We start from the raw sequence: 72,089 nt of genomic DNA, 5'->3' as shown, positions 1-72,089 counted from the left end.
CTTTAAAAAAGATTGGATTGTGTTGTTCTTATGTTGTGGTTAATGTTTTTATGCCTTTAGTTAATCTGTATTCAGTGGTTGTAGAATTGTGAACAATTTAAAGTGTAACACTAAGCTTAACGAAGCCGTTATTTGTTTACATTTGAAACTTAGTAGAATAGTAAACTAAGTCAATTGGTTTCACCAGGAAAAAAACTTGTACTTGGTTATGAAAAGTGTTGATGTAGTAGGTATTATATCTTAAATAACATGTAGTTGTGCAACTATAACATGTAATTGTGCAACTCCCTTTTTGGTTCCAATCGGCAACCCCAAAAATATATAAATATATAGACTCTCTTACTCTGTGAACTCAATTTTTTATTCTTATATGTTGGTAAATTCGCATTTTTTGCTTTAAAAAAGATTGAATTTTGTTGCATGTTGCGGTTAATGTTTTTATGCCTTTAGTTAATCTGTATTCAGTGGTTGTAGAATTGTGAACAATTTAAAGTGTAACACTAAGCTTAACGAAGCCGTCATTTGTTTACAGTTGAAACTTAGTAGAATAGTGAACTAAGTCAATTGGTTTTACTAGGAAAACAACTTGTACTTGGTTATGAAAAGTCTTGATGTAGTAGGTATTATATCTTATATAACATGTAGTTGTGCAACTATAACATGTAGTTGTGCAACTCCCTTTTTGGTTGCAATCGGCAACCCCAAAAATATATAAATATATACACTCTCTTACTCTGTGAACTCAATTTTTTATTCTTATATGTTGGTAAATTGCGCATTTTTTGCTTTAAAAAAGATTGAATTGTGTTGTATGTTGCGGTTAATGTTTTTATGCCTTTAGTTAATCTGTATTCATTGGTTGTAGAATTGTGAACATGTAGTTGTGCAACTCCCTTTTTGTTTGCAATCGGCAACCCCAAAAATATATAAATATATACACTCTCTTACTCTGTGAACTCAAATTTTATTCTTATATGTTGGTAAATTGCGCATTTTTGGTTTTAAAAAAGATTGAATTGTGTTGTATGTTGCGGTTAATGTTTTTATGCCTTTAGTTAATCTGTATTCATTAGTTGTAGAATTGTGAACAATTTAAAGTAACACTAAGCTTAACGAAGCCGTCATTTGTTTACATTTGAAACTTAGTAGAATAGTGAACTAAGTCAATTGGTTTTACTAGGAAAAAAACTTGTACTTGGTTATGAAAAGTGTTGATGTAGTAGGTATTATATCTTATATAACACGTAGTTGTGCAACTCCCTTTTTGGTTGCAATCGGCAACCCCAAAAATATATAAATATATACACTCTCTTACTCTGTGAACTCAATTTTTTATTCTTATTTATAATTATTTTTTATTATGTTGGTAAATTGCGCATTTTTTGCTTTAAAAAAGATTGAATTGTGTTGTTCTTATGTTGCGGTTAATGTTTTTATGCCTTTAGTTAATCTTTATTCATTGGTTGTAGAATTGTGAACATTTTAAAGTAACACTAAGCTTAACGAAGCCGTCATTTGTTTACATTTGAAACTTAGTAGAATAGTGAACTAAGTCAATTGGTTTTACTAGGAAAAAAACTTGTACTTGGTTATGAAAAGTGTTGATGTAGTAGGTATTATATCTTATATAACATGTAGTTGTGCAACTATAACATGTAGTTGTGCAACTCCCTTTTTGGTTGCAATCGGCAACCCCAAAAATATATAAATATATACACTCTCTTACTCTGTGAACTCAATTTTTTATTCTTATATGTTGGTAAATTGCGCATATTTTACTTTAAAAAAGATTGAATTGTGTTGTTCTTATGTTGCGGTTAATGTTTTTATGCCTTTAGTTAATCTGTATTCAGTGGTTGTAGAATTGTGAACAATTTAAAGTAACACTAAGCTTAACGAAGCCGTCATTTGTTTACATTTGAAACTTAGTAGAATAGTGAACTAAATCAATTGGTTTTACTAGGAAAAAAACTTGTACTCAGGTTATGAAAAGTGTTGATGTATTAGGTATTGGTTTTACTAGGAAAAAATAAGTTTGTGTGCCGAAAGTTTGGTCTTTCTGCCCGTCAGCCTTATTGCTTGTTTTTGCGTAGAAATTCTGATTGTAAAAATTGTTTTTTAACTGTTTTGAACGGTATTTGGTGTTTTATGTTTTTCTACATTTTACAATTATTAATGAAGATATTTTGAGTTTTTATGCATTTTTGCCATGTCGTGAAGTATGAACTGAATTAATTGAACGAGAAATATTTCTTTAATGAAATTTGAGGAAATACATTTAAATGAAATGCAGCCAAACTCGTGTATAATTTAATAGACCGTCCAAGGAAGTCATGTGGTGTCCGCATCAGATATTTTATTAATGTTTTGGTGATTTTTGATGGCTAGAAAGTTATTAATGTTACTACCAGTGATAAAATTAATAATAACATCATTAAAAGAAACACACAGCTAATCCCAAAATAATATTCATGTGTTTAATAACTAGAATAAACGAACTATCATACTAATTGTTTTTGTGTCATACTCAATCAAAAGCGTAACAGTAATATACACAGCATATCCTTTCTAAGGATCATGTTATTTACAAACTGCCACGATACGTATTGAATTATCTCAAGAAGTGAAGTTTCATTTCCTACAAACAAGCATTGTCAACTATTCTCGCGTACTAAATAGCTAGATCCTCAAAGTATATAGTAATTTTAAGTCATTTTTTTCATCGTCATTACTGAAAATAATGCATTACGCCTTTAATCATTTCATATTTGTGATCCTCTTTTATTTCTCTTTTAGTTTCATAGCTAATGTGAAATTATAATTCTTCGCCAGAAGTTTGTAAATAAAAATATAAGAAATAATTAACTTGTCAGCCTCTTAACTATGATGAATAATATCTGCCAACAGAAACTTCAACCATGATTGTATTAATACTTAAACACGATATTCAGAGTGTTAGGAACTTAAGTTCTTTTCAGTGATGGTGACGACTGTTTTTAACCAAATAAGCTCAAGAAAGAACATTTTTTTTATAAAATTTGCCTAAATTATAACTTCATATAAAACAAAATATGTTGTACAAAGGCTGTTCACAGATTTTTAAGATGAATGGTTTATATAAAAAAATAATCTGCTTGGAAAAAAATTTTTAACTTCAACTATATGTTTGAAAGTATAAATTATAGTCTGCTACTTGACAATTTTCATTTCATGCAAAATGGCACTTTAAAGAAGCAACGGATAATAGGATATGTATTACTATTCTGTATCTAGTTATTAAAAAACTCTGCGAAAGCCATGGCTTTTCGATATCTAAAGCTGTGACTGGTAATACTGTCAACACAAAAGGGGTCAAAGTTTGTCTCCTTGTGAAAACATTGTTCTACATACATACCCAAAGAAAAAACGGTATGTTTTGAATGTAGCAAAGGAATGTTGATAGAAAATCCGCCAGATCAAAGGACGGTTGTAGCATCATTAAAATGCTTACTGTCAAAAATAAGTGATTAATGCTCATTTTATCTTAAAAAGGTGAAAAAAAATAATGTTCATCGTTTTTCTCCACGACATATCGGCGAACGGAGAACTCGCTGCAGAATTCTTTAGGAAAAACATTTACCCGTACAAAAATAGAAAACTGTTGTCACAGTAGATGAATCTTGTGTGTATTTAAATATCTGGAATAAAAAAAATCCATTTATTATCATGGAAGGGGAGAAAAAAATCCTTAAACATGGTTCAAAGACTTTAAAGAAGGTTTTTCAAAGGGATTTAAGATTGTTGCTGGTTTTTCATATAACTGTAAAGTAAAAATAAAGAGAGTGGCGAAAGATATTGAAATCAACTCTACATTTATCAGAAACATGTTTTATACTCAATTTTCAAATATGAAATACCTTCTCTTTACCCACAATGCCTTCAATCAGTAGAACAAGATAAAGCGTCAAGATAAAGCAAACAGCCACACGTCAGAATCTACTGTTACTAATTTTCTGAATAAAAATGGAGCAAAAAACGGGTATCAAGGCCATACCCTTCTCTCATATACCTTCTAAATCTCCTGTTACATATCACCCATGGATATTTGCACTTTGGGACTTTTAAAACGCGGATTGTCCAAACAACGTCTAACCCTCCTTGGACGTTAGAAAACTGTTTAAGAGGAATGGAATAAAATACCTCTTCCGATACGAAAAAAGGCTTTATTGTTTTGAAAATTACAGTGTAAAAAGATGGTGAAGGATAAGAATTATCAAATGGAACTTTAAAACACCAAAATATTGGTTAAAATATTTCTGTAAATGCAATGGAAACCGTTTTAAAATGTGCGAACAACCTATGTAGCCTAAGAGGTGTTTTAAGTAAGATATTCCATAATAGTTCCTTGAAGTAGAAGCAGGTGTTTGGGAAAGAAGAATTAATTCATACTCTGCTTAAGAGTTACGTACTATATTTAGCTGTCTTCGTTTTGAAAAATTTTTCATGTAGGAAAAAAAGTTTATAAATACTAAGCTTTGAACAAATTTAGCACTGAAAACTAATAACTATCTTACATCTATTAATGTCTAATCTCCTTCTTTTTTATGAATATTTTTTTAACATAAGTGTCTTTTCTATCTTCATTTTAAGCTGTAGTTTATCTCCATCTGATTTAGAAACGAGTTTGTTAGCTGAGAAAAATATTGTCGTAATCAGGTTTCAAGATTATCGTGACAAAAATAAATTTCCTAGTTGAGAATAATTTTATAGCCACTGTGGTGACTCATAAATAGTGTCTTTTTATGGCCATTAAATGACTTCCACGAACAGTTGACATTCAGTTGACTTTCAATTTCAATTGAAGAGATTTCTGTAGCTAACATGTCTAACGAATGACAGCCTTTACTTATCTATCCAAAAAAAATCTTTAGTTTGAGAGAAATATTTGAAAATACTGTAGTTTATAATGAATATGTTTATTTATTTATTTTAGTATAAATTTATATTCAATAGAAATAAAACTTTAAATGAATATTAACTACAAATTAATAAATGCACATTTAAATCAAAAACAGGGTATAAAAGACGTTACATAATCATTGTTGCGCTGAGGGCTTGCCAATGAAGAAACAAAATCTTTGAAATAAAGATCTTCTCAGTCCCTGTGGTTCAAACTCTCTCTATATAAAACTTATAAGTATATGGGGTACAGTCAGACTCTCCTGACCACGGAATGACCTCATGGTCAATATATTATAAGGTATATGTACTGCCGAAGCAAGTATATATATTATAAGGTATACTGTAAGGCATTTTCTCCCTCCTTTCTGCCTGCCTTCTTGATGCAATGGTAGCACACTCGTCGCGTATTCGAGAGGTCCAGGTTCGAATCCTGGCGAGGACACTGCTTATTTTTCATTTCTCCTGCTTCAAAATAACCCAATAGGCCCTACAGTGTCTTTTAAATTAAGCAGTAAGTTAACCAAATATACTATATACTTATCTAATTACGAAAATTGAATGGTATCAGATAATTAAATGGTATAAGTAAAATATTAATGGGAATATTATGACATAACAAAGAATTTTATAAAGCATGCATAGTTAACAAAATTCACAAATTATTTTTACCTCAAATAGCTTTTGGAAACTAAACCCGTCCTACGCATAGCCTAAATTTCAAGATAATTTCGGATTTACCACCACTTAACATTAAAAGAAAATATATTTACTTTGCTTCATTTTAAAAGTCAAATTTTAAGTCATTCAGTTACTAGGATATATAGGATTATATATAGGTTATAAGGTATTTTTCCCGCCTTCTTAACATGCCTTCGAGGTGTAGTGGTCAGCACACTCGGCGCGTATTCGAGAGGTCCGTGATTCGAGTTCCGGCGAGGGCATCTAATTTTTCCTATCTCCTGCTTCCAAAAAAGTACCTAATGTCTCTACAGTGGCGCCCGAACTAAAAATAAAGGTGGTGAATGAGGATTCTCCACCACCAGGATTTGGCGACTGGGTCCCCTAATCCCCGTCGTTGACACGAATAACGTCACCCTTTAAAAGAGGGAATATATAAGGTATTTCTCACGCCTTCTTAGCATGCCTTCGTGGTACAGTGGTCAGCGCGCTCGGCGTTCACTCGAGAGGTCCGTGATTCGAGTTCCGGCGAGGGCATTGCTCATTTTTCATCTCTCCTACTTTAAAAAAAAAAAAACTAATGTCTCTACAAGGTACTTCAGTTATTGTTCGCTTTGAACATTTTTCGTTTATCAATCTCAGATATGAGAAACCGTCTTATGCAAATCCGTTTTATCTTATAAATCACTTACAGAAATTTTTATAGGCGTGGCCATCGTATATTTGGCCTTATGTGGTACTCGTAGTATGGACATCATGGAAAACTTTCGAATAAAAAGGGTAGCTAGATTTATGTAATGGTATGCATGAGCACTATTGCTACCTCTCAGTGAGTATCCCCCTGAGATATTTAAACTAATAATAATAATAATAAAGATAGAAAGAAAATATATTAATTATTACTTTGAATTTTCTATTTTTTAAGCTAAAAATCATCAATTATTATATAAAATTATTAATACATTTATATTAAATACTTGAATTATTATACTATTGCATATAATCACATTTACATAAAAAGGAGAAAAAAAATAATTTACTTCTGTTTGCCTTTATTTGCTCGATGAGTATATATAGCAATAACGGTTAACGGATGAGTAGCGTTGACACGAATAACGTTATGTTAACTTTGTCTCCGTGTGTTATATGCTGTTGTGGCACCTAAGTCACTGACCTTAACGGTCACATTTGTTAAGCAGCACTCTGACTGCAATAGCTGCAAAAGGTAAACAAGTGAAACGAACTCAGTTGCCAGTAGTTCTTATTCGAACCAAGTAAAAAATACAGTGCTTTCACTTCCCTCATCATAAAAGGCAAAGACAACTTACCAAATAGTAATATAACTTATACACAAGAAATTATTATTCAACCCAGAGATCTTAGATTATAAAATGCAAAGGGAAAAAAGTGTGCATGGTGTGGACACAATCAGCTCATCACTATTTAGTGTTAATGTTTAAAAAAGTTTAACAATGTTTTTATCCGAAACATTATGTACTGTGAAGTTTTTTGATTAATTTTTTGAGTTAATTTATTTTGTTAAATTACTGCTCATTGTTGTTTGAAGTTTGAGTTATGATGTAAAATAAAGCAATAAAAACAATCTGAAAGGACTCAGATTTTATATTACGGCCTAACGGGGCTTTTTTGTTATTTACACACATATACACGTTTCGAGAGTATTTGAGCTAACGCCACATTGTGCTAAAAATATTTAAAAACAGCACATCTTCAAATCTTTAGAACTTCCAATAACAGTTTCGCGCCCTAAAAATGAAATTTCCCCACCCTACAGTGTTGCCACTGCTCGCTTTAAAATTGTTTAGTTTTTTAATCGAAAATTCGTTAAAGTTTCAAAAAATATGAGATAGACAATAAAACAAATTTCAAACTCGGGCTTCCATGTTCGGTTGTAGGACTATGTTATACAAAATTTTATGACTCTAGTACAGTTTTTTTTTTTTTTTTTTTTTTTTTTTTTGTTATAATGCAAGAAACATACATCAATGCAAGGTTCTTCATTATTTAATTTCTTTAAATATAACACTCGGCGATAATATTTGGTGCAATAATTCGAAAAGTGATTCAACGCTTTTAGTGATTCGACGCAAAATGCCGTTTGAAGATTAATAGCCCTTCGGAGCTAACGCCTCTTTGGATTAATAGTTGATCCACTTCATTTAATCTTTACTTAATATTATTATTTAATTTCTTTTAAACTTATCCTCAAATGCATGTGCAGCTTTAAAGTTGGATTTATTCTCCACTTTTTAATTCTCCCATTCTCATTTCCATGCACCGTAGCGAATTGCATGCGTTCGTTAATTCAATTCGGTAAAAAATCGAGAGTTTACTAGTTCACTTTATAAAACCGGAACCTGGAGATTTGTCTTAAAAACGGAGTTTCCATAATGATTTTCCGTAAGATAACTTCAGTTACGAATAAAATTTATTATTCAACGTAGTTGGTAAATAATGATACATTAGAACTTTATTAGGAATAATATGAGAGTATCTAATAATAGAATATTTATAACAATAATAAGCAAAATTTAAAAAAAAAGCTGTACGAACTGAATAATACGAGAAAAATGCATCAGATAAATATTTTCATAGCTTTCACGATCTGATGAAAACGCTTAACAAAACGGCACGCGAAGATTATTTACTTGACTGGCTGGGATATCCATAACAAGCAAAAAGCCCGCGCGCGGGAACATGAGTCACAACGGAAAATGCAAAGAAGGAACAGGTGCTTCGCTCTTTTTGCTATGTGATTGTGAATCATTTAGTTTGCAAACACAAAATCATGCCAAATTTTACGAGTGACACGCCAACGAGAATCTGAATCGTGTCTCAGATTTTTGTCACGTTGAATAAGAAACGTGTCTTGTTGATACAGTCTCGGAGACGAAAGAAGCAAAATGAGAAGTCGTTATCATGAGATCAATATCTAACACGGCTAATGAACTGACGCAATCTCAAGAATTCTTTCAAATGAATTCCAAAGGTTTCTTTTGTCTGTTCTCATCGATAATTTCTGAGAAGAAAGACAGGTTTAATAGAATAAATTGATAAGCCTCACAATACTTTCTAAGCTCTATTACATCGGAAATTATTTCATTTTCATTTTTTATGGCTGTCTTTTATTCTCACCATTCTTCATTTAAAAATTTGTTTTGACCCAGAACTTTGCCAGGATTCAATACAAACCAATGAATTAATTTCTAATTAAATAAAAGCAGCTCTTTTAGTGAAATGTACGAAAAGGAATGCTATTTCCAAAAACAAGAAACCGAATATGTCTGATGTAGTGAAATTAATTAATTCAAAATATCTTATAACATTTTTCTTTCATAAAATAAATTTTGGAAATGAAACTAGTAATTTACACACCTACAGTTAAAAAATGTTCGGAAGTAAAAATGACCAATAAAAATAAATAAAAAATAAATAAAATGTATTGTAATCAGTATTCAGTAAAAATAATACAGTGGATTCTCTCTTAGTTACCACCAAACAAAAGTGGCCAGTAATATGGAGCGCATAATTAAACTTTGGTATTTATAACTGAAGTACGGCATTTCTTAAATACAACTATCCACAATCTGACTGACCCTACAAATATGTATATAGGAGACCCTTAAAATATCTAGTTACGCTATTAAACTGAAGTATTTTATATACTAAGTAAAATATTTTTATTTTCAGATTTTACGAAAAACATTTTAAATCAGCGTGATATAATTTATCATGTAAGTTTTACTCGGATTATAAAACAGCTCTCACTGAATGATTCATCACAATCCATAATTTATGCTGATTTTTTTTTATTTCCTTTTTCCTCTGCTATCAACATAAAACAATTTTTTGGGGGGAATTACTGAAAAAAAAATTTAACATTTTAGTATAATAAATATTTGCTTAAAACATAAGATCAGTTTTCGTATTTTTAACACTATTATATGAGCAAAATAAAAATTTATTAAAAAAATAAGTGACAGGGAAAAAAAATCTGAAAGCTTTCAGATTTTATATTACTGCCAAAGGCGCGTTTTTATTTATTTATTTATTTATTTATATTTTTTTTTATTTTTTATTTACACACACATACACTTTTCGAGAGCATTTGGGCTAATTTCCTTTTGAACTAAAAATATTTTAAAACAGCATATCTTTAGAATTTCCGATAGACAGTCTCGCGCGCTGGAGATAAAAATGTTTTTTTGTTTTTTTTTTTCCTACAGCGTTGCCATTGCTAGCTTTGAAATCATTGAGTTTGTTAATCAAAAATTCGTTAAAACAAAATATGAAATCGATGATAAAACAAATTCAAAATTCTGGCTTCCGAGTTCCCATGTTCCGGTGGAGGATGACGTTATTCAAAATTTGATGACTCTACGCACTGTCTTTTTTTCACATTGCGAGAAATATACATACATTCACTCATGCAGATTCTTCATTATTTAATTTGTTTAAATATAATACAGGGCAATAATATTTGTTGGCAACAATTTGAAAAGTGATTCGGACTTTCATAGTGATTCAACGCAAAATCCCGTGTCGAGACTAATAGCCCTTATGGGCTAAAGCTCCTTTGGATTAAAATATAAGCATTAAATTTAGAAAAATATCATTATAGTTCTTGAAAATACTTCTGGCTTCAGAAGAGGTTAACAGACTTCACTGAATGAATATTTTAATAGGTAACCACTGTTTTTTGAATTATTGAAAGAATATTTTAATAATACATACTAATGTTGAATATTTTAATAATACATACTAATGTTAATACATACTAATGTTTTTGGAAATACTGAAAAAAAAATTATAATGAAGGCTTTTATGATAAATATTCGCTTCAAGTGTAAAATCTGTTCTGTTTTAAAATAAAAAATCAATTAAAAACATAAATGACAGATAAGGAAAGGGAATAAACTTAGCTTTTAAAATAATTAATTTCCTAAAATGCAATTAATTTTCTGAAATATTTTTAAACCTGTATATATTATTTAACCATTTTAAGAACTGTTAAATACTGCAACTAATAATTAACAGATCAACATGCAGAATTCTACTTTAGTATTTTCTTAAACTTGCTTTACACGAGCGTTGCCTTAACGCAATGTTTGTAAGTTTAAAACTGGTTAAAAAAGGGTATTGTTTAACTCTCTCATATAGCTGGTTGTAACGTGTGTATTTAATTATGGCAAAGCACACGAGGGCTATCTGCCTAAGGGGAGGGATGCCTTTCGTGGAGGACTTTCTAAGGGAAACTGGCTCGCATACACGTTACACATGGGGAAAACCACGAAAACGCCCATGCAGCCAGCCCGTTCGCGGGATTCGAACCTCGGACCGAACTACCAGTGTTCAGCGACTTTACCGCTCGGCCGCTGGTGGGCTGGTTGTAACGAAAAACGTTCTTAATTTTCTGAAATATGTTTCTGAAATATGTTTTAGAAAAAAACATGAAACCAGTACCTTTAGTGCGGCTAGTAATCGCCGCCCAAAATGTAGATTTTCTGCCAACATTTTGGTAGTTTTTTAAAGCCTTCGGCCAAGAAACTTGGTGGCTTCGACTCCAAAAACAGATCAACCTCATTTCAGACGTCCTGTTCAGAATGGAAAATAGCACCAGTAAGATGTGGCTGCAGGTCTGAAAAAAAAAAGTCCGAAGGAGCGATGTCGGGTCTATATGGTGAGGGTGGCAAAAGATCCCATTCGAATCCATACAGAGTTCAGCCTGCGAATTTCCATCACAAGTGACGATCAAGTCCAAAATTTTGTCCTTGGGTTGATATTCGAGCAATTTCCGATAGACAGTATCCCGTAATGCACTTTTCTCCCCTCGCTAATATGAAATATATGATAAAACAAATTAGTGGAAACTCGAAGACGTCTGTCCTTATTTGCTTCAGGTCATGCGGCACCCAGCGATTGAACTTGTACGTCAAGTTTATGCGACGCATAGCGCTACTAATGGACATGGCACTTAACGTCTAAAACCTCAGAAAGCTCTTGTGTAGTTGCATACCGATCTTCCACAAGTTCTCGCAGGCGGGCTTCATCAAAAGATCCCATTCGAATCCATACAGAGTTCAGAGTAGTAACCCGGCCAGAGTGCTCTGCTTCTTGAATGTCATAGTCCTTGTTTTTGAACTTTTGGTACCAAAACTTCACAGTGTCATATGATACAACATTAGTACCTAAAGCTATACACATGATTTGGTGACATTTTGTAGCTGACGTTTTGCAACAGAACTGAAAGTAAATGATGGTTCTAATCTGGTAGCGTGATAGCTCCATTTCAGACATCTTGTACTTAATACTAACGGTATTTTTTTTTACAAATTTCACAGCACAGTGTTCTAAAGCAACTTTGTTTCTTTCAAATGCCAAAAATGCGATTAAAGACGCTAACGCGAACTGTTTGCGCAGACGATATTTGCAGTGGCGGGAAACTTTCCTTAAAACACGATATTTAAAGAAATTAAATAATGAAGAATCAGCATGAATGTATGTATATTTCTCGCACTGTGGAAAAACAACGATACCTACAGCCATCAAATTTGAAGTCCTTCAACCTAGTCCTTCACCTGAATATGGACACCTGAAAACTTGAATCTTGAATTTCGAATTTGTTTTATTATCTATTTCATATTTTTTTTTATCTTAAACGAATTTGTGATTAAAAAACTCAATGATTTCAAAGCGAGTAGTGGCATAAAATATCTTTATCTCCAGCGCACGAGACTGTCTGTCGAAAATTCTAAGATAAGCTGTTTATAAATATGTCGAAAAGATATGTTTTTTAGCCCAAAAAGGCGTTAGTATAAAAGCTCTCGAAACGTGTATGTATGTGTAAATGAATTCAAATGGGAATTAAAAAGAGGTGAAATCTCCCCAAAAGGCGAAATCCTTTGTTAATACAACCAATTACAAACAACACATAAATGATTCATAAGCTGAAATTCATAAGTTGCAAAAGAAGGACTTTCATCTCAGAAAATCAAAATTAGTATCATACCTGCCGGGGATGGTTTTTTAATTTTCTTTCCTTTTGAATAATGAATGTTATTAAATATCTAAATAACGTACATGAAAATAAATTAAAAACGCTATGTCTAAAGTAATTTTATTTTTGATATTTAATTTCAATGTTTTAATTTTTTTCTTCCTTTACTGTTAGCAAAGTCGTCGATGATATTATCGAAGTCAATTTTGTTTCTCATTTGATGTTCTATAGATAGTACAACCACAATTCATAGAAGCAAAGTCTCATAACCATTGAGCACATGAGGAAAATTCGCTTTTTATACATGCTGTGTTACAATATTTCAAAATACGTTCTTGAGATTTCATTTTAGTATCCAATACAAAAGCTCAAAGGGTCTATCTTTCGATACTTTTATTTCGTCTTTCGAAGTAAACAACAGAAATAAATTTCTGAAAATATTTTTTCCTCAATGAGCAACTCATTCTTATTTATGCAATTTAATCGGGATTTAGTTGACATTCGTGTCGATCATACAAAGGTTTCTATGATTAAGGAAAACATGGAGACCATACCGCTGTTAAAATCTTTTGATAATTTTTTGTTCTAGCCCGCAAAAAAATAATTTCTGCTTACAACTAAAGTTAGCTGTGAAACGTCAGCATCTCTTGATTTTTCACTTGCACAGTTTCTTTTTCCTGTTTTGATCCTTCATGACAATCCCTAGTTTACCACAATTTTTTTTTTTATATAAATTACTGATTTGTTATATGATTACTCTTTCCTTTGTGTGTAGATAGATCGTGTGTCTTTTATAATGTAGGAAGATTTGAAAATGTAGCAGTCGTGTATCTTTTAAATGTAGAAAGACGGATTCTTGGAACAAACAAGCAAACACACACACACACAAAAAAAAAAAAAAAAAATCTGATGTGTACATCACATAACTTGCTTGTACGGAGTATTAAATTATACGCATTTTTTCTTGCATTTCATTAAGACTTATTGGATTGGATTAAATCTACTTCGCCGACAGCGCATAAACCACAATAGAATAAAGGCATTCTTTAAAATTCACTGTATTTGTTTACCATAGCGACACTCTGGCGTTAGGTTCACTTAACAGTATTATATTTCGTTCATATTATAACTCATAATGCACAAAATTTATATCATTTAAAGAATTATCTAATCGTTGCCACATGTTCTCAAATACTATAATAAAGCTAGGACAATGTACAAAAGAAATTAAGCAAACAAAACAAAAATGAAACAGTTTTTCACAGACGATTGAGTATTTCACATTCAATTAATTCAGTTCCCACTTCGCGACAAGGCAAAAATACATAAAAGCTTAAAATATCCGTATTAAAAATTACGAAGTAAATCTTAAACACTTATTTCGTCTAAAAAATTCCAGAAAGGATTAAGCATGATTTAATTCGCAATAATAAATGAAGGCGTTATTATTACGTTTCTCTAGATTGGCAACAAATCCACTACTCTGCTGTTTCAAATGTAAACAAGCAATGGCCGCCATCAAAAACATTATTAGCGGCACTATTATTATTAGCGGCACTTAAACAACTTTAAAATTGTTGATAATTCTAAAAACATTGAACATACAGATTTACTAAAGGCACAAAAACCTTAACCGGAAGATAAGAACAACATAATTGAATCATCTTTAAAACAAAAAAATGTACAATTTACAAACATATAAGAGTAAAGAAACTGAGATCACTGAGCCGGGTAACAGAGTGGATATATATATATAAATATATTTATATACGTTTGGCGTGGCCGATTGCAACCAAAATACGAGGTGCACATCTACATGTTATAGTAATGAAACAATTATAGTAATCCTATATACAAAATTTCAACGATCTGAGGCTACTCGTTTTTGAGTTATGCGAGATACGTACGTACAGACGTTCGTACAGACGCCACGAAAATTTCTCTTCAGAATTCATTTTAAAGAAGTTTTATAATTTTTTTGGAGGAAAAGAGTCTTTTATTCTGTCCTTATGTACAGATATCACGCAAAAACATCGTTAAATTGCATTCGAAAGCGGTTAAAATGGATATTTTCGTTGAAATATGCTGCCTGAAACTTTTCGCGATTACAATACTTCCTTTTTACTTCGTGCAAGGAAGTAAAAAGAAAGAAAAAGGAAAGAGAAACATAACAAACATCACAGAAAAATATCTATTTTTATCTGACCAATTAAATATTCTACAGCACTCGGTACTTTTTCTAATTTTTTCCAACATATAAATGCGTGAAAGCCACGATATTAAACAAACATCACACCAGCACTACTTTGCATCTGCGTCTACAAGTATGAACATTAGTTCTATCACTTATTAATTTCTGCACAGTTATAGCTGAAATATGCTTAGCGGTTTTATCTTTCAATGAAATCAACAAATAATACCATAGTCTTCCCTTGACTGTGGTATTATTTGTTACTATATGACTATATTACAACAGTGACTATGCAAGATAAAACGTGGCTCGTTTGATACCGTGAAAAATATCAGGAATACTATCGAATGTTACATAAACATGTTTTTTTCTATTAGCTAATCGATTTTATAGATTTTCTCCAAAATTTTCTGTAAATTTGTTGTAAATATTGCTAAGAGAAAGCGATTTATTGAAAAAGGGATAACAGAAGATAAACGAAATACCATTATTTTTTAACATTAAAAATATTTAACAAAACGCGTTCTGTGTAAAAGGAACATAAATTTTAAAGCGTTAGAATTTCAAGCATGTAATGAATCATGTGCGTTTCGTGCACTCAACTTATTTAAAACTTCTACTCCAATAACTGCATTTCAAGTGTTCTTTTACCAAATGTGGGTAGTAGTGATAAAATAGTTTTAAACAAAGTAATAATACTATAAATATTTTATCAGTGGTTTTGACAGATATTGGATATAAATACGCAATTAAGATAAAGCTAAAGATGAATCAGGATTTTGCAGATGAAGATGGAGGAACTAAATTACAAAGAATAACATTTTAGCTTTCCTCAAATCATGGAATATAATTCAACAAACATTTCGTCACTGATACAGGCTTTCGACCTAAGGTAATTGCGAGAATTGCCAAACGGAATTAGTGCCTGGTCAGTGGAAGTATCCAACCTCTCCATCAGCGTACTCCGCATGCCAGCGGCATTTAAACTCAAAATTCAAGAATTAAAGAATCACAGCAATTTGAGGTACACATAATCATCTGTACCAATGGCTGCGAATACATGCATTAATTGTATACATTAGATATAATAGCATAATAATAGACATATTGTATCCACACAAGATTCACATCAACTTCAACCATCTTTGCAAAGAGTATAATGTGAAGGCGTAATAGGAATGAAAGGCAGGTGGGATCTCTTTAAAATAATAACAAGATGATATACTAGTTTAAGTACAGGGGAAAAGGTTTGCTCTATTTCTACATGGCGAAAGGTACTGTGCTATTTTCAGTTTATAGATCATTCATATTTAGTGTTCAAGATATGTACATAAACAAAAATAAGTATAACCAATACATTTTAAACAGTACTGAAATGAAATTGCAATAGAGATGCAACAAGTACAATATAGTAAGGACATAACAGAACGTACCTAGGCAAAGATAGATCACAAAAATGACAGTGTTTTACAAATTGCCGTCACAGTCTATATTTTGGGGTAATAAAATAAGAACTACATATATATTGCCATAATCACCAAAAGACACTATATATTGTTACGAAATGTAAAGGTGCGGGGAGATGGCTCCCCCGCAAAGCAGATTTAGGGTTGCCATAAAATGGCAAAGAAAGGCAGGGTTGCAACATTTGGTGAGAAATCGCCCATTTGGCGACAAAATTGGCGATATACCATGGACGGTTGGAGAACCTTCTGGAACGAATTCTTACCGGCTTAGTCCAGAATGTTCCCGAACACAAGCCGAAAGCTATATAAACCGTGCTGGTCTGCAGTCAGTAAGTGTGCTTCATCGAAAGGAAGTGTGTCTCTCATGGAGAGTGTGTGTGCCTCGTCTAGCGAGTCAATCCCTGCGGAGTCGATCAAGTTGACAGCCGGGCAGCGACTGCCGAGTGGGTCGTCGAGTCCACTAAAGGAGTGTTTTAGTGTATCGCGGTCAGTGCATCGTCGAGAGAGCGTGTTGAGCTCCGGGAAAGACTGAACCGAAGAGGCAGCAGCTGTGCTCGTGTGTCGTCGAGTGCATCGCGAGTTGTAGCGTGGAGAGTCTCGAGAGTACGTGGAGTTCCGAGAACGACAAAGCAGAGTCGGGAGCTGTACTCCGGAAAGCAGAGTCGGCTGCTTTGCAGGAAGCTGTTTCCACCGTGATAGCCTGATAACCTGACGGCTGTGTCGCTGATCGAGTCAGCGTGCTTATAGTAGTTCACGACGACTGTAAAACGTGTTTCGGAGCTGTCATGACAATACTGGCTAATAAAGTGTGTTTCGATACTTCATTAAGTGTCGTCGTTATTCACTCCAAATCCACACGAACCCCGTACGAACGTGAAGGAAGAAAATAACGCAACAACTGGTGTCAGAAGAAGAATAGAAAAACGCAACAATATTATACTGTCAAGATCATCAGAGAATACTAAACAATCTTTAATTCAATTCGATTTTCAACAAACTAAAAGTCTTCTACTATTTTAAATTTAGAAAATATTTTCAGCTCACTATCTGAAACATGTTTAAATTCCACCATCTTCTTGTTCTGGCTGTTAAGAAATTTCGTTGCTTTCTTTGAATATAAAGTAAATGCATGAGAATTTATATTAGAATGTACACCGATAACATTTCTCCTGTGGTAAGTATTCTCCAGATCCTTTACCGTAATAAAATAACTTAACTCAATTTTATCTGCAGCAAGTCTCCTTTTATTATTTCATTGTCATCAGCTGTAAATTATTTTTTCGTATTAGATTTTTCTCTCCTAATTTTAAAGTTTTTTTTTTTTTTTTTTCCAACTCTACCAAAATTAAGAACAAGTGTTTTAGATCATCTGAAAATTTAAATGGGAATCGTAGATTCTGAGTAGATGACTCGAATTAACAAATTATCAAGTTTTCAAGCTGAATTTCAATTTTTCATCTTAGGTATTGAAATTATCTGAGAATTCCTTTAGAAAAAAATTTTAACTGAAGCTTTCATTGTTTGCGAAAGAGAGACAGCAAATTGTCGTTCACAAAAAGTATCTCCTCAAACTTGCGCATCCGTGAAAGTTCATAATGCAGAATAGTTTCTATTTCAAAATAAAACAATGTTTGCAAAGTAGTAATGTTGCCACATGCTGTTTGTTGTTAACAAATTTCCAACACATCTTTTAATTTTTTTTTTTTTTTTTACTTTAGATGTATATTTTTAGAAAATAAAATACCTGTGTTACTTTTAGATAGGCTATCTGCCGTAATGATTTTCTCTGATTACAGATAAATGCTATTATTTTGAATCGTCAACACCTGCACCAATGCTTAGAAATTAGTTTGTGTTTCTTGATGATAAAGTTAGTGATTGTAAACAAAATTTAAAATATTTTAATTCTTTATTTTGTATTTATGCGCGATGTCAGTATTCCACTATCACGGATAAAGCAATAAAAATTTTACTTCTGTTTTCCATATCACACTTACGCGAAAGTAACATTTTTAGTCCAAAGGGGCTTTGTCCCTGAAGGACTATTGTTTTCGTTTTGCGATTTTGCGTTGAATCACTATAAACTGCGAATCACTTTTCAAACTGTTGCCACCCAATGTTAGAGTCCTGCACTGTATTTGTAAAAATTAAATAATGAAAAATCTGCATAAATGTATGTCTATTTCTCGCATTGTGATAAAACAACGGTACATAGAGCCATCGAATTTTGAATGACGTCATCCTCCTACGAATACAGGCACGTGGAAGACCAAATTTGAAATTTGGAATTTGTTTTATTATCGATTTCATATTTTGTAAAACTTTAACGAATTTTTGATTAATAAACTTAAGGATTTCAAAGGAGCAATGGCAACACTCTACGGAAAAAAAAAAAAAAAAATTATCTCCAGCCCAAGAAACTGTGTATCGGAAATTCTAAAGCTAGGCTCATTTCAAAATTATTTTGCGATATTGCTGTTGAACTGAATTTTATGGTTTAAGTGCGAAAAACATGATATTTAATAAATAAAGGTGACACACAGAACGTTAAAAAAAATGCCCCTTTGAATGTAATTTAAAATCTGAGACCTCCCCCCCCCCATTTTTTTAAGTAAAACTGAAAAACAGACTAATGCACCTTGTAAATGATTTACCTGTTGGTCAGTTAATTATAAGATTTAATAAGATTAAATGCTGACAAGCTGAGGAACACACGACGTGCCGATTTAGTAATTCAGCATACATAATATTCGTGTGATGCTCTTGTTACAAGCCTGAAGATAATGTCCATAATAATAATAATAATAATAATAATAATAATAATGTCAAGATTCAAATTTCGGTGTCGCAAGTTAAAGGTGTTCATTTAAGATGCATAATTTTTTGGCTAAGAAAAAGGCTAAGAACTACTGTTTTGATATTCATTGCTAACAGACATATTTAAAATTTCGTTAATTAGGAATTTTATCGGTTAATTCCTTTAATCAAAGTGTAAAATTTCTGAACTTTTTCGAAAGAAGTGAGGATTTTCCTATTAACAAATACCTATATCATTTCACTCAGACACAAAAGAATACTTCTGTGTTTTAGGAATGAGAAAGGGGAATTAGCAAATTTCCGCCTCGGCGTGAAAGGAAAGGTTACCTATCTTGCACACGTGCAAGGAGTTTACGTTTCACATGTGCATATAGTTAATTTTTAATCAGCTAGTAAAAATTCTTCGTTTTTTCATTCCTAAATATTCAATATGCTTACTACTTTCCATCTTCCATCCAACTCAGACTAACCATACAACCAAAAGATAGAATATCGCAGGCCGGAAATGGTTGAAATTGTTAGCACATTCAAAATAAAACATACTTTAGCAGGCTCAAAAATATCACAGAATATATTTCTCCCACTTTCCTAGCGTGCCTTTGTGGTGTAGTGGTTCTGCACGTTGGGCCGGTATTCCAGAGGTCCGTGGTTCGATTCCCGGCAAAGGCGGTTGCTATTTTTCATCTTTCCTGCTTCCAAAAACATACCTAATGTCTCTACAGGGGCGCGCGAACTAAGAGGGTGTTGGATGAGGATTATCCACAACCAGGATTTGGCGACTGGGTCCCCTAAAACCCCAGTCGCCCTTTAAAAAGGGGAGTATAGTATAAGGTATTTCTCCCACTTTCCTAGCAAGCCTTTGTGATGTAGTAGTTCTGCACGCTGAGCCGGTATTCCAGAGGTCCGTGGTTCGATTCCCGGCGAAGGCGTTGCATATTTTTCATCATGCCTGCTCCAAAAAATACCTAATGTATCTACAATATAATGACGAGCAAATACTGAACATTGTTCACTTCACATCCTATAGTAGATGCGTTGTGGATGTGACTTATCTAGATCTCAAGATCAAGAAATTGATTAAATTTTCATGAACTTTCAGATTATCATTAAATTTCCTTAAATGTGACATACTAAAAATTAAAAGAAATATTTTCATCTTGTGAAGCTGCCAACATACACATATTTGCAGAATTTGTAATGGCGTTTATAAATAGTTATGCAAATTAAGTAATTCATCCCGTGCACAACCATTAGAGATAAGAAATCCTGGATAATAATTGGTGGGCTAACAGCAGTAACATCCCCCCACAGTGGCGGGCTGTAGCAGTTTATAGGCATTAGCCATTACTAAGGCCAGAAGCGGTGGTCTCTTTATTATGGAGGCACCTGGCACCTAATAGGTGGGCAGCTGCTGCCTCATATGAAGAGACGGACAAATTACATTCCTCCCTTCTCCGGGATTCGTACCCGGGCGCTTCCGTAAACTGATATCAGTCTCTAATATGGAAAATGCATCTCTTATTGTGATCAACAATTCAGTTAATATGATCAAACTATTAATAGAATAAATTTTTTTAAATAAAAAGAAAGTCTCCATGTAAGGTCAAAATAGTCTATAAAAATTGCCAAGTGACAGAAAAATATCGAAATATGAGGGATTAAGTAGCCAAATAGCTTCGTTTTGATTTCAGTCAACCATTTAAAATCATGCAAAAAGGCAACCTTAATTTGACGTAAATTTAGAATAACTTATAGATTCTGAGGGCGATCAGCCACAAAAGTTTCTTCTTCAGGGGAAAAAATAAAAATAAAATAAAATATTAGAGCTTTCATATTTTATATTACGCCCAAACAAACGGTTTTTTTTTTTTTTTTTTTTTTTTTTTTTTTCCCCTGAAAACATCTATGACAAACTCAGGTTTCATTTCGCTTAAATAAAATTTTATATTGGTATATTCTCTTCCAATAAGGTATGCCTTCCAAATATTAACATTAGGGGTACGGTAAATTAATTTCAAGAAATATTATGAAGAGTTCATAAATGAGCCTTTTGGTTTAAGACATTATGAACAGTTCCTTACTGAACATTATGAATATGGTACAGTTCCTTACTGAACATAATGAATGGTTTAAAGATATTATGAATAGTTCATAAGTGAACTTTTGCATTAAAGATATTACGATCAGTTCAACAAACTTCTAAATTTTCCTAATTAAAATGCTATGAAAATACCTATTTAAATGTTTCTTGATATTTTCATATTAAATTCCATTGCTATTTTGAAGGATATTTTTTCTCAGCGTTTAATGTTATTATTCGGCGAATGTTATCAACCTTTCCATTCTTATTACAAAAAATCGTTGCTACACTTATGCGCATATGTGCATGAACATGTGACTAAGATCTTAAGCTGATGTTCAAACACTAACATTACATTCAACTGAGTCATCCTCACCTGAGATTTCCTTTTCATGTAAACTCCACGTCACTAGATTCCACGCTGGAAATTATTCCGATTCTTCATCATCTTCGTCATCATTTGTGTTTGCAGAGGTGATTTTGCTCAGTCACGAATTCAGGCTGACAGATGATTCTGCAATTTAAGTGGAAACTTACATCAGACAGTAATATAATTTTATTGCTACTGGAATTAGTGGACACGCTTTCAGAAGATACTAAACAAAAGGTGATAAAAGAGTCAAGCAAAAGATTTCTAAAAATACGTCGTAGTTTTAATTACTTTAAAGCATATTTCCTCAATAACATGTTTATTCATATCTTCATACTTTTTCTTGCTTCTATTTAAATAGATCACTGAACGTGCTTTTCTTATCAGAGTGCAATTAGAACATATACTAACATTTCTACATTTAAAATAAAAGATGAAAATATATTATTGAATACTGTAATAATTTGATGTATTAAATATGCTAGATTAAATTCTGAAGAATAATATATATCAGAATCTTTAACGATTTCATTTGTCAAAGTGAGCTGAAGTTAGGAAACAACGGATCATTAAACTATGAGAATTAAAATGATTAATTTTACATTTTAAATAATATTTCACGGTTAATACACTAACAACAGGCCAGAAAATCAGCTTTCCGAAATCGCGGGGGGGGGAATATAATAATTTCATTTCTATTGTATTGGAGACATACTAGTCTAAGTATTATTGGAGGTATTAAGAAGTAATCGAGTCTAAGTGTTAATCCTATTATTGTATTTGTAAGTATTGGAGGCGTTTTATTCTAAATAAAATTATTAAGCATCTCTATGAGTTATGTTCTTGAAAAACCTGCTACAAAAAATTTTTAAAATTTTGTAGATTTTGTAAAAAGCGACTATTTTAGTTAAGGTAAATTTTGTAGCATATCAAAGACTAAAAATGCTTTTTACCTCCCGCCGACCCATATACATAGGAAGGTAATGTTTATGATCCAAAAATTCGATAGTGAGTTTCCAGTGAAAGAGACTAATAGCCCCTTTGCGCTAAAAAGGGGTTATAGTATGAGCTCGAAAATTGCCCAATCTGCATTAAAACCGAATTCTTAAGCTCTTCATTCTAAAGTGTAATAATTTTAAGATAAAAGTATTGGTTTGCAAATTATCTCAAAAGCAAAATATTGTAGCAGGTAATCAAGCGTTAAAATTATAAATAATATATTTTAAACAAACGCAAAGTATTGTAAAGCTGTGAATTTGCGATGAATACAACATATTGCAATCTACGGTATTTACTACAAATGTAAAAATAACTTTATGGGAAGTCAACATAATTTGGAAAATATGAGCGTTACATAACTTTTGTAGTTTGCTTATCTCATATGTTAGGAATGCCTCGCCTCTGATACATGCCGACAGTAACTTCCTTTTGTTTGTTAGTGATAAGTATGCTATTATTAGACGGTGAAACGTTAAGATAAATAAGATAGCGGACTTCAAATTGTAATATTACGTGACATCTTGAGACCATTTTTAAATCACCGGCACACAAATCTTTTGCCCGCACATTTTGGCCGGATGTTTTGCACTATGTCTAAATTTATTAAGCCTGAAGTAACTGCGTAGTTATTTAATAAACGCCGGAAGGGTCCGAAAACAATTCAGCAGCAAACCACATTAGCTTCCAAAAATGTTCGTACATTTAAAGAGTTTCAGTGAAATATTGTTTTATTCATTGATAAAAATTAATATTTGAGAATGAGAACTTTTTTATAATATCTATAAATTTCTCTGAGCAAAAACTCATTAGTAATTTTATGAACATAGTAAAAAAAAAATTTGGAAACTCAATAATCAAAAATAACAGAAAAGTTACCTCACAGAAGTCTTCGTACACTTTAAAGAAATCTGCACGTATTGGTAAATATTGTAATTTCTGTCAGTTAGTATTTTGTAGAATATCCTGCAGCATTTATGACAGCTTTCAAACGTCTGGGCATAGAATTCACTAGTTTTTTTGTAACATCTGCATCAATGTTCCTTCATTCATCCGTCATTATTGTTTTCATTAAGTTCAGTTTTCGTTTTATTATTGTTTCTTCACACTCTAACCTCTAATTCTCTCCAAATATATTTTATAAATCTAGTGACTGAGGTGGTGTTTTCAGAAGTTGTGGACAATTATAGACTCACCAAAGGCGAACGTTGAGGGCCGTGTGCTTGGGATTATTATACTGATAAAAAAAGTAACGTTATTTCCAAGACCCAAATTTTGGACACATCATTTTAAATCGCCTTTTAAAACATTCAAACAAAGAAGATGGTTCATTATGCCATCAATAAATACTAAATTATCTCATCCTGATTCTAGCACTCACCCCCACATAAGGACACCTACTTTACTGCCACTTTACTATTCCATCCAAGGTCTTGGAAGTTCCTCAGTTTTTCTTCTCCATGCAATTATACGCCCATTGGAATCCAAAATATTAAATTTGCTTTCATCAGCAAATAAGACATGATTGATTCCAATACGCTTCGGGCTTAATTACCATTGATTTTGCAAAAGAAAGGCTAAGCTTTCTATTTTTTGCACTTACAAAAAATTTTCTTTCAGCAGAGTACCCATATAATCCAGCTGATCTGAGTACTCGTGGAACAGTTTCAGGTGAAACTGAAATAGATGATTTTACACTAAATTCTCTAGAAATCTTTATAGCACTCAAACGTGGATTTTTCGCGAATTTTTTAAATATAAATCTCTGATCATGTTGAATTAACTCTGCAGGATGATCTCTTCTTATTTTATTTTCGATGCGATTTTCTTCTTTAAAGTATTTTATCACATACTGCACCGTAGAATGGGATAAATTTGCTAATTTAGTGATATCCCGAAGCGATTTTCCATCCCTATGATGAAAAATGGTCAATTTTCGAATGCTATTCGTTGTTTCTTTACGACTACGAGCCATTTTTAAATATTAAATAAAACGTAACTTAGTAAACAAGTAAAGAATAAAGCCAAACGATTTTTTAAGCGTCACCAAAATGCAAAAAAAAGTTTTTTTAATGTGGCGGACGATAATTTTATTTGCGAAATTTTACAAAAATGTTTCGGTGTACGATCGCTTTTGTGGCTCGTCCTTTCATTTTCAATTTTAGATAAAAAAATAAATCAGTATTAAAAAAGTTTGGTTTTATTCAAAATCGCATGGAGATGACATGAAAAAATATCGAGTTTTATCTTTGTATTCAACTCCGGGCTACAGCGCTCTATTTTTTTCCCCTAAAAATTCTTAAAGTGCGCGAACACTTCTGGGAGCTACTGCTTTTGGCGACTGAACAAAGATGTGTATTAATGAAGACAGTCCTAAAAGCTGATATGGTGATATGAGTGATCAGGATCAGAAAATCCTGAAATGAGAGGAAGTCGTTAATTAGGACACCCATAATCCGGAATGATCTATAATCCGGACCTTAAAAACTTACTGCGCATGGGCCGCGTTGACACATGCGCATAGGCGTTTAAGCGTGCGCGTAAGACATTTACGACTGCGTAAGCGTCGTGTGCGCAAGCGCAGAATACGTTTTCGCGTGCGCGTTTAATGTATAACGGACGGTATAAGCTAAAATTATCTAATTATCTATTTCAGTTAATGTTGATGATTGCGTTGTTCCTTAATCCTCGAATTGGATCCGGCTTATTATTTTTTGCAGACTGTAAGAGCAATTTTATAAAAGTAAACTTGAAATTTCGATTATGTCAAATAGAATTTTCGATGCTGGAGCTCCCAAAGGATCTACAAAACGAAAGTATGTTTCGATGTCCGTCAAACAAAAAGTGGAATTGCTGCAAAAAATGGATAAGACATGAAGAAGGTGACAGAGAGGTTAGTGAAAACGAAAAAATTTCGATTGACAAGTTAGTCGGTATTCTCGACACAGCAATTACGGGACTTAAAAAGCGGAACTTTGTAACTGAACAAGAAATTATGTCTGTTTATAGAATTAAAGAGAAAGTATTATCACATAAAACGAAGCAACTTAAACAACTTACATTGAAAGAACTATTTAATAAAGTAAACAAATAAATATTAAGCTTTTTTTTTTTTTTTTTTTTTGGTAAATTTTGATACCCTTTAGATCATAATTGTTCTTTATTTCATAAATTACGATTTCATATTTTTAATTTTAGAATTTCTGCATGCCATCTTACGAGATTTAAACTGATGATCTATAATCCGGAAAAATCGATAATCCGGAATCGCCGAAGTCCCGACGAGTCCGGATTAACGACTTTTGACTGTAATACGTAGCAATCTCTTCTGATTTTATGATTTAAAAGGCGTTAATACCAATAGATTTTGATTATCTTCACCTAACTTAGAAATAAGAAAATCAAATGTTTTTGATGAGCCATAGATTTACGACTGCAGTTCAAGAAAATACGTTAAGCTTTTATATTCGTACTCACTGCAGAGAAAGTTCGAATTATTCGACAGAGGAAGTCTTTTCTTATCCTATTAAAAATCTTTTTTTAAAAATTTATTCTGAAATATGCAAAATTATGTGACTTATGTTGCTTTCGTCCAATGAATCGTTTAGAATTTCTGCATGGACATTTGAAAGCCAAAATTCTATACGCATGTTTCTTAAAGATTATCATTTAGAAGTGTGCATTCAAACACTTAATTTGCAATTAAAAATATGATTTATTTAGCAGTGTTCAAAAGCATTTTCATCGGATTTTAGTTAATGATATTTCGAATAATTTTTATCGTAGGAAGACTGAATTTTCCATTCTTAAACAAAATAATTAATAACGACTTAATGTATTAGTTAAGGTTCTTAAATTTTCTCTAACTAAAAAGTAAAAAGAATGAAGTATCTTTTCAGAATTATTTGCATGTTTTGAGCAAATAAAACTTAAAACTGTAACTGAAGCATTTTATCTGGGTTTTATCTTCCCATTTCGGAAAGTTATTTTGGATGATAACCAAATGAAGGCAAATTTAACATCATGGCTGTTTACAGGTCAGTACGTGATCTTGATGTACACACACAGCTAAGCTATTTAGAGAGTTCTTGAACTTTGATAAAGAGGGCACTTTTGTTGAGAAATCTTCAGCAGATTTCCATCAACGTTATAAGGATTTCCTAAAAATAGTATGATAACCTTTCTTGATGGAAAAAGTTTGGCATTTGAATATTATCACTTATGTGTCCATCTTTATCAAGAAAAGCTAATTAAGACAATATTCGTTACTTGAATAAAATTACCTTTGGAAGAAAACTTTTGATTTTGCATTTGACCGCTTTGATGATAAATACTAAAAGGAGTTATTTCCTACCACCATCAAATTCCAATGCTGAAACTGATCAGGGAAAATACCCGCAATAGTAGAATTACTATAAAAGCATAAAATATTATTAATTACAACTTATAAAACTCAAAGTCATCGTTCACTATATTATTAGTATATCGACACTATTTTGCTGTTATCTATAAGTGGGAAATCATGAATTTATTTATCTGTAAAAACTGATTTCCAGATTAAACTGCCAAAATTCAATAATTTTCATCCACAAAGCCAACTGTTAATTGGTTAACTTGGCTTTGTTGGAAAAAAAATTAAGAAATCTGTTATGATCTCATTCCATAAATTTCATGTTTCCCTAGATTACTTACAATTTTAAAAAATCATGATAATCATTAATTGATTAGCATAATTAAAATTTAGTTATCTTTTTTGAGTGACTCTTTTTACATGTGCAGTAACACCTCGTCCTCGTGCCGCGGAAGTGGCATAAAAAAAATGTGTGGTCGCTGCCATCTTGGATCACATGACAACCAGAACAAATAGACAGGTTTGAATGACATGCATGATAATTTGATTTTTTTGCGGTAGTGACAATAATTTTCAGTTTTATTTCGTGGTAACGACGATTCCCCCCCTTTTTTGTGGCAATAACCTCTTGAACCACGTGTTTTGGGATGAAATCAATTTTAATTAATTTTCCTATGATATTTTTAAATATTTAATGTGTGATTATTAGTCCAAAGGGGCTTTGTCCCTGAAGGACTATCGTTTTCGTTTTGCGTTGAATCCCTATAAACGGCGAATCACTTTTCAAACTGTTGCCTCCAAATTTTAGAGTTCTGCATTGTATTTGTAGAAATTAAATAATGAAAAATCTGCATAAATGTTCTCGTATTATGATAAAACAACGGTGCATAGAGTCATCGAATTTTGAATGACGTCATCCTCCTACGAATATGGGCACGTGGAAGATCAAATTTGAAATTTGTTTTATTATCGATTTCATATTTTGTAAAACTTTTAACGAATTTTTGAATAACAAACTCAACGATTTAAAAGCGAGCCATAGCAACACTCTACGGGGGGGGGGAAACCTTTTTATCTTCAGTGCACGAAACAGTGTATCGGAAATTCTAAAGATAGGCTCATTTTAAAATCATTTTGCAACATTGCTATTGAAGTTAATTTTATGGTTCATCAAAGAACATGATATTTAATAAATAAAGGTAACACACAAAACGTTAAAAAAAAATAAACTGAAAGGTTTCAGATTTTAAGTCCAAAGGAGTGTTTTTTTAACGTTTTGTGTGTTACCTTTATTTATTAAATATCTTGTTCTTCGCACTTAAACCATAAAATCCACTTCGATAGCAATGTCGCAAAATAATTTTAAAATGAGCCTATCTTTAGAATTTCCGATACACATTTCCGCGCGCTTAAGATAAAATGGTTCCTCCCCCCCCTCGTAGATTGTTGCCATTGCTCGCTTTCAAATCGTTGAGTTTGTTACTCAAAAATTCGTTAAAAGTTTTACAAAATATGAAATCGATAATAAAACAAATTCCAAATTTCAAATTTCGTCTTCCATATGCATTCGTAGAATTACGTCATTCAACATTCGATGTACCGTTGTTTTACCACAATGCGAGAAATATACATACATTTATGCAGATTTTTCATTACTTAATTTCTTCAAATGTAATGCAGGACTAACATTTGGTGGCAACCGTTTGAAAAGTGAAACGGACATTTATAGTGATTCAACGCAAAATCGCAAAACGAAAACAATAGTCCTTCAGGAACAAAGCCCCTTTGGGCGTAATGTAATTTCTTTTCAGATTTTATTGGTTTTTTTTAATTATTTAATATATAATTATTAACTCAAAGAGGCGTTAGCCCAGAAGGGTTATTAGTGTTGAAAGGCATTTTTGCGTCGAATCACTGTAAACGCTTTATCACTTTTCAAACTGTTGCTACCAAATATTATCGCCCTGTATTATATTAAAAGAAACTAAATAATGAGGAATCTGCATGAACGTATGTGTATGTTTCTCGCATTGTGAAAAAACAGCGATACCTGGAACCATCAAATTTTCAATAACATAGTCCTTCCCTGGAATATTGGCACCTGGAAGCCCAAATCTTGAATTTCAACTGTGTTTTATTGCCTGAAGTTGAAAGCTGTCACGAATGCTGCAAGATATCGTACAAAATGTTAACAGAAATACTCCAATATTTATTAATATATGCAGATTTCTTTAATGTGTAGAGACTTTTGTAAGTTAAAATTACTAATGTATTTTTGCTAAGAAAAATTTATAGATATTATTAAAAAAATCTGATTCTCAAATATTAATTTTTATTAATGAATAAAGCAATATGTCACTGAAACTCCTAAATATAGGAATACTTTGGGGAGACACTGCAAATTAATATTGGCTTTCTAAAGATTTAAAGTGACATAATATATTCTAAATCATATTTAAATTTATTCCTTGCTGTTTTAAATGCAAGATTTTCCCTCATTTTAAATTTCGCTTTTGTATTTTATAAGCATATATTTTTTTAGCATATATTTACTTTTTTTTATATTTTTTAAGCATATAAGCATATATTTTATAAGCATATATTTACTTTTTTTCTCATTCTTACCAAATTAAATTTTGTTCGTCCCTCGTTTATACTTTAAGGAAACGCAAATTTTAATTTTCGCAAATTAATGTTTATTTCAATAAAAGTAAATTTATTTTTTACATTCAATTTCACTTTTTTATTTTACAAAAGTTTTCCCCTTTTTCTTGACTTTAGAAAAAGGTTTTACATTTCACTTTTTATTTTATAAAAAATTTTCAAGTAATTTTCTTTTACTTTTTCGTTTTCAAAGACGCAATTTTTGTTTTAATTTTTTTTCTTTCTGGATTTTACTTTGAATGCTAATTTTTTTCATTTTTCATAAACGGAAATTTTTGGTAAACTCTTAAAATTTTTTCTTACAACATTTTAATTTTATGTTTAAGCCTGCATTAAATACTTATTGATATTTCATTTCCACTTCTCCTAAAATGAACTAATGGTTATTTTGGGATAAAATAATAAATAAATAAATAAATTTCAAATAAAACTTTATTTGCTGTGTCCACGAAATTTAAACTGGATTTACATTTCCCTCTGGAAGCCTCCTTGGATAATTATTGAACTAATCCGATAATCAATCCTGTAACTTGAACTAATCCAATAATCATTTTGTAAAACTTGATTGGAATACTTAGTACATTTCTGACTTTTTATGCTGCTAACACATAATAGAAAATACACAGAACTTCTTCTAACATATTGTACTAACTATTAATGACTATACTAACTTTTTGAAACAATATATAAAACATCCTGGATTTTATTTTACACATCTTACTTCAAAGTTTTACCAAATTATACCCATGCAAAACATCATGTATTCTCTTTTACACATCTTACTTTTATTCAGAGGATTCACAAAACTATGTCTAGCAAATATAAATTATACAGTTTGTAATTTTTTTGGTATCTCTTTTTTCTTATATTTAACTTTTATCCTGCCTTTAAAAGATATTCATATTGCATTTTCAGTTCCTTTTTCCTCCAAATAAATACAGACTTGCACATTTCTTTATCATATGGTCTACCGATTCTGAACAAATCTTATAAAGCCTAATAGATTTTCATATCATAAAATCATTTTAAACCAAAGCATGTGTATGTCTATCACATAACTGAAATACATCACAAAAATATTCATTTTTTATTATTTTATGCTACAGAAAACGCAAATATACTCATAATGTTCTTTCGTTCAGCAGAAGTGTTGGTTTATATTTCAAACACAGATGAACTCTTTTAAACACTTTACAAAAACATCTTGAAATTTCTTGTACAAATCGTACCTCAAAGTTTGACTTTTCGTTCTGTAACACACACAAATTCTTAATATAATGCTGTCATCTATCACAGAGCCTCATAAATACTACTGTATTCAAACTTAACACAGCCCTGACTTTCACAAATTACGTAAATTATTAATAAATGATAAACTTCAATATTACCTGTTGTGTCCTATGCTTATTCATAATTTTCTAAATATGATAAATGAAATGTCAAATGTTCTCAAAGAGCTTAAGAGTTTAGTGCTAAATAAAGTAGTGTCAATTTGAAATACGTATTGTAAGTTAGAACAAATGTGTTAAAATTTTTAAATTAACTACTATACTGGATCATTATTTGGAATTCATGTTAACATTTTCTTTTATGTGTGCTGCTCATGCAGAATTTTATTTGCCAAGTATAATAAATGTCACATATTCTCAAATTTGCAATAATCTCAAAACCTGTAATATTGCAGTGACAAAATTTGAAATATGTATATTTTAGCTTAGGTCAGAATGACTGTTGTAAAAAATTGGAGACTTAAAAATAACATTATTGGTTGAAAAAATTATTCCAAGTTGGGAAAATGTGACAAGCTTTCATTTCCATGTTTGAATTTTAATTTTACGTGTATTTCAGACTTAGTTTTGAAATTGTCACAGATCTGGCTATAAATTCTAATTTTAATAATAAGTACAGTGGGGATATTCTGCTCTGTATTAATTAAACTTCTATGCATTTTGTGAAGAAAGCCAAGGCTGGTTAAATTTGAATATAATAGTGGTTTTTGAGACTTTGCAGTAGACGATGACAGATTAAGAATCCCTGCGATGCAACCACATGACAAAAAATCAAGTTTAAACACATATTAAGTGGTTTAAGAAAAGATGTTTACATGAAAATCAAAGATATTTTTGTGTAGTGTTTCAAAGAGTTAATTTGTATTAATAATATAAATCAATTCTTCGGCTAACATTGAATAAAATGAGGTTTCTTTTACAAAGTACAAAAATGACTCATAGAAGAAATTTATCTTTCCCAGATTACAGCTTTAACACGTTTTAGTTTTACACAGAGTTGAGCTTAAGCTATTCATATAAGATTCCTCATAAAAATGCAGTAAACAGAAATCTTGTCTTGTATTCAGAGCCGACAATACGCGTTTTCCTGCTCGATGCAATAGAAATAATATTTTACACATTTGTTTCACAGCTTCCTTATAACCCACATACGACACCTAATTTTTAATTATTTTCAAAACTGAAAAATGCTGAATTAATATTTTCAATTCTGATAGCAAAGCTGCTATGCGCAAATTCACCAAAAGCAAACTACAGACTTCATAAGCAGAAAGAAGTGAAAATCACATATATAGGAGGAAAAAATGCAAACAATAAAATGGTAAGCAACCATGTTGAAAAATAATATATATACTAACAGATTATTTTCCTTCATTATTTTGTCTTGAACCTCTATGACGAGAGACCTTACTTATTAATATCCCCCTTATATATAATTAACATGCTTTCGTGTTCCCCGTTCATTAGTAAAAGGAAGCTTGTTAACTCTCCGAGCAGCGCAGGATTTTAGATCTGCCATGAAGACAGAATACAGAAGAATTTAAACAGAATTTATTGAGTTTGTATAATTACTTATTTTAGTCTGTACTTTCCTAAACTTGCATTCATCAAGATATTTACATTATTAAAGAAAGTAAGAAAGCAAAATATCTTAAATTATAAGCTAATATATGCCATGTAGCAAAATTTTTGATGACCGGATAAAGCCGGTCATAATGCTCAGAGGGTCAATACCCTTAAAATGCATTTGATGCCAAAAGTAAGTTTTACAAGAGTGCTAAAGAATTTTAAGAATAATAAATTGCTCCTAGTTAACAGCAGAAACATTAGTTACTGCACGTAGCACAAAATTTGTTTTTAACAGTTTTATTTTTGTGTTTGGAAAGTAATATATATGTGTTTTATGTACAGTAACGACTATTTAATCTTGATTTTTTTCTTTATTTTGTGCTTGAAAGGTAAATATACATACATGTTTAGGTAAATATACATACGGATATATATACATGTTTTATGTACAATAATAATTAGTTCATCTTATATTTCTTTGAAAAATTTAATTATATTTTAACATATTAATTTATTTTGTTCCGGAGACAATGCTGGCAAACAAGAACTTTGATATTTTCCACATATGTAATAACATATACATGCCAGTTTTGCTTAGAAAATTCTCCATGAAATCATCCCTTTCCTTAGGCAGAGAGCCCTTATGTGTTGTGCTATAAATAGCTAGACAAAAATGATTTCAGTCTTGCACAAAGTGCTACAAGAAATTTCTCGATACCTCTGTCCGATACCCATTATCGATTGCCTATTCAATTTTGATATACCATTCAGTACTTAAGTTACTAGCATTGCTCAGTCACTTCAATTATAGACAATATAACTTTTAGAAACGAAGTATAATTTTTGAAGACTATATAGCTGTTATATACTACCAAGGACTATCAAAAATTTAAAATTAAGTATGTATACATATAGAGTATGTGTAGAGTTAAAATAAATCTTGCTGGGATGATCTGGACTGCATGACCACACTTGTTAGACCAGTGTTCTGGTTTAAGAATCTAATGCAGGGTTAAAAGTTCCATCTTCCATATGCTCATTTAGATAGAAATTATTGGGAATAATAGATTCAGAGATTTTAATAATGAAAACTGGGATGACTTACTCAATTTCAGAAATTAGTGCCTAAAAGCATTAAAACCTTATTTATAAGAGTATTTCAAATAGGCTATATACCTAAATATCTCAAACATTACATACGACCACGATTACAATTTAAGAACCAAATCAAATAACTTTAGCTTTCAAATGACAAAATTCTCATCTACCGATACCTTTATATTGGCCCTGCAAGATTACTTGTTTATTAGTGACCGAGAAACAATGGCCCAGTAATTAAAAGGATTTATTAATATTTCAAGAACTTCATAACAGCAACTGCAGTTGACACAATTAATGCAAGTTGTCCATTAAAATCATCATAAAATGTCTAAAGTGACAGGAAACAAGTACATTTCATGCAGCATCACAAGGCAAATAATATTTTACTAAAAGAGAAAAACATAATTACCAAATCTGAAATGTTGATTTTAATCTTCCAATAACTAAGGCACAATTCAAAGTAAATGCAACATATTAATGGGATATTAAAATGTTTTATGTAATAACTGCTACAACACCTTATAGTATATTTCTGCACATAGGCAAAGAATTTTTGGAACTTTGTCCAAAGCTAAATTGGGAATCAGCTATATATGGATCTGTTAGTCCCACCAAAAAATGCAAGTACTTTTCCATTAGCTGGAGAGTGATAAATTACTAAATATCACACCTTTAGTTCGTATTTTTTTTACGAAAAAAATTTTAGATAAATTAGATATTCGTTTATGTCAATGAGTTATTTTATTTTTGAAATTGTTTATAATGTTTGTTTGGTGCATCATTGCTAAACGATCCAATGATGAAATTTGCACCCACTTTCTCCACTCTCGAACTTCCTTTTTCATTTACATAGAAATGCCAAGCAGCCATACTGCTACAATTTTAATCAAACACTATCACCTGTAATTTAAAATTTGCCATACAAGAACTTCTCTTCCCACTCATCTTTTGGGCAAAATTTAAAATGCGCCATTTTAAATTTTAATAAGTATTATATTTTATTTACAGGTAACAGAGATCAGATACAAGAAAAAAAATTATGGAAAAAAAAGGTCCCAGCTTCAGATAGTTACTTAAAACTATCTTCACTGGCATCTACCCATTCCCATTTTACCTGCTTGGCAACATTTTCACCTTTACAGTGACATATTTGAACATTGAAATTTTTCCTCATTTTGACTTATATTCAGGGTTTGAATTTTGGGTAAATTTTTGAAGAAAAAACTCACTTTCAGCTTATACAAGGATCAGCTTATATTTGAAAATATACCGACACTTTGTTGTGTTGCTCACAATGATTTACATAACGCAAGGCCTAAAAGAGATGCCTATGGGATGCAAACTAAAAACACCACATAAAATGAGCATTGTTAACATGAGTACCTTTGCCATATATATATATATATAAACGTTTGAGATCAGTTGGAAAAATTTGCATAAAAACTTAAATAAATCCAATCAATCATGATTAAAGGCTGTATTACTATATAAAATGAAAGTGTACCAATACATTTCTTCCATTGCAAACTAAAATCAATTCCATAACTGTCCAATAGCTGATTGACAAGTTTCTCTTAACCCTACTAGTTAAGAAATTATACCATTCATTGCATTCATATTCAGATCTTTCATAACTCTCAGCTACCTTAACAGCTTAAAGGATTAAGACAATAATTAAGACACAAGCTTAAAGGATGATCTGCAATAACTGTCAAGTGCAATTTCATTTGTCACTGTAAATTTTGTTGGGCATTTTCATGCTGTCCATTCAAATCACAAATGTTAAAACCCTCAAAATTTTTAACTCAGTTTTTAGATAATATTCAAAGCAATTATTCAGAGAAGTTTATTATAGCATTTCTTCTTTTTAGAATCGCCGGCCTATTTTAGCTCCACTGAACGAAAATAGGCTCAGTTTTACTTTAATTTTAAAGTTTGATTTAACCCAGTTAACATATTTGGTAGCCTTTTCTCAACATTTTTTAAATGATCTTTCTAGTGGTAATTCCTTTAAATAATAAATTATAGCTTCTTTCCACTTTCTCATTAGCTCAACAATAAGTAATACAACACTGAAAATCAGAAATGGGCTGTTGTCCAATAATTATACAAAAAGAAGTGATATCAGATGAGCCGTCTTTTCTAGATCCATATCAAGTGCAATATATCGAGACAGGATAACAATATACAATGTTGCGTTTGTAAAGTGAAAATAAGTTCTCAAAGCACATGTAATGTTTATTAAATGCCTCTAAAAAATACAAAAGTATATGTGATGCATTTGGTATGATGAACAGCTAATATAGAATGCACAACAACAATTGTGACAGTCAAAGGAAACAAGTAGCAAGGAAGAAAATCCATACCGAGTTTTGCTTTATATCCAAGTAATTTTATATATTACTAAATTAATGATCAATTTTTGTCCAGGTCTTCTCTTTACAGCCTTTTTAGATGTATTTGACACAAAACTCCAGACCTTCTGTTTAGATCTTTAAAAATAGTACATGCAGTTAAAACAGCACACATAACAAATCCATCAAAGACTCAAGAAAGATCAGAATACTTTACAATAACATGACTTCACTTAATGTTCCAATTTGTAAAAAAAAAAAAAAAAAAAAAAAAAAAAAAAAAAATACATAACCATTAAGTGTTAAATAAACCTTGAGTTCCCCCCTCCCATATATGATAGAATAACAGCATGTGAAATGTTAAAAATGCTCCACGCTAAATTAAACTTTTACTATTTCCATCCTTACACTTTCTTCCAGGTTTCACCATTCACATCAGTTTCAAATGACTTGAGTTTTTCTAGGATTCTTGTTTCAGCTCCTCTAGAATTCACTCTTTAAGTATGTTTTGCTTTTTTCTAATGTGTCTATTCTCCACATTCTTTTAATTCTTGCAGGCTTTCCTACAAGCTTGCTGAAACAAACTGTTCTTGGTTTCTTTCGATTACTCCCCTTCTTGATAAAATACAACTTGATGCTAGTTCCATAACTCCTGATCAACTAAAACAATCTAAATGTTTCAATTCTCATAATGTAGAAACCCCAAATCATAAGTATTTCAATATAAATTTGAATATTATTTTATACAACTTACATTTAACAACTCTGCTTTCTTAATATAAAATGTTTACAAGAAACTATTTTCAAAAAGAAAATATACAAATTTATCAAAAAGTATTTTTATTATGAAAAGACAATGCACTTTAGGTCCCTCAATTTTGCTTAAGTCTAACAAGAACAAAATACAAGTAACAATAACATGATGAAGGGTGCCCATGCATCAATTTGTTCACACTTAGCATGGAAAAAATTATGATTTGATGTTGGACAAACTATGTATCTTGAAATAATAGTCCCTAAAAATTCCCCAAATCTAAAGTTCTTCTTTAGATTTCTTTTTGCCAGTTCTTTCATAACCTTTCAGTTCCTCAGTAGCATGCTTGGAAATGTAACTCACGAAGTCCTTCAAGTCCCGACCACCCTAAAAATGAAAAAGCTTATGAGTATGCAATAATAGCAGTGTGTCGAGAAATAAGAATTACCATACAAATAAACAGGGTTGCCACTCAAACAGGAAAATGAAATTCCCAGACTTTTCCAGGCGTGTTTTAAGAAAATTCCAGTCTATCCGCTTAATGCAATTAGCTGTGCTAAGAGGTAAATTAATTATGGTATCACTTGAAAACACAAAAATTTGCCAATTACATATGACTACATATATATATATATATATTACATATGACTTATAATATACAATCCCCAAAGCATTACTATTATAACTATAATAGTTGTTTTCTCCACTGAAGATTGAGATTAGAATCTGCCAAATCTGCTTTAAAAAATGTATTTTTTGCAGCTAAAGGAAAGAAAAATCTAATAATATTTTTAAATAAATTCAGGTATTTTATATTTATTTAGTAGCATGCATATGCAAAAAATATGTGCATTAAATTTCGTGATGGTACGTCATCGTACTGCTAAAATTAATTTCAGGATTATGCAGAGAAAATTTCCTAAAATTTGAAAGTATTCACTAATAAATAATAAATTTAGAGAGAAGCAACATTAAATGACATAAATAACATTAAAATAAAAATTGAATTAGAATAAAATAATCAATATTTTGGCAAATATAGTTTACATTAATTGGTCACCTCCGTTTATACCGCTTATCGTAATATCCCCAAATACCGTGTATACAGTACATGGAGGCTATTCTAACCTCCATAATACCCTATACTAGGATTAAACTGATTTTATTTTACACGGGAATACGTATTTTCCTTAGTTCAACATGTACTGCATATGCGCATGGGAGTCTCTCGATACTCGAGGTTACTGGAAACTTGTTTTTCTCTCAAGACAATCTGATTGGAGCAGCGAAAATCGGCTCTATGCCAGCTGCCTGAATGATGCTCACGCAATACTTAATTCGCTAAGAAAGTGATTGCTTCCAACGTTAGCGCAAAACTCGCTTTTCCAGATTTTGACTAAAATATTTAAATTCCCTGAATTTTTTAGTCAGTTTTCAAATTCCTTGACTTTTTACGGTTTTCCAGATAGTGTGGCAACCCTGAATAAACTAATTTGGCCAATTTCCACAAAATTTTATTTTCCTATACACAAGAAATGCATTTTACCTCGTATTTCTTAGGACTGGACTTGTGAGTTTTGGGTACCCAGTATAATGTAGGGAATCTGAAAAATAATAACGATATTTTATACAAATCATAAATGTTAAATATATTTCATGCATGTTTTAAATACTTGCCTTATGAAATCAAAATATTATAAGATTAAATTTGCTTACATTCAGAATTAAGTATACATTAAGTAGAAAAAAGGGGTCTATAATCTACATGATTTTATAATTATATACAGTCAAAAGTCTTTAATCCGGACTCGTCAGGACTTCAGCAATTCCGGATTATAGATCATCAGTTTAAATCTGGTAAGATGGCATGCAGAAATTATAAAATAAAAAATATGAAACCGTGATTTATGAAATAAAAAGCAATTATGATCTAAAGGGTCTCAAAATTTACAAAAAAAAAAAAAAAAAAAAAAGCTTTATATTTGTTTACTTTATTTAACATTTCTTTCAACGCGCGCATGCATAAAGCATACATTATGCATAGTCGAAATTAGAAAATTGCAACCAAAAAACTAGTTGATGTGTATTCATGATATTTATAATGACAAGGAATTTGATTTAAATCATATCAAAGACGGAGTACATCGAGATGAAATACTACATTTAGTAAGGAATTATAAGCCGAATAAAATAAAAACATCTGCCCTGAAGATAAGGATAGTGCTGACAGATCAACTTCCATTTCATTGCGCGCTGCGTCGTTCTGGGAAAGCAAAAATCCAGATGCCAGTGTACAGCATGTGTGTTACTATCAAAAAATAGAAGAAAGGCACCCCAAACATTAATGTATTACAAACCACTACTTTTTTCAGAATCTATCAATACTGTAACAATGCTCTATTATGTGATAACCCTGAAGGATGCTTATACTCTCCCAGCAAGATGAAAAACATTCACATTAACCAAGAAGCATCATATTACACTACCACACCTATTTTCAAAGAACAGACTGGATTTTTGATTTTCCAGATTTTGTCTTTAGCATGAACATCACATTTCACACTTTACATGGCTTTAAGTCTTCTTCCAGGCTTTGCAAAACATCAAGTATATATATATCATCACTGTAAGCTAATGTTAATATGCAGTACTCTAAAATTTTCGTTAAAAAGTTATGCCATAAAAAGTAAGAAATGTAAAATATAAGCTTCATATAGAAATCTAAAGATTACAGAATCAATACTAAATCAGCAATTAATACAATACTTCTACTGAAGAGAAAAAAACGAGAATTTGACTGGATTGGTAATTAGAGTCTACTTCCAGTTTAGTTTTGCCAGAAATAATTTCAGGATAAATTCTGCATGAAACATTGAATTTAATCTATGACTTACATCTTCAGCAAGTTTGATTTTAACTTCTAATTTAGATTTTCACTATAAAATTCTAATTTTAAAATGCGATTTAAAACAGAACCTTGATATCTAATTTCTCTTTATTTTCAGCATTAAATCAAAGTATTTTCCTGCAGCTATCTCCAATAATTTTCTTTGAAACTTACCATCTCAAATTTAAACTTTGTGTCTCAAACGAAAGTCAAAGAATTAAAATTTTTAACCTTTCTATCCCAGAAAACATAGCACCAGTCTTCAGTAAAAATGAAGCTTTGCCCATTTAATAAACCCCATGCTTTACACTGGTGGCATAATTCCCTTCTTTAATTTTTATGTTCTAAAGGGCAAGGCATTCAAAACATAAAACAAGCACTCCACACAGAAAATTTTTCCTGATTAACTTTCAATACAACCGCAGGAACAATCAACAAAATTTCAATTACAGTATGCAATGAAGCCTCTATCTCTACATTAACAAATGCTGCATTTTCTCTGTAATAATAAAAGCTTTGCAAATTTAAACAAATCTGAATCTAAACAAAAATGTTTTATAAACTAATAACAAATTAAAAGGTGTTTTTATTCTACATACAAGGTATGCCCATAATGTAGCCAGATAATTTTGTATAAATAAAAAAGGTTATTAACCTTTAAGTAAAATTTATATTTCCTTTAAAATAATTGCCAGAAATCTATATAATTTTTTCAACATTTCTTCAGGTCATCAAAACAGAGTTTACCCATGTTAGAATTAATTGTTCACAAAATATGCATAACATTTATTTAATAAAGACATTTTCAAATCTGCCCTTTTATGGTGATCCTAAGCTTTGAAAATAGGAAAAGAATTAGCTGGTGATAAGTCAATATGGTGGATGATTTAAATGGTGCAATTTCCTCAGCCCCCAGTTACAGCTATCATCTGTTTCAAGCACCAGCTATGATTATTCAAATTGCCAAAATTGCTATATTTTCGACTCAATCTGCGGTAAATTGCTCATATAACTTCTTAAGCTTATCGATATAATTGCTTCAAGATTTACATGCCAATATTGCTATCTACAACCTTCAATAGTTAATCTTAGGACTGTAATATTTAATTTTAGGTATTTCATGATATGCTAAGCAAATTCAAAGATATGCATACCATCTTACATTCTTAAACACAGGGTAGGAAAGTGTGCCAGGAACCTGATTTGTGGGACTTCATCACTTAAGATAAAAGTGCAATTAAATGGTTATACTGTTGTACAGAACAATGCTATATAGGCCTAGGTTGTTGTATAAAAGAAACTATTATCCAGAATAAAGAGATTCTCACTTGCCTTAGCCTTTTCCTTAATTAAAAAAAAAAAAAAAAAAAAAAACTCCCTTCTAAAAATATTGTTTTTAAAGGACAAAGTCATGGTGTAATCAAACATTCCAATCAGAATCACCTTAGTCTTTGATTTCAACACTTTTTTCGTAAGGAAGAAGGTTGTCTTTTTCTTCAAAATATTAATAAAAACCATTACCTTGCCAAATATAATAAATGGCTACAGGTCATATCACTTTCACACTATTTTGGAAGAACAACTGTTCAGCTGCTTAGTACAATTTTTTCTGCTATATCACAATATAAAACAGATAATCAGCACTTTGGAGTTACTGCATGTAAAAGGAAACATTCTCCATTATTAAATGGTTGATGGAGTATTTTATTGATGTTAGTCGACTGGTAGTTGAAAACAACGAATAACTTCCAATTTTTTGCAAAAGGAAAAAATAGTGCATCTTACTTTCTTATTAAGTGAGACAGCAAGCTTAAAAATTGTTTGAAACAGCTATTCATAAAAAATAAACAGATAAGTGATAGCAACGAAGGTCTTATTAATAAATGTAGATTAACAGTGACATTTTTCTAATAATTGTATTAACATTTCTAATGCTAAGTTTTCTAAAACTTGAACTCTTAAACTTAAGTTATTGTAAAAATTGTTCACTGGCACAGTAGCACACAAAAAAAATCTCTTTCCATTTCTATGCTACTCTTATGATTGCCATTCTTTAGTAATATTAATTTTTATGTTTTAGGCATATCTCAATATATTACTATTGTCAGTTTATTCCACAGAAATTAAAACTCTTCAGAAAAGTAAGAATTCAGTTAGCATTCCTGTTCCTTCCTAATCTTGAATAATAAGGCAATGGTTAAGAAAAAATTAAATGTGCTTAAAAAAAAATTTTTTTTTGACAAATTAAGTTGAAAAAAAGAAATTGCTACAAAATTTGGGATACCTTCAAATACTCTTATAAGTAGAATAAAAATTCCACATTAAAAAAATTTTTAAATCGATACTCAGATATGGAAAAATGCCTACAGAAATGATTTGAGTTATGGTATAATGAAAAAATTCCAGTTAATAGCAAATGTTACAGCAGAAAACTGCATTTTACTAAGGATGTTGGTTACAACCACTACAAATTAAAGGTAACCATAGATGGTGCAAAAACTCAAAGCAAGTAGACCATTTTTAGAAAGTTTTATGACAAAGTACTTTGGTTAATGAAAAAGTCTGAAGAATAGTTTTACAAGAGCTTTTTTCTCTGTTACAAAGCTAAAAGTTAGATATGTTTAAAGCCAATGAAACTGAGTATAGATACAATACCCAGTTTCATCAGATAAACTTCTAGAAACATTTGTTAAAACAGCTGTATTCAAAGTAGGGAAATACCTCATCAATAAAAACTGCAAAGAGAACTATACTATTAACTGTAAATCTAAGCTAGAGATGTACTGAAAAATTTTTGATGATTGGACAAGATACAAAACCCAAGTATTCTGCTAAAACCTGATCATTTTTTATGACATAAAACAAAGATTAAGTTTGAGCAATTCCAAAAATCTTCATCGATTAGCTGAAAAAAATTGACAAAATTATGAGTACAAGTAAAAGAATTCTTTTCTTTGATAATTGGCCTATTCCAATGTTCAGATTAAAAAAAAAAAAAGTAAAATTTTAGCCAACTAATAAAATTTCAAAGTTACAATTTTTAATATAGGAATCATCCAGAGTCGGATATAGATAGCATACATTTAGAAAATTAAAGATCATATCAAATAAGGTAAATCTCATCTTACCATCAATATCGTATGCCATTAATATGACTGTTTAGAAAAATGTCACCAAAGAAATAAAACTGCTTCAAACCAAGCATTTTAGAGGAAAGAATGAAAAACCAAACAATAAATCTACAAAAGCTTTAAAAGGACAGCGCCTCTAGAACAGTGGAAAATTTCTTAGAAATTAAATGGTACAATTTTCAGAGAAAATTTCTTGAAGTACAATATGCAAGACTAACAGATGGCAAAATTGTTACACATATATATAATCTTCAAAACGACAGTTTAAAAAGCAGAAGTTGCTAACATGCAAAATTTTTTGAAATCCTCTGAAAATAATGATCCCGAATTACTGCTTTATAAAATCTTGTCCAGGTCCAAAAAGATATCTGGTAATTTGTAATATTTTTGCTTAGGTAGTTTTTTTTTTCTCCCCCTCCATTACTTGCTGTTAACTTAATACCTCTAAACTTTTGATACTGCTTGTATTTTTTAAGATATTTAAAACTAAGCATTTAAAATTTTTATTTATATGTATTCTTTATCAAACTATGAATGAACTTTTACTGTAAAATTTATCAAAAATTAAAAAATTATATTGAAAAATCTGTTTAATATTTTTTTAAATTTTATTCCAGGAGATTACAGATTCTGTATTTAGTTTAACTGTAAATTTAATTCAAATTCACTTGCTATAAAACTCACTATTTCACAGTTATGAAAAACTTCAGTTTTAGTACATTTGAACGATTATTACAAATAAATAAAACTGAATTATGTTAAAAATAAAAACATATCACTGTTAGATTGATTCCAAATTCTAACTAATCTTTTTAGTTAATGGTATTTTAAGAAATTTCATTTGCCAAAAATGTGTTTAAAAAACTAAATTTATATTGACAAAGATAAACATCTGTAACTTCCAGTTCTAACTGATAGAGCATTACTACAGACTTACCCATGAACTTCAAATGGAGGAGGAACATCATTAGCAGTAGCATCCATTTTCACAATTTCAACATTTTCACCTTCCATCTATGTAATTCAAAGAATGATTAATAAATTATTTATGAAGAGAAAGTCAATTTGATAATTATGAGTAAAACAAAATATGTAAATATCACCTATTACAAACATTTTTTAATTTTAAATATCTTCAGAATCAGTAACATACCTCTTTTCCTAACTCTTCATAAGTAGGAGCTAATTTCTTACAGTGACCACACCAAGGAGCATAGAATTCAATAAGCACATCTTTATCATTATCAGTTACAAGTTCTTGGAAATTTTGTGCTACAGCAATCTAAAATAAATTTTAAAAGTAAAACATTAACTTAAATAAAATATGAAAACAGTATAAATTTTCAAATTTAATCAGTTATTGTATTTACTGAAAAATAAGACTCCACCACCCAAACAGGATAGTGGTTAGTGACTGACTAAAAAAGGCCTGGATATGAATCATGGAGAAGACATGGCTGTTTGTAAATGTGTCTGTGTGACATGGGGACACTAAATATGTGGCGAGCTGAAGTCCTCTTGAAAGGTTGGTGGCAGGGAAAAAAGGGATAGGAGACCCTCTGACCCAGAGTGCTCTCTTCTTAAAACAGAAAACGGAACCGAGCTAAAGTCGCACTGTCACCTCTATGGTGCTCAAGGCTCTTGCCAATGGCAGGTGCATATAACTATGCCAAGATGGATATCGTAGGCTTGTGTTGACCATTGTCAGACAAGCAAGATTGATAACAATAAAAATCTCCATAGATTTCAGGATAACTTTTAACAAATATAAATATATATGAATATTTAATTAAAGCAATACACAGTTACTTATTTGTTTTCACACACTTCAATAACCAGTACAATAGAGGCTGAAACTGAAAATGCCTAGGTGGACATGGCAAAATTAATGATAGTTACACAGTTTACATACACAGCAATCGCCTGATGTTTGTTTAGAAATTTAAATAGTATAATTGTTCTATATAGTATAACAAATAAATCCATCCTCTCATTCTGCAGTTTCATTCAGCAAACTACCCATATATAAATCCTATCAAAGTTTAGAACAAAAATATTGGTCCTATTTTAAATTAAATATATTTATTATTAAGTGGTTTTATTTTCAATTAAATATATTTATTATTAAGTGGTTCTATTTTCAATTAAATACTATAACTGCCGTGTCAGTAAAATCAAAGTAAAACAATTTCAAGTATTTACAGCAAAATTTTAAATATTTCAATATTAAAATACTTGATATTAAATCACGACCAGTACTTAAATTGCATGCTATTGTAGCATAAATTAGAAACTTCAGATGCATTTTTATTAGTATTACATTCAATTTATTTAACAGCAAAGTATCTTTAGTTGCTGATGCTAGACAAAAACCAAATTACAGGATCATAGTAAAATTCAAAAACTTTAGGTAATTTACAGTCAAAAAGTAAATTTGGCATTTTGAAAGTAATTTAAACTTTAAAAAATTGACCAAACTAAACACTTGAAATGGATTGTTGAAAGTTAATTCTGAAACAGATTTCAAATTCCCTTAAATACAAAAAAGCTATATAGTGCAGAAAGAGATCCACAGAAAAGTAAAGTGTACAGTTTATTAATTTTTATACCATTTTAAATATATGAACCATCATATATTTAATTAAGGTACTTCATAATTAGAGAATTCTGAATATTTTTCAGATTATATTTTAATACAAACATATATATTACATTTTTAAAAAATCTTAATTTTAAAACAATTGCATAAATTACATATTTTGTATATTTTGTTACATTTACAAATATGTCAATCTTAAAAATTCTAATGACGGCATAATATTGAACTGCATATCCACCACAGAGAATCTAACCCAAAACCAAACATTTAATCAACTCGTACGAGCAAGAAGCGACATGTTACAAAAAACACACTTCTAAAACAGCCAAAAACATGTGATAAAAATGAATCAGCGGATGTGTTAGAAATCTTAATGTTAAAAAGTTCATTAACTTAAATATATATACACAAGCACAACTAATAAACTAAAATTAATTATGCAAACTAATTCAACTTTGTGCATAATTTATATAAAATTTACAAAAGAAATTTTTCTTTAAAAATACTCTGCTTAAAAACTACCATTCTACACGCATTTACTTAAAAATACTGTTATAAATGTCAAATCTGGTAAAATTTTAATCATAAAATTAAAGTACTTTGAATTGTTCTGTGTCAAAAATTTATCTAACAAGTGAACTATTCTAACAAATGAATAATATAACTAAATTTTAATACAAACTTAAGGGCTAATTCATTTTTTAAATAAAAATATATTTACTTTAACAGGTCCATCATTTTTCTCAGGCAAAGGTTCAGATTTTAAGTGAGGTTCAAGACTTCCATCCAAAAATTTTTTCACAAATTCTTCAAAATTTTCAATGCTGTAAATAAAATATTTTATATCTAAAAGGATCAAAGAAACTGCTAGTTAGAAAAATAAAAACAGCTAATTTGAAACAAAAAATAAAGTCGAATAACTAAATTAAAAATGCAAACCTGAATTCTTCTTTCATGTTGAATTTTTGATTAGCTTCATTTCGGGCAGCAATAATAGGCTTGTCACCTTTAGGTGACAAACCATAATCTTCTACTTCAGCAGAAAACTTGTCCTTGTTACTTACAGCAAAATGTACCTGGTCTTTATATTTCTGAGCAACCATCATGATACGATTACGCCAATAGTTTGTACCTTAAGAAAATAAAATGCAGAATGGTGGTTTTATGCATGTTTGTTGAATTAAGAAATTAGTAAAAAATTTATTAACAATGAATTTCTTGGAATATCTGCATTATTAAATTATAATAAAATATCTAAAAACTTCTTTGAACAATTTAAATAGATCATTGATAATTTCAAATACTTTTTTCATCCTAATTTAGAAGACAAAAATACACAGCTATCCATGTTATTTAAAATAAAGAAAAACATAAATGATCTTTAATTGGAGAAATAATATTACTCAATACTAATTTTAATGAATAGATACAAAAGCAGTATATACTAAGTTACACACAAAACAAAGGGTAGCTCTAACCATATAAATTTAATTATAAAAAAGCAGAAATAAGAGGATGCAAAATTCTACATAATCAAGAATAGTTTATTAGATGTTTTTTAATCAAATGTATTATCACTAAAGTTTACTTCAATATAAAAAATTCTGCTATTCTTCATATACCTCATTTATATTTAATTATTATTTGATGGCAATATTAGGTTAAGTTTTACAACTTGTAGATAGATCTTACAAGATGGTCTTAATTAACAAGAGCGTTCAAGCAACAAAATGATTATACATCTTAGTAACAATATAATTAAAAAAACCTTCTAGTTACTCTATGAATTTTTCTTAAAATATGTATCGGTGAATTTTACATCCTTATTAGACTGGGAATTCAAAACTTACTGTATCAAATTTAAAATACTCATCTACAATTAACACAAACCTAACATTTTCATGAATTTAACATTTAAGATTTTAAAAGACCTTAAAAGATTTTAAGATCTTCTTCCAAATAACCTACATAACCCAATACATTTCACTCAAGCTTTGTTATAAACTTCTTCGAATTCACGAAGTGTACCTGATTGTATACACTTAAATAATGCATGTTTATACTATTTTTAATTTTGCTTAAATAATTCATAAAAATTCTCACCTATTGATTAAAAATGGTGAGGAAGTTGAAGGATTTTTTTCCCAACTATTCCACTGACACAACTGAAAACGTGACTTTAGTAATGTAAAAATTCAACTTCCGAAAGATGCAATTTACAAGTATTATAAATGCAGGAATATTCTAATAGCTCCAATATTTATGATATAAAAAGTAGAAAAATGCAATATTTCTTGTTCATTTTAACTATAAAAGTAAACAGTACTATTACAGCTATAAATATCATTAATAAAAAAGGCATTATCTAAATAAGTTCCTATAACAAAATAAACCATAACCAAATTAAAATGTTCCTAATTACTATAAGCTGAGATAAATATCAAATCAATTGTTATTGAAACACTTGGAAATCTTCCTCAGAATAATCCAAAATTCACACTTTCTGGCAATGAAATTCTTGCACAGTTTAAAAGGGATAAAAATGAACCAACTGTGAAAGAGTTAAGTGACATCATAATCAAAATTTACTGAATCTACAGGCGGCAAAAAAAATGCTGATAAAAAATTCAACCCTTATCACTTGGCATATGGTTGATGGAAGCATTACATACATTTACGAAATTTGCTACAATATATATATTCATGTTCTATAAGAATGTCTTTAAAAAAGAAGTTGATCATTTATGAAGTAGACTGATGTTCAAATTTTATTTGAGAAGTTTTCACTGAAAATCACTGGTTATGATTTCAAAGTAAAAAATAATTAAATACGATTAAACTATGAATTTAATTAGAAGTTCATTTCATTAAATGTTAGCAGAATTATAGCTATTTCTTTGCTTTTGAATACATGATATAATGCAAAAAATCAACTCCTGGTAGTATACTAATTTAATCTGATAACCTAGTATCTTTGATAGTGTGGCATCAATGAAGTTCTGAATGTGTCAGATTATTGGACTTGTGCTATATTACTTGAAGGAAATACTTTTACAGAGTTTTCCTAAAAAAGTTTTATGTATAATATATTAACTAGGTTACTTTAGCATATAGATAATCAATCAGCAACTTTACTCAAAGTATACAGTTGCTAAAAGAAGGAAATTTGTTTAATTGGTTAAAGGTTTGCATTTCTGCTAAATTTCAAAAACATTTAATTACCTCTGTTCATACTTTCAAATTATTTAATTACTTCTATTCTGATTGTGGGTACGAACAAAAAATTTGTTTTTATAGATTATAATTTTAGTCTGTTATATGTATGTATGTGCAGTAGATAATTAACAAACGTTTTAAAAATGATAGCTTTAAATGTTACATCTTTAAATTGAAATTCTAGAACATATAAAAAGTTACAAATTAGGAAAATCATTGGGAGAACTAATCTAAATTTGTCGAAGTTTTCAGAAATGGTCTGAGGGTCTCCCCCCCCCTTTTCCTCTCTCAAGGAAGGGAACAAACTCAAAAATTAAAATTTAGAAATACATTATTAAACAGTCTAACTTATAATTAAAACACAAATTTAGAAAATGGAAATATGATATTCATAAAAATTATATTTGTTGAAGAAATATTTCAAATAATTACTTAAAAAACACAAAATAAGAATAAAATTACCTTTAACATTTTTCACGTAATCAACATCGTAGTATGCAACAATAAGCGGAGCTTTAAAATCATCATGATTATCATGTGTTCTGTGTCCAACAAGACCATGGCTGTAAAAATTGCATGATTTTAAAGCCAAGAAATATATTGAAAGTATTATATTCATTGAAACATTAAAAGATTTTTTATGATGCTTAGAAAATTTAAATTACACACAAGAAATAACTGCCAAGTTTTATTTATTTAACTGCAAAAATTTAATTTTCAAATGAAAATAAAATGAAAGCTTAAAAGAAAAATTAGGTTAGGTATGTAATTACGGCAAAGCCTCGAGGGCTATCTGCCTAATGGGAGAGGATGCCTTCGTGGAGGACTTTCTACGGGAAACTGGCTCGTATACACAGTACATGAGGGGAAAACCACAAAAACACCCATGCAGCCAGCTCATTCGCGGGATTCGAACCTCGGACCGAACTGCCAGTGTTTAGCGACTTGACCGCTCAGCCACTGGTGGGCGCCTAAAAGAAAAATTAACACAGCAAAATGTCTATTACAGGGTTGCCACTCAAAGATGATAATGAAATTTCCTGACTCTTACAATTGTTTCAAGAAAATTCCAGGCTATCTGTGTAGTGTGCTAAGGGTAAATTAATTATGGTACCACTTGAAAACAAAATTTTTCCAATTACATAAGACTTTATATATAATCCCCAAATAGCGAGTTATTTTCTCCACTGAGAATTGAGATTAGAATCTGCCCAATTGAGACTTTTCAGGTAGCATAACAACCCTGATATGAAACACATTAAACATCATATACTAATTCAAATTACTTACTAGTTCTCTTTAACAAATTCTTTAATTTCATCTTTATCAGCAGAACCAGCATATTTAACTTCATTTGGTTCAAACTTGTTCCAGTATTTTTTTGGACGTAACAAAACAATATCACTAAAAAGGAAAAGATTATAAAACTTGTTATCTCTGAAGAATACAACATGAAATGAAATATTAATTACACATTACTAACATTGATTTCAGTAAAAATAATTTCATGCATCACACTTTTAAAGATGTTAAAAGGTATTACAGAACCATTATTAAATTGAACTTATAACACAACCTTACTACTCGTGACAATGTTAAGTAACTCATGACAATGTTTCTTCCATTACAGATAAATTCATAACTATATTTTAAAATGCAGTTCAATAAAAAAATATACACTCGTTCAACATAAAAATCAGAATTTATTTATAATAACCATTGGAACATTCACATGAAAATCCCAATGCCACTTGTTATTAAAAGTGAAGAGCTATTATGCATATGGTTGCCAGAGTTCAGGACACTGAAAATTCGGCAACAACTTCTATCAAGAAAGAGCTTTAAATTTTAGTAATTTACTAGATAAATACTCTAACAATCATATCTGTAAAAATTATTCTTACTCAGAATATCCCTTTTTCTTCAAAACATCTGCATTTGAAGTATGACCAAAAGTAACAGATTCCCTCAGTTTATCAGCAGCTTTTAAGAACTCTTCTTTAAGTTTGCTTGATGAATCAGCAAAATAACCTAGAATTTGATATCATAATATACTGAATAATTTAACAAAATGTATTTAACTCATAAAATAAACAAAATTGTTTCAAAAGAATATAGTAAAGTTAAATTAAATTTAAATAATTCTCTTCCGCCATTGCTGCAAGGAATTTTTTGATTTTTAAAAAATTTTACAAAATTTTAATTTTATTTCAAAAACATTTTTGATTTTTTTACAATCCTTAATAATTTGCAACCATTTTTTCACATAACATTACAGTTAGCATTTTTACATTTTTTTTACACATTTTTAAAATGCTTTACAATTAGCAAAAAATTTTTTGCAACAGTACACACATCTTAACACATTCGCTGCCACTGACGCGCTGGCGCGTCAGCATGGCGCTACCTCCCATGCCGGTGACGCTCTGGGGCGACAATCGAGTATAAGTAAACTGCTTTAGTTTTAGTTCGGATTTGGAGGTTGAACGATGAGGTTTTTGTGGCACGTTAGTGAAGCATTATTTTTATATTTTCAGTGCGTGGTTTTTAAATTTTGTGTTTAATTTTTTTTTTTTTTTTTTTTTTTTGTGTGTGCATTTTTAAAAATGGCGGACAGTACAAGTATTGCAGGACCTTCACAGCCTAAGAAAAGGAAAGTAAGTAAAAAACTGACTGATGCCGAAATATTAGAATTACTAGAAAAGAGTGATCTTTCTGATTATGACAGCGTAGACGATGAAGATTACGGTTGGGATTCTACGAGCGAATCGGAAGGAGATAGTGATGTCGCTGTGGATAACTTAGAAATGTCGGATTTTGACACAGAAGATCAACAATTACCGGTAATCCGACAGGTTGACTGGAAAACAGATTCAAGTTGCATGGTAAGTCATACATTTACAAAATCTGAGTCCTTGCTAATACAGCCAACTGAAAGTACTCCTATCGGATATTTTCGCCTTTTCCTCACTGAAGTATTTCTGGAAAAAATAGTCGAAGAAACAAATCGTTACGCATTAGAAATACAAAATAGCGATAAAACGAAAGAAAAGTCACGAATAACGCTTTGGAAAGATTTAAAAGTGGATGAATTTTTAGTTTTTTCGGGAGCATTCTTGCAAATGGGGACAGTAAGAATGAATAGACTTCAGGACTACTGGAAGAAGGACCCATTATTTCATAATGCAGGCAGCATTGCAAATAGCATTGGCCGAAATCGGTTTTTATTAATTTTACATGCATTACATTTTGCAAAAAATAGTGAACCTGGAGAACCTCAACCTACAGACAGGTTATATAAAATACGCCCTGTTATCGATTTTTTTAACGAAAGAATGTGCGAGATATATTATCCTAATAGAGAACTTTCTTTGGATGAATCTATGGTTCTCTGGCGAGGTAAATTATTGTTTCGCCAATACATAAAGAATAAAAGACATAAGTACGGTATAAAACTTTATATTTTGAGCACATCAAGTGGAATAGTGCAAAAGATTGCCGTGTATACTGGTTTATTAGATGACTATGGAGGGCAAAACCATACACAAAAAATTGTTTTGCATTTACTGAATGAAAAATTAAATGTCGGTCACCATGTTTTCATGGACAATTATTATAATAGCTTTGACTTGGCCAAGTTACTGTTAGATATAAAGACACACTGCACAGGCACATTGAGAACCACTCGAAAAAACACTCCAAAGAATGTTCAAACTACTTAAATTGCGAAAAGGCGATACTATTGAAAGATATTGTCAGGGAGTAATGATCGGAAAATGGAAAGATAAGCGTGAAGTGTCTTATATTTCTACGGAATACAAAAATGAAATGGTTGACATTTTAAATAAACGAAATGAAATAAAGCAGAAGCCTCTGCCAATCATCAGATATAATGCGTTTATGTCTGGTGTAGATCGGCAAGATCAAATGCTGTCATATTATCTCTCGGAGAGAAAATCACTATGCTGGTATAAAAAATTGTTCTTTCATACTATTGAAGTAATGCTAATGAATTCACATGCTCTTTATAATAAATATTCCGGAAAAAAAATATCACTTTACGAGTACCGACTGAACGTTGTAAAATCACTTTTGCCATCAACAGATGAACAAAAGCCGACTCCCAAGAATCTCAGACATACTCTTCAGAAAAGAGAGCTTGCACCTGGTAAAACCAAAATACAAAGAAAAAGGTGTACATCTTGTCCCTCTCAAGGCAAACGCACAGACACTACGTATGAGTGCCGTGACTGTTCCGACAAGCCAGGATATTGCTTGAATTGCTGTGAAATATACCATAAGTGATAATATATTTATGCAGTACTGTTCTACACTGACATTTTGTTTGTAATAAGTTTATTTTTTTTTTCATTTTCTATTATGTTATTTATGTATATTATACAATATTTGTTACATTTTATGATCTTCTATTTACATTTATACATATTTATGTTTTACTGTTACATTTTATAATTTTTCATAAATTTCACTTCTCTTTATCCAATTAAACATTTTATTTCTTTTAAACTGTGACTTTATATAATGTGTCAATAATTTCGCAGAAAAATGATGAGTGGCATACAGATAATAAGTTGAACGTGAGGTGCCACTGACGCTCTAGAGCGTCTGAAATTTTTTTACACTAAACACGAAAATAAAAGGTTTTTCTTTTTTTCTGGCTTTACTATTAAAATATTAGGAACGTTTTTAATCATTAAAACACTTTTTTTAAATTCGGCTTCTGAGGATGGATATATAAATTTTGGTGGCAGCGAATGTGTTAATTACTAAAAGTTTACAGAATAGGTTTTTTAGAATAGATCTAACAGATGGAAACTTAACACTCAACTTTACCTTATCGTAGTGCCCTCTATTAATAAAGTCAAAAGAAATGCACTACTTAACATCACTTAGTTTGGCATGCTGCTCCACTCCCCAAATACAAATATAGTACCTTAAATTAAAACTTACTTGCCTTCCTAGTATTATAATTTATGTATCTTTTTATAAATAGTATCTAGTTTCTTTTTGATTTATTTGCATAATTCGTGTCGGGGGAAGTTTTTCGTAGGCAAGAATTTCTAAATTACTTTGTTTTTCTACTCTTAATTGACTTTAATTTTTCTAGTCTTTACTTGCTAATTTCTCTAAATTCTACTTGTTTAAATTTTTTTTAGTAATTCACAACATTTGGTTTTACTTTTGGTTTTGAATTTTCCTTTTATCCTTGCCTATGTGAATGACAAAACATGAATTGAATGATTGAAGAGTTAGGTTTGGAGGCAACTTCCCCTTGATAAGTCTGTCTCCTGCCTGCTCAACAATCATTCACTTATGCATTTTTATAAATTTTTTTAGGATTAAATAATTTTTGGAATTTTATATTTATTATTAATGGATTTTGATACTTGCACTTGATTTACATATGCTCTCAGAATTTAAATGATATTGTAAATTAGTTCGCAACAATAATCATTTGTTTGCATTAAATTTCATTTAAATTTATTAATTTGATTTACTTTTAAACTTAATTTGCTTTTTATTAATTACTCAATTATTTACATATTTAAAATGGCTATTGGACTTTTGATATTTAATTAGTAAAATCATTGAAAGTTACTGATGATACTTCAAATTGACAAATCTGTGTCAAGTGGTTATGGTTATATTCCTGTTCTTCACCAAGGCTGTTGCATGCGATACCATATTTAAGCACATTTTAAAAAGTTCAACATTTCACCTTTTATAAAATACAAAATGTATAAATGTATTTATGTAAAATATACTTAGGAGTGTCTAAATAATATAGTTAATGTAATTTTTTTAAATTATTCTTCAAATCAGAGCACAAAATATAGTCCTTCAAACTTGGAATTCAAGAGCGTACATGGAATGAACAATTTATTTTCATCCGAGATGTAGCAATTCCGCAGTCATTCAAAATTTTAAAAAAGTTAAAAACATTTCTAGGAAAGTGCAGCAACCTTGTCACTTAACATCTTAAACGGCAAGATGTAAAATATGCATTTTTATATCCTTTGTGCTAATCTTTGAGAAGGAACACTCACTTATGTATAATACCGATTCCAGAAGATGAGCGAAAATTAAAAGAATTTTCCTTCTACTATGGATATCAATAAAGTTTATTAGAAAAAAAAAATGTACTTGAAAAGATATCTAAAAATCTTCAGGGAAGAGAGGTAAAATTACAAAAACCAAAGTTTAGCCAGATCTGCATTAAAACCTTAGGGAGCATTAAAACCTAAATGATAAAAAAAAAGGCCTAAAATTTTAAGGATAATTCCTGCTGTTAATTATATTACTCATTTTAGAAGATAAATTTAAATACAGTCAAAAAAGTTATTCCAGTTGCTTTCCATATATTTAGCCTAAGCCCAATTAAAATGATTTTTTACATCATGAAATACCTTTTTGAAAATTGGGATACACAATTTTAGGATCACAAGTTGTTTTCCTCCCTCAAACTGAACATATTCAACTTCTGATTCCATCAATCCTACATATATATGTAAGTTTGTTTAAATTGGTGAAAATGATAGCTGAGTTAAACTTATATTTCGTTAGTACTGATCTTCTCCAAACATGTTTTAAATTTCAAAGCATTTTTACTTAAAGTAAACTATTTTAAAATCTGCAAAGAAGCAAATTGTTTCTAAAATTAATTTCTAAAGTTTTTCTCAAAAGTATTTCATATACAAATAGTAAAAATAAGAAAGCAGAAAGCCAAGGACAAAAGATACAGCATTCTAAAAAATAATGAAGAGAAAATCAAAATCTCTGCAATTACAAAAGACACTTTGGTAATGTGTTACAACTGATACAGTGAGTGAAGGATTCACCAGAAAATGATTTAAAAATTCACTCATTCTACACAAACCACTGCAATTCTTCCAATGAAGATAGGGGAAGATGGAATGCAAGATAAAACATCGATAAATACCTCAGCAGAAATATTTTATCAAAAAATTGATTTCTGCTGAAGCCCTTACCTTACGATTTACTTTCAATGAATGCCTGTAACCGATTTAATTTAGCACAACTCTGTAGACAGTAAATTTACACATTTTTTAAATATTTAACTACAGTGAATACCTAAGTCTAAGACACACACAAAAAAATATATATATGTTACCGTGAAAGACCGAAATTGGAGAATGTCGACTTTCAACAGAATGTCAGCATTCACCAAATACGTTGGTGAAAGATCGAATATTTCATTACATTCTTATACATTCGGACGCTCACTGGTGTATGTCGACAAACAGATATGCTCTGGTGTAGGTCGAAAAGAGGAGTATATGTACATGCTGTCATTGCTAAAGGAAGTGTTACACAAATAAATGCAGTTGTAAAAACAAGGGCCTCTTTTGCAATTCAAAGTGTCATAATAGTTTACGTTGTTGCAATAAATAAGATTTGAATCACATAATTGAGTAACTTTTTAACTTCTATTATTTTCCTTTCTCATTTTGAATGCACTGTGTGTTTTAAGTTTAATGTTATTAAGTTCTTATTTTAAGTCTCAAGTGAAATTTTTTGCGACTGAATCACGGAGAAGAAAATATAATATTCTTATATGTTCAACATCCACCATTAGTACATGGCGAATGTCGACATTTACCGGTGTAAGTCAGAAATAAGAGTATTTAGAAAATATTTCGGACATACACCAAGCGACTATATGAATGTTGACATTCACTGGTGAAATTCGACATTCTCCAGATTTCGGTGTTTCGCCGTAACATATATATATATATACTGACAAGACTTGTTATTTCCACTTAAGAGGATAAAGAAAGCTGGAATCCTTATTATACAGATTAAATGAATTAAAGAGAAATGTACAAATATTAATTTTGAATTTACAGAATTTGACTACACTGTACCTTCTGATCATTGGCACACCTACAAAAGGTTTACAATTCTCTTACCATTTTATTAAACTGTCAAAAATACTCATTTGATTAAATTTAAAACTCACAAGTAAAGAATTATTTTTAAAAACTTATAAAGAAAACAAAAGTCTGTAAAATCAACATTCACATTTTTATAACCAATGGATAATGTTCAGCAAAATACTTAAATAAAAAGCATGCAAATCTACATCTACTCAAACATTGACAATATAATATATTGATTGCCATGATGCATTTATATATGAAAATCTGTCAAAAACAGAGCAATTTCACTGCATGTTGAAAATGGAGATGCTGATAATCAGAAAATACCAATTATAAATTTATATTACACGTCATAAATTAAAATATCAATTTGATTTCTCAATCAATAGTTTTAATGGATTTAAATAATTTTTTACCAACTTTCAAGCCAACTTCCCATACCATTTAAACATAGTCTTTCTCATTAGGTCCTTACAGGGTCATTATATTTTAAGGACTATAATATGGACTTTTTCTTTCAAAAATTGCCTCCAAAATTCAGGAAAGTCTTATACTTGAAATTAATATAAAAATGTCTATATATATTTGATGCTGCTGGAAACCTATCTTTATCTGGCAACATTGGATTCAACTGGCAACAACTAGCAACACTGCCTCCCTCTTGCCCGGCCATCACAAACTCAGAACACTGTCTAGCCTATGATGCATCACTGTAGTCAATGGTGCCAGTGAACTGAACTGAAAGTGATTTGTGTTATTGATAACAGTACAATATTTTTGTTAGTAGCTAGTTTCACAATGGAAAAAAGTTTATATGATACAGGCTATAAATTGAAAGTAATAGCATATGCAGAACATGGAAACAGCAGCTGAGCGTCATTTTGGCCCTTCACTAACTAAAAAACATTTGTAATTCGTGAGGTAGTAAAGAACTGAAAAAATGAGGAAGACTAAATGTGCAAATAGAGGATAAAATGCAAAATAGACAAAACTAGAAGATGAGATGTATTGAAATGGATTCAAGGACATCATCAAAATAGCATTAGAATTAATAAAAAATTCAAACACATGCTTGTAAGCTAGCGCTACAGTGGAACTTGGACTTTAAAGGTGGAGTTGATTGGTTCTACAGGTTGCAATATAAACAATGCTCTCAATGGCAGTGAAGACCATCTTGTACATGAACAACAATGACAATGATGAAGAGGAAAGAAGAAAGTTCAGGTGACGATTTTTTGACGATGACAGGCAATGACATTTTAAAGGCCAGTTTGGTTTTGTAAACTACGAATTTTTTTTCATCTGGCTTTGGAATCTAATAATAAAAATGTTGTTCTTAAAAAATTGCTTAAAAATTAATAAGGTGAGTCTTCAAGTCTGTAAAATCCGATATAATGCAAACTGATTGCATATATATTACAGGCAAAATAAGATCTAATCCAAAACTTAAGAATTGAAAATAGTTACTGTCATATAATCCAACACTTCTTCCAAAAGCTAGAGTTCTCTTATAAGAACTAGTGATGCTGGACTTAACGCGATACAATTTTGCATTGTAAATTTATATTTCTCTGATCACCTTAAACATTATGAGGTTAGAGTAGACTGAAGGGTACCACTTGCATTATCACGAAGTTGTTTTATTTATCGCCAAGTTGTTGTTTCATTTATCGCCAAGTTTTTGTTTCGTTTATGGTAACCTAAGTAGTTGAATGTTATGGAAACCCAAGACGTAATTGGTTGCATGATTGGGGTAAATTTTAAAATATGGGATGAGTTGTAAAGGCTTGCAGTATGTGTTGGTTAGGAAGTTATTTAGACAGTAGAATGGTTGAATGTGGCAAGATTAATTTGAAGTTTCTGTACAATTTGGAACAAGAGGGAAAAAGAGCATTAATTAGTTGATGAGTAAATGAAGGTTTACTTAGCTATTTTCCCAACAGTCCGAAACTACGAAGGATATTTTTGACTCTTATTTTTGTGAATTTATGTGGCAACGCCGATATACGGATTCAAGTTCAGATAATTTTAAAAAGTTTTAGGATGCTGTTAAGGAATTTTATGTTTCACAGACTGAAGATAAGAAATTTCTAAATATGGTAAGTGATTATTTGCTTTGTGTAGTGCTTAGATAAATAAGAGATTTTACTTTATGTTATTTTAACGTTTGGTTTAAAATGTAGTTTATTGAGATTATGCATGTTTTGTTTGTCTTTACTGTAGAATTGGATGCTCCTTTTGACTTTTTAAGTGAAAATATATGTGTACATATGGACAAAGTCAAGCGAGTGCACAATGCCAAGTTTATGCAATTCTCAGATTTTCTTAAAGTGAAAATACATCAACATGTACATGGATAAAGTCAAGGGAGTGCACAATGCCTAGTTTGTGCAATTCTGGGATTTTTTAAGTGAAAATAAGTGAATGTGCACATGGATATGGTGTTTGTGCAATTCGACTTGCTATTTTGTCTTTGCGTAGTGCCGATTTTTGACGTTTATATAAACATTGACCTTTTGAGAAAGTTTACACATGTTAAATTCTGCAATTAAACAATTTTATTGCAATAAGACCAATCCAAAATAATTAAGAATATATAAATTGCACATCACCCTTCCAACAGATATAAAAAAATATGAAGACACATTCTTACCAATAACAACTACATCATCTTTTAAGAACTTTTCGACTTCCTCAAGACTTGAAAGTTCTTTAGAACTTGGGCCAACTTGAGCTTTCATATATTTAACAATACCATCTAAAAATTCAAAATACACATCATTTGCATACATTTTTATAATTAAATGAGAAGAATCTAAACATTTTAAAGTATGAAATTAACTAGAATTTTAAAAAATTCTGAAATTTAAGTAACATATTCAAAAGAAATTATAAAATATTTGATTTTAAGAACGACTTCATATACACATTATATCACCTCTTCATTAACAAGTACCCTTAGGGCTTTGATTACAATTTTCAATACCTGAATGAGCTTGCCATATGAGGTTTTCCAGATTTCCTCCCATAACTAAAATATTTACCCTATTTTGCTTTTAAAGGTCTTTTCAAAAAGATATCTTTCAATTTAAGCAAATACCATATTTGACGGCATATAAGACTCACTTTTTTTCCTAAATTTGGTCTCATAAAAGTTACCTGCGTCTTATACGTGAAGGACACAAGTCTTATACATGAAGGTAATTGCATTCAATAATTGTTTATTTGGCTTTTACGAAATGCGAGAACTAAAAGAAACCACGCTATTGAAACTTTTTTTCCTTGTGTGTGGCCGTCTGAATAAAGGTGCATCTTATATGCCAGTGCGTCTTATATGCCGTCAAATATGGTAATCTTTAAATGCTTTACCATTGATCAACTATCAAGTTTAACAGATAATCCAAAAAAACATAGCTGTTTGCTTTGGAAAAGGTAATTTCAAAGAAGATTACCTAAAAAGAATTTACTTATTTATGTTATGAATAGCAAAAACCTGTAAAAACATTTAGCTAGCTGAGCTGTTCTACTAAAACTAAATTAAAGGTCACTGTTTAATCTACTTAACAAATCTACTTAACAATGTCATTACTTTGCAAATGGTTAACAAATCGCTTCTATTGTTCTTCTTGCAAATGGCTTCTAGTATAATTTAGAAGATTTATTACCATTTATTTCTGTGTACAAGTCAAAAATTTCAGAAACCTTTTATAAAACCAAATAACAAGGGTTTGCTTATATAAGAATCCATTAATCTTGCAAAATGGTAGGTATTTTTCTGTTAGCCGATGTAAGCGATAAATTTCCAAATACAGTACAAAGTCCGTAATCCGGACTCGTTGGAACTTCACCTATTCCGGATTAGGGTTTTTTTCGGATTATAGATCATGAATTTAAATCTGGTAAGATGGCATGCAGAAATTATACAATTAAAAATATGAAACCATAATTTATGAAATAAAGAGCAATTATGATCTAAAGAGTAACAAAATTTACAAAAAAAAAAAGCTTAATATTTCTTTGTTTACTTTATTTTTCTATTGGAAGCATGCATACGTAAACGCTTTACGCAAGTTTGTGGCTTTGAGGTCCAGATTATAGATCATTCCGGATAATGGACGTCCGGGTTATGGACTTTATACTGTATAGCACTTTATTTTTTAGTTTAAATTTAGTTTATGAAATGAGCAATTTTATCCTCAAAATTACTGGTTTGTTGCATCGTTATCAAAACGAAAAATCCGATGTTGATGAAATTTGTGCTCAACTAACAGACAACGACCACATGCTGCGCTTTTTGATTTGGGCATCTTTGCTAAATGAAGATATCTTTTCTCCACTTTTGAACTTGTTTCTCATTTATGAAGAAATGCCAAGCAGCCATATTGTTTGAATTTTCAGCAAAAAAGATCTTCTATAGTTTGAAATTTATTGTGTAAGAATTTCTAATGGTCTTTCAGACAAAAAAAAAAAAAAAAGCACAGAAGACTAGCACAGGTCATATGCAAGACAACAAACAAAGAATGCATCCTACAAGTTCTTTGCAACAAATAAATATGGAAAATAAGTTAATGTCAGATAAGGTTACTGGAGTTTAAACTATCATCACTGGCATCTGGCATTTTACTTACAGCAACTTGATTGGAAAATATTCCACCTGCTTGCTAACTTTTCACCCTCCTGGTAAAATGTTTGAATGTTGTTTCCCCCCCCCTCCTCATTTTGGCTTATAAATGAATTTTGAGTAAATTTTTGAAGGAAAAATACTTTTGGCTTATACTCGGAAATACATTGTATACAGTTCAAAGTCTAAAATCCATACGTCCAATATCCAGAATTATCTAAAATTCAGACTTCCAGATCATCAGCACTTACCTTTTTTTTTTTTTTTTTTTTTTTCCCCCCTTCGAAATTTTTCTTAAAGCTTGCGAATTTGATATTTTTTCATAATAAAACATGCAGTGGCACCGACAGACACTGATAACAGAAAATCATATTTTGCTTTCTCCTCTGCATTACTATCAACAGAGTGCAGCTTGAGAAATGAGTCAGACAGCGAAGTCTAAACATTTTTTTAAAATATTGGTAACTGAATACAAAACAACATGGTAACCATCACACTGACATCATGTTTGTCGATGATTAGACTTCAGCTAACTTCACTGTGAAATGTTGAGTCCATTAACAAAGAGAAATATTTTGTAAATGATCTTCATAGGGGAAAAGATTACATTTAGTCCTGTGTGATATGAGAATAACCAATTTGTTATTCAGATAAACTGAGCTGTGCCAGAGCTGGTACTGGGCACTAAAATTTAAGGGAGGCAAAATTTTTAGAATTTAGAAACACCGGTGAGCAATTAAATTATGGGATAACAAAATTTTTATAATTTAAGCAGAATTTCAGTGCCACTGAGATTGCAGCAAGCCACAAAATGTGTATCACAAGACCTAGATAAGCCTTGAGTATACGTGGGAATTACTTCTTTGGGATCCCGACAAGCCTTAGGCATGTGCAGGAAATAGATGCAAGTAAAATAAATAATATAATTTAAACTTAACTTCATCAACATGTGATAGTTGCTAGGCACAATTTAGTGACTAATTTCATGATATATCAACAATAGTGTATAATGGATACTAGCCAAGCTTTATGATGACAGCTGAATATTTGTATTCAGTTATTGCAAACAAAAAGCAAAATTTTCAAATTAACAAAATTTTTAAATGTGAAGTATTAATAAAGATATTAAAATGAGATTTACTTCTCCAATAATAAATGAAGATGTACAACAAAGCTTTCATAGCAACGACAATGCCCAAATCATTAATTAATGAATAATTAAATCTGTAATACAGCTCTAAATCCAGAAAATATTGCTACTGATAATGAAATGTTAGAGAGGTCGAGATTAAAAAAATTTAGATTGACAAGTTATTGGAACTTTTCAAAGTGGCAGTTACAGGGCTTAAACAATGGACATGTTAAGAAACTTTGTAACTGAACAAGTTATGTCTGTCTATATATATTAAAGAGAAAGTATTAGTGTAAAAAATGAAGCAATTAAACAATTTACATTCAAAGAAATATTTAATAAAAGCACACAAGTATTGAGATTTTTTCTTATTTCAATTCTTTAAATCATAAATGCTTCATTATTTCTTAAATCACTATTTCATATTTTGTAATATCTATGTCACTCTAACTAAACTTAAGCTGAATTAATCGCTGAAGTTCTGACCTTGGACTTTGTATTACATTAAGCTTTATCAAATGCATATATCACATTGAATATAAAATTGGACACTGCCAAGTATACAGTGATATTAACATTAAAATCAAGTACACACACATTATTAATTTATGTTTGAACTAATACGAGGGTTGGAACTTTAATAGTGGCAACACAGCTGAAAAAAACACTACGCAACAAAACCAAAGAATATCGCGTATACCACACGTAAACTACATACCTACCTTACCTCTGAGCAAAAAGACTCATTCTGCCTACGTCACGCGCATGCTGAGTGACGCGAAGAACGGATCCTTGTATTAGCTCGCGGTCTAAAGTAAGTGCTGTCAGGATGTTTTCAAAACAAGAACAACGATGTTGGATAAAAATTGAATGTGCCAGAGGTCGTACAGCCCGACAGTGTCATCAAGGGCTTCAAGAGGCTTGCGGGAAATCTGCATTACTTTACAGAACCGTAGCAAGATGGGTGAAAGCATTCAACGAAGTACGCCAAAACGTGGCAGACATGCTGCAGCCAGGTCGTCCAAGTGTCAGCGATGCAGACGTGCAAGCCGTTGCCGCACTAATGGATAGTGATCGCCGCCAAAAGATTTATCAGCTGGCCGGACAAACAAGATTAGCGCATACGACTGTGCTGCACATTCTGAAGGAACGCCTGTCCATGAAAAAAATTGCTTCACGATGGGTTCCCCATCAATTGACGGAAATGCAAAAATGGCTACAATACGATGCTGCCCGAACCCACCTGGAGTGCTATGAGTGCGAAGGAGATGCTTTTTTACGCCGTATCATTATGCTGGATGAGACTTGGGCCCGATTGTACCAGCCAGAACTGAAACACCAATCAAACGGATGGCGTCATCACGGGTCACCACGACGTTCGGAATTTCATCAGAACCCCAGCAATGTGAAAGTTATGGCGATTCTCATGTACGACTGTGATGGTGTCATCCTAACGCATACTGTTCCCCCACAGCAGACCGTCACTGCGCAGTATTACTGCTCATTTTTGAAAAAAACGGCGACACTTTCTGCAGAATGCTCCTCTCATTTTACATGACAATGTTCGGCCTCATGCAGCGCAAGCTGTGACTGATTTGTTCAAGCGGTGGGGCTGGGAAGTGCTTTACCATCCACCACACTCTCCAGATCTAAGCCCTTGTGACTATGACTTAATTCCTAAGATGAAGGAACCACTTCGTGGCACTCGCTTCCAAACTGTTCCCGAGATTCTTGCGGCAGTAGACCGGTCCATTCAAACTATCAATAAAACAGGCACTGCTATAGGTATTCTGAGACTTCCACATCATTGGAAACGGGTTGTACACAATGCTGGCGACTATATTGAAGGACTGTAAAACATGGTGACATGAATCACTTTTATATTCCTTGTAAATAAATAGTTGCCACTATTAAAGTTCCAACCCTCGTATAATTAATCATAGCTGAATGTCTAATTAACCAGAAATGCATTTTCAGCACAAATTACAATCCCTGTTAGAAATACTTCATATTAATGTCATAACACTAAGATAGTATCATATGGCACTTAAAGGTTTAACACTTTTAGCCTAACCTTAAAGTTAACACCCATCTCAAACTAAAACCTGCCTTTTATTCCGAATGAAATTAAATTTTTTCTTTTAGTTACAAATATCTAGCACGTGTCACTAATAAAATGTTAGGATCAGTACATTAAGGTAATTTAAATTAAATACAATTACTTCAAAGATACTCATGTATTAAAAAAGCTATTTTACATACCAGAATCCCTTGGACCATTATACTCAGATGAGAATTCACCATTTCTAAATATTTTTAAAGTTGGATAACCGCTAACACCAAACTTTGAACATGTTTCTTTACCATTGTCAGACGTACAATCCACCTATAAAGATATTAGTCAATTACATGAAAATATAACTTAACATTCAAAAGATTGAATTACTAAGAATCATTTTAAATAAAAGGATTTACCATATATTCATATATATACAGATCACAAGAGATAAGCATCAGATAACATGCATAAAAAGGATTATTTTCAATAGGCATATAAATATACTTTCCATTAAAAAGTCAAAACAAATATAACTTTATTTGATAGTAATTTTTAAAGTTAGAATATTTATCGGTTTCGGCTTTACACTATTAACCTTTTGAAGACAGGATGGCCATTATAGTGGCTATACAGTCCTCTCTTTGAAAAGACGGGGTTGTTTACTTTAGTGGCCATGTCTTTTTCCCCCCATTTTCCAAGCTAAAAGTGGAGTGAAATGTCAAATTTGACGTCCCTAGAGTTTTAACCACTTATTTCTTTCAAAGGTCTTCCTTTTGCGACATAGATGCACCCCTCTGAAAATCTATTAAACTACACACAAGAATCTTTGTTGCAAATAGGAGGTGATTTCTTAAAGGGGGGAAAGCATTCGGTTCAAGATTCCTCGTCCTTTGGTAGCTTTTACTGCTACCAAAGCTTCGGCCTCAAAAGGTTAAACCAGTTGAAAGTGACATAACTTAATTTTCCTAAAAAATTAAATGTCTAATTGTAATATGGATTTAAATAAGAATTAAAATTTATATCTAGACACTGATAATCACAGCTGGGCGATATTTGTTTATAAATTACATTATTTAATGAAATTGAAAATACTTTCTGGTAACATACCACTCTTGCTAACAGAATTTGGACATTTTTCAATTATGAAAAAAATTTAAACTCACAAAACAAAATTTCAAGCCTGAGATATTTTGATTTCACTAGCATCTTCTATTACTCTTAACTTCGTGTTTGGGCATACAGCCCTGGAAATGAATTCTAGAATAAAATGCAGCTGTCATCAACCTGAAATTTTAAACACCAGGTATGAGGGAATAACCTTATACAATTCCAACCTTGTTCTGAACAGCTAAAGAAACTAAATCCACAAATATTTTAATGCAATCTTCAGCTTGACAGATTTTAAATACTCATGACAAAAACACACAAACATGGTGTATGGATTGAGGTATGGATTTTCAAAATTACACCCAATGATATGACAGCTTCAAAAATGTCCATGTCATATATTTGACAATACTTCCTGAAATGCCTCCATAGATATTTATCCCCTTTAAACAATAGAATTAATAAAATTAAACAGCTAAACGAATGAACAGCTGGTATAACCAGCTTTTCATATATATATATATATATATATATATATATATATATATATATATAAGGGAGGGAGAAAAAACAAGAATTTAATAAACAAAAGTTGAGAAATTTATAGTTCAATGACAATTTAAGCTAACAGACAGCTAAGCACAACTGATACTCAAAGAGCATTCCAAACGAGAATTAAAACTATTCAAATATGAGCCAATAAAACTAAATGATCAAATCTTTTTATTTGTCAAAGTAACAATTCTTTACCTTCAAAACAATAACAGTTTCAGATAAATGCAAGAAACAAAATAACTCTGCGAAATATTTTTAGAATAGTGATGTCAAAAGAAAAAATGCTACACTGAAATTTTTCAAAGAGAATGATTTTATTCTAGTAACCCTTTGTTTCATCATAGTCGATGCACAATACTGAGGTTGTGCGCTATGTCAAGTTTAGCAGTGTACATGGGAAGAGTAATAGAAATGCAGAAGGATTTCTTAAAAAAAGATAGGTGCAAAATGCCAAAGTTATGCAATTCCATGCAGAATTTTACATTCATAACCCTTGGAGAATTAAATCTATCACAAAAAACCACGGAACTAAACTGCATTAAATGTAATTTAGTTTAACATCAATATTAAACAATCACAGCCAAAAAAAAGTTGAATGAAATTTATCATGCTTATTATTAAACATAGTTACACACTCTGAAGACTGAATAAAATAATGTAGGAGTAATCAAGGAAGATCCAAGTTTTATTATAAATTGTCAAGTTCTAAAATAAAATTATTATATTTAATTATTTATTCCAATCATAAGAAGTAATCATCAAAAATTAATGCTTGTTCATGCAGAAAAAATTAAAACTATTCATCAAAATCTTACTACTGCTAAGACCACCTTTTATACCAGGATTTGATAACTGAACATTCGCGAAACATGGATACACTCACTAAATTTCAAATAATTTGAACTCTACTTCTGTTCGAAAGTATAATACTATATTAAAGACAAATTTAATAAAAAGCTATTTCACATGAGATACAAAAGTTATCAAAAGCGTTACATCGCTCCGTGAAACGCGACTCTTTTAAATGAACACTTTAGAATTATCAAAAAATAACTTCACACGAATTTACGAATAGGTAATGCGGAATAATATCGCTTTAATACAAAGTATTTGTCAACATACCTTCGCTAAAGGAATAGGTGGATCGGATTTCTTTAAAGTCGTAGCGGCTTTTTCATATTCGGGCGCTAATCTTTTACAGTGGCCACACCTGAAATTATGTATTAGATTACGTAAATTAAAGAAAGTCATTTATTCAATATTTATGAGTAAAACACTAAAAATCTGCACACTTTTCTACATTCAGATATAAACATTACACTACTCAATACTTACCAAGGAGCAAAAAATTCTACTAAAATAGCATCATGTTCAAGTATTCTATCTTCAAAATCAGCACCAGAAAAGTCAAGAACATCACTAGATAATACTAAAGAACATAAACTAAATACACTGAATAATTGCAGCAGCGGACCCATTCTTACAACCATTACGAAAAAAAAAAACTGCTACTCTTCTCGCCGGCTTTATACCGAAGGGAAGTTTAACGTGTCAATCGCTGTTTCCACAGCCAAAACCTACCTGGCCACATGTGTTGTCAGCCTGCGATTGGTTGATGTGATTGTTAAGCATGTGGTAAGTGTTAGATAATAATGTTTCCTAATATTGTTTCCTAGAAGTCTCAGTTTCCTTTTGTATTTAACCTAACAGATCAAAATGAATACAAATTTTTTGATTACCTGTAATAAGATGTTTCAAATTACCTTCAAAATTAGATGTATGATGGAATTATCTGAAGTCCAAAGTTGCATACTTCAGACTTCACATATTTATTAAATATTCGTGTAACTGCGAATAGAAAACATCACGGAGAAAAAAAAAAAAAAAAAAAATTAAATCCAGATATTTTTATTCAAAATTTATAGTTTCTCTTTGAAATTTTAAGTCAAAATGACATCTTCGTATTAAAATTCTGGAATGAAAAATAATGATATCGTGATATTTCATTCCGAATTGACATCTTCCTGTTAAAATTTCGATATTTCATTCTCTTTACATTTCAGCCGATGGAGCCGGATATGAAAAGTTAAAGATATTCGTTGCGTATGTAGAAAGAAGAGGATTATATCTATTGGAATACTTGGAATTTGGAAATTCTACAGACCTATAACCGTCTGCGAGGGGAGCCGGCGGAAGGCGTTTTGCGCAAACTCCGCTACTCCAGAATTTTGCAGTCCGGTTTCTTCCTAAATTCTAAAATTTTGCCTCCCCTAGATTCTGGCACCCGATTCGGCAGAAAAGGTTCTGAATCTCTGGAGATATTGTCGAATGCTGTCACGGAGCATAAAATAATGAAATGTCTTTAGAACTGTACACTGTCGCTATCCGACTATAGTCATTAGTAGATGTATACAAGAACTCTAAATTAATGAAATCTCTAAATCTTTTGAAATTAATAAAGTTGTCGCCAGGGCCCGACTTAGCCTAATTGGGGTCCGGGGCAAAAACTTCTTTGGAGGCCTTGCCTCTGCTTCACTACTTCAGTAATGAAGAACCGAACTTTATAGAGGCATTTAAATTTTTCACCTCATTATAGATATATAACAAGTTTCCGAAATCCAGTTTTCTGATTGTTAACTTTGTCAAAATGCATATCCTTGCTGACATTAGGGCGGAATTTAGCTAAATTTTCGCAATTATGATGGCTCAATTAAGCCAATCAGAAGCTGTGTTTTTGCAAACATACCGTGTTGTGCAATATCTAAAAATACAGGCTTTTTATTGGCCAAATTTGTCCATCGTAATTGCAAAAACTTAGTTGAATTCCGCCCTAGAAAGCCATGGATTTACGAAATATAGATTTTTTTGTGTTCGTACGATATATTAATGAAGAAGCAAACATAAAACTGACGGATTTTACACTGTAGTGATATTCTGTTTTAAAAAAGTTCATTAAAGAAGGAAAAGTTCATTAAGGAAAGTAAAATAAACTTTCTATTCAATTTGAAGGCCCTTAGTCAGGCTCTGGCTGTAGGATCATATTCGTGAGTGAAGTAGTTTCAGGGAACTCTATGGTTGATGTCTTGTTAAAGAATACTCTAGCACAGCGGTTCTCAACCTTTTGACTAACGCCTACCACCTAAACAAAAATTGAAAATCTTCAGTACCACCAACACTCTTGAACAAAGATTAAATCGCATAAATTTACGAATGTTAGAGAAAAAACTCAATCAGGATGTTGGGGTTTTAATTTTTGACTTTCATAGTTAAAAATATTTTGCTTTGCGTACTAACTGTTTTTCTCTTGCGTACCACCGGTCAAGAACCCCTGCGTCTAACAAATCATTAAAACTTATTATAGCAAATCGTTACTATGTACATAGGTAAAGTAATCTATATTCAGATCATTTAAATTAACACTTTTACAAACAAAACTTTGACCTTATTTCTTAACAACTTTTTCTGGAAACGGTAGATTCTTTTTTCTGTTGGATTTTGAGAACGACGGTCTAAGTTAGTACGGCGTAAGTAAATATTAGCTTTATTAAAGAGACAGAAAATTCTTTTACTTTCGAAGGCAGTGCACATATGCATTTACTTATATATAAAGAAATCCAAGTTCCTTTATCGAAATTTAAATAACATATGATTGATCTTAACGAATTTAAATGTATGTAAAGTAATTTTTATTTGATTCTTGAATATAAATCTGCTATTAGCATGAATAAATATGCATGCAGACATGTATTAGATCCAAACTATTTTATTTTATTCCCTTTCTCTGGTAGATGATGCATTCTAAAAGCCAAGAGAGGGCATCAGTAGCTCGATTTTCAGATAGTATTTGTTGAAGTCTGCAAGCAAATAACTGATTTGCTTATAGACTTTTGATTTCAAAGTGAGGGGAATTAAAACTTAAACCCTGTATTAAATCTTTTCCATATTTATTAGAAATCAGTATGGAAAAGGTTTTAATACAGAAATTTACATCTAAATCTATAACTGGAAAATTATCAAAAGTGATAATTCAAACTTTTATGGGATTTATTGATGATTATAGCTACGTCTCCAGATTAATAGTAGTAATAATATTGTATTTCATTACGGTTAGTATATCGTAGTGAGGATGAAAGAGAACACTACTGTATTTACTCTTCTCCAAAAGATGCATTTCAAAGCAAAATCTTTTATGTCCTTATTCATTATTTATATAAGTATACATATTTAAAACAACATTTTTATCGGCTTTTATATAGACTTTTAAGAGTATTTTAGGCGATCTCAGCCAAACAAAGCCTGTTCTAGAAATTTTCGGGGGGGGGGGAGTAATTTATGAATATAAAAAAACTACTCTTGTTCAAGTTTTGGTATTTATCAACATTTTTTATATTTTTTCTTGTTTATTTTACAGAAAATAAATTAAATTTAAATAAATATATGTTCATTTTTCGAATTTTGGAAACGGGGCGAAGTATCTATCAATGGCGAAAGGGATGCATAAAACAAAAATAGATTTTTAACCACTGCTGTAGATGATTATATAATTCATAAATTCCAGTAATTTGAAAAGAAAACGGCCATTTTAATAAATAATAACGTTATTTGTGGCTTTTCAGATGATCTAATTAGAGCAAAGTTATTTCATGAAACAGAATTAACATGACATAAAGCTCAATACATGTAGATTTTTTTTTTTTTTTAACTCAAAATTTTTTTTTCAACAATCTGCTATCCGAATTCCCCTTATGCTGGAACTTTATACTTTTATGGAACAAAAATGCTTAATCATGACGAAGATTAGGTGCGAAATCGTTTTTAACTGCTTATTAGCTAAAATCACGGGGGAAAGTGCAGAATCGCCCACTGCTTGGCGAATTTAAGAATTGCACATACTCGGTATCCATGTACACGTCGACCTATTTTCACTTTAAAAAAAATCCCAAAAGTGCACAAAAATTGCATTGCGCACACTCTTGGCTTTATCCATGTACACATCGACCTGATGTCACTTAAAAAGTCAAAGAAAATTGACAAAAATCCAATTCTTCTTACTCTTGTAAAAAGCGCCAAAAAAATAAGTGTGAGATTCTGCACTTTAGCCAAATCACGATTGGAATTTTCCAGAAAGTAGTGGAACAAACATGCCCAGAAATTTGTTTTTACAGGGCGAATTTGGAACTCTGTACTTCTCAGATTATTGCTAAAGTCCTAGTTAGTAATTGTTATCGCCTTACCAAAATGTCGCCAAACTACCTGTTACCATATTCCAAAGATTTGCCTGGAATTGGAAGGTTATGTTTAAGCATAGTTCAGAAAGACTAATAATTTAACATTATAAGTTAAGAAAGTATTGGGAAGTAAGGCGTAAATATTTATCTCAAATGCAGAACAGTTCATGAATATCGTTTGAATTCCTCAGTGGAAAAAAAATCATGTTTGTCTGCGCGTGTCTAATATAATAAATGTTGTATGGAAAATGCGTAGTTGTCATACGCGGATTGTTTACACTGGCGTTCAAAATCAAAAGAATTTTCGCACTTAATCGATGATCTCCATATGTGATGGACAGATCTGAGTGCAATTTGGCATGGATATAGGTTGATGAAATACAGCAGAAAAAAAAGAAAAAAACCACTGTCTGAATTACGTTGTGAGACAACACATTCCTGATGATGCATGATACTCATCGGCTCAGTAATGTCTGAAGTTGAGGCGTCAGTATCGAACAAAAAGGAGACTTCTAGTGTGTGTAGTCCTTTCTAATAGTCATACACTTCTCACAACGTAATTTCACACTGAAAATAAGAGAGTTTATGAATCCGTATGGCAGCTTGCTTCAATCCTACAGTAACGTTCAGAAGGTTTTCAGGTTCAGAAGGTTCTGAGAGAAGAAAGAGAGTCTCAATTGCCCTTCCAAGCGCATTCCCGACATATATAAAGGGGTTTAGGTGTAGAGATCTGGCTGGCCAATCCATCACGTTAATATCCTCAGTCGCCCTCCAGATTATAAAATAATGAAGGTGCACTTTTAGTTTTTTAGAACCTATTTATTTATAATCATAGAATGAGACAGAGACACATTACAGAGAAATGCAATACCTGCATAGTTCTATTCAAGGAGGTTAGAATATTTTCATATCTCTATCCAATGTGTTGCCAATTACAAGTTACTAAATATTAAATGTAAATGTTGTCATTTACAAATTATTAAATATTATACA

The 72,089-nt window shown here is 31.0% G+C and overlaps 1 protein-coding gene across 1 annotated transcript; it reads right to left on the bottom strand.

Moving 5' to 3' along the window:
* Positions 1–36,708: 36,708 nt before the first annotated feature.
* Positions 36,709–67,417, bottom strand: ERp60 (disulfide-isomerase A3). Its single transcript, XM_085819507.1, has 13 exons — positions 67,204–67,417; positions 66,991–67,078; positions 64,410–64,533; positions 59,048–59,152; positions 50,377–50,503; positions 49,763–49,876; positions 48,935–49,035; positions 46,196–46,388; positions 45,978–46,080; positions 43,811–43,939; positions 43,595–43,671; positions 38,186–38,243; positions 36,709–37,026 (listed from the first exon to the last, which is right to left on the bottom strand). The coding sequence occupies exons 1-13, from the start codon at positions 67,356–67,358 to the stop codon at positions 36,919–36,921; spliced, it is 1,482 nt and encodes a 493-aa protein (XP_085675633.1). The 5' UTR covers positions 67,359–67,417; the 3' UTR covers positions 36,709–36,918.
* Positions 67,418–72,089: the final 4,672 nt, after the last annotated feature.

This window comes from Stegodyphus dumicola, chromosome 6 (genome assembly GCF_044657685.1).
Source record: "Stegodyphus dumicola isolate Sdum_Otavi_A_Nest chromosome 6, ASM4465768v1".
Taxonomy (NCBI): Eukaryota; Metazoa; Arthropoda; class Arachnida; order Araneae; family Eresidae; genus Stegodyphus; species Stegodyphus dumicola.
This window is presented reverse-complemented; position numbering and strand designations above follow the sequence as displayed.

What these genes read in the sequence shown, in the direction of transcription:
- ERp60 (XM_085819507.1), bottom strand. Translation starts at nt 67,358, where the DNA reads ATGGTTGTAAGAATGGGTCCGCTGCTGCAATTATTCAGTGTATTTAGT. An exon ending in TTACGTGAAAAATGTTAAAG is followed by an intron (nt 46,389 to 48,934) that starts GTAATTTTATTC and finishes TATTTTCTTAAG; the next exon opens with GTACAAACTATTGGCGTAAT. An exon ending in CCTCCATTTGAAGTTCATGG is followed by an intron (nt 38,244 to 43,594) that starts GTAAGTCTGTAG and finishes ATTATTTTTCAG; the next exon opens with ATTCCCTACATTATACTGGG.